This window comes from Miniopterus natalensis, chromosome 9 (genome assembly GCF_054644295.1).
Source record: "Miniopterus natalensis isolate mMinNat1 chromosome 9, mMinNat1.hap1, whole genome shotgun sequence".
Taxonomy (NCBI): Eukaryota; Metazoa; Chordata; class Mammalia; order Chiroptera; family Miniopteridae; genus Miniopterus; species Miniopterus natalensis.
The window spans coordinates 2,426,665-2,488,841 of record NC_142089.1 but is presented as its reverse complement, the minus strand read 5'-3'; the positions used below and the strand labels follow the sequence as shown (position 1 = coordinate 2,488,841).

Genomic DNA, 62,177 nt, shown 5'->3' with positions numbered 1-62,177 from the left:
CACCTTTCTAATTAGCATGGAAATGGTTGTCTTAAGGGAAACAGAACTCTCCAAAGTTCTGAAACAGCTATGCTAAGATTATAAAGACAATTCAAGACCCTAGATCAGAGGTCCGCAAGCTTTTTTCATAACAGCCAGAGAGTGAACGGTTTATGGTCTCTGTTGAAACTCCAGATGTCTCCTTACAGTCTGAAAGCAGTCATAGACAATATGTAAACAAATAGGTGTGGCTATATTATGATAAAACTTTATTTGTGGACATTAAAGTGTGAATTTCGTATCATTCTCATGTATTAGGCTCTGAGGGTAGGCTAGGCTCTCCAAGAGAGGCCCAGGCTCGTGGCCCCGCTGGGCTTTCCACGAGAGGCCTAGGCTGCTGGGCCTCGCAGGACTCTCTGAGATATGCCCAGGTTGTCCTGGCTAGGCTAAGCTAGGCTAGGCCCGAGGCTCGGCTAGGCTCTGAGGTGAGGCTGGGCTCTACGAGGGGGTTGGAAAGGTGGGTAGGTACACAGCTGCTGCTAACTGCAGTATGCAGAAGCGCAGTCGCTGGGTCTCTGAGTCCTTGGGGAGCAGCTGCAGGTAGGGAGGTGGGAAGAGAGAACCTAAGAATGCTGCAGGGGCACAGGGAGGGAGTGGGGGGGGGTAGGAAGAAAGTGCCAAGGACCTGGGGAGTGGGGCAAGGTGGACAGAGCGCCCAAGGGAGAGACTAGGAGCAGAATGGGTGGGAGGATGGGGACAGGGACCAGGAGGGAATGGCAGGGTGAGCCTTCAGGAGCAAAAATGTTGGAGGGATGGGAAGGACTGGCACCAGGAGCTCTCCGCTGGGGCTGCGCAGAAGCCAGGAGATGGAATGGGGAGGGGATGGGGCGGGGGGGGGGGGGGGGGCCGAGGCTGCGGAAAGCGGAGGGGACTGAAACAGGGCAGAGGGGCACCAGGACGAGGGGAGGGGTGAAGTTTGGGGTAGGGGTCGGGGACGGCAGATAGGGCAGGCTAGGGAGGATCGGGTGGCGGAAGGGAGATGGTGGGGAAGATGATGGGAAAGGAGGTGAGCCCGCCGGCTGAAGGGAAGGTGAGGACGCAGGCGGGCGCGGGGACGCGCGGGCAGGAGGAGATGGAGAATCGCCGCGGGCCTCGCGGGTGCCGGCCGCCGCTCTCCCCACCTGCACTCACCTGGCGGCTCCAGCTCCGGGTCCCTGGCCCAGGTGGGGATCTTCCTTCCCACCCGGCCCTGGCGCCTGCAGCTGCTGCGAACCGGGCTCAGCCAGGTTCCTCCCGCAGCCTACGCACCCCGAGGGACGGCCGGGGCCACGCCTCCGGCAGCTCATCATTGGCTGGAATTCACGCCAGTCACAATTCCATTGGCTGAGAAATCGCCAGACATGCAAATCAGGAAGGGCCCGCCGCCGCGCCGATTGGCTGGTGCTGGCGGAGCGGAGCCGCCCCACTTGGACTCTGATTGGCCGACGATGGCGACGCGGGGCGGGCTCTCGGCTGGGGTCGTACGGCGGCCCTCCCGGCGAGACTCCTCCTGCGGTGGCGGCGGCCCGGGCGTCCTCTGGCGGGTCCCCGGCCTGCGAGGCCTGCGCCTCGGGTGGCCACCGGCCGGTCGCGGGGGTCTCTGGGCCTGCCGTGGGTCTCTTCCTCCAGAGCGCGGGCCTCCTCGCTCCAGGGTGGGCGCAGGCGCCGGCGCCGGCGCGGCAGCTGGTCTCCTAGGTAACGCGGCCCGCGGCGGGCGGAACCACGTGGGCTGGCGCTGCGGGGGAGGCTGGACACAGCTTCCAGTCGCTGGGGCCGCTGGCCGGCCGGGTTCTCGGACTCGGGGCTGGGAGTGCTCGGTACCTCTCTCCGCTGGACTCGGTGCTGTGGGGCGGGGCGGCCTGGCGAGGCTCAGGGTGCGCCCTCATCAGTTGCATGTCATCCCCCCCCCCGCCTTGACACTTGGTTCGGCCCGGGCTGCTAGTTGCTTAGGCATCTGGGGCTGCTTAGGACTCGGCCTCCGCCCTCTGCCCCTTGACCCTGAGCCCCTCTGCAGCCCCCCAGCTTAAGGGGGGCGCGGTACCTACAGCCTTGACTTTGCTGAGTCCCCGGCGTTGCTTGTCCCCTACTCGGCGTCCCCAGCGGCCTTCCCCCACCCGAACCCCGTGGGGACCACTGCTGGCTGCCTGTCCCCAGCTGGGTGCCAGCCCTGGGCTGGGTGCCCATCTCCTGTGGGTGCCCATCCCCTGTGGGTGTCTGCCCCCTGTGGGTACCGCCTCCTACGGAGATCTCCGGGCTCCCTGGCCCACACAGGAGGCCACCCCGCTGCCTGTGTCCTGCGTCCCTGGAAGGCCGCCTGCCTTTACCCTCTGCTGTCCTGCCAGCTGACCTCCTGACTGGCTCCGAGCTCACCACCTGGCCCCTTTCTGTGGCTGGAATGCTCACTCTCCTGCCTGCTCCTCCCTCAGACTTGTAGGCCCCACCTGTGCACATCTCCTTCAATGCCTGTCTCCATAGACACCGAGTTCTCAGACCCAGTCCTTTCTGGGCTGCACTGTCTGGTTTTGGTTGAAGCATGTGCAGGAAGTCCAGCCTCAGCTCGCGTAGTTAGGAAAGGAGGACTGGAGATGTGGCCTCTGCCACCGCAGTGTCCCCTCCTGTCCCTGGTTTCCACAGGTCACAACCATGTCTCTATCCCTGCTAACTTGCACCCTGTCTTCCTCCCCCCAGATACGTGCCATGAGGGCAGGGAGCTTGCCTGCTGTGGTCAGCACGGTTTCTCCAGGGCCTGGCACGTGGTAGGTACTCAAAGAATATTTCCTGAACAAGGGAATTCCAGGCCGTGCTTAATTAGATCTCCACTTACTCTACAAAAAACTCTACAAAGCTTTTGGTTCTCCGTTATTCAAGATCTTGTTCATTTCTGGGGAGGAAGCGTCCCTGGGCCTGGACAGCTCCTCCCGGCTCCTGTCCCTCCCTTTGCCTGGACTTTGGCCCAGCTTACCTCTTTAGCTCCTGGGTTCTCTCCTCTTTCCCCCCTGTCCCTGCTTGCAGCCCCCCAGAAAGGAGGCTGGATCAGGCTTGTCATCTCTGTGCTGCTCACTCGCCCTTTGTCTTTCTCTCCCACTGGATCTTTAGATCTTTGAAGTCAGGGCCTTGGTCTTCACCACGTGTGGTCAACACCAGAACAGGTGTTGCTAGACATTTGCTGAGTGGGGGCTGCAGCAGCAAAGACCTCAAGGCAGCTTCACAGCCCCCTCACTGTGCAGGTGGAAAGCAGATGCAGGGAGGGTGAAGGACTCTCCAGAAGTCAGAGGGAGCAAGGATCTGCCCAGTGCTCTCGAACTGCATCCCCTGGGGCCTCCTGTCCCTTTGGCTCACCCTGCCCGGGATGACCACTGCCTCCATTTCCCAGCAGGTTTTTTTGTTTGTATTTCCCATTTCATCAAAGGATATTAAAAATACAGCCCGGCCATTGAGGCTCAGTGATTGAACTTCGGCCCAGGAACCAAGAGTTCACTGGTTCAATTCCTGGTCAGGGCACGTGCCCGGGTTATGGGCTCGATCCCCAGCAGGGGTCTACGGGAGGCAGCGGATTGATGATGTTTCTCCCTCATCAATGTTTCTATCTCTATTCCTCTCCCTTCCTCTCTGTCTAAAAATCAATTTAAAAAAATATTTTAAAAAATGAATATACTCAGGGTAGAGAAGAGAGAAATTTTTCACTCTTCAGTTTCACCAAGGGCATCCTTAAGTGGAGCCAATCATTTTTTGCTGTGAGTGGTGAGGAGCAGAATGACCAGCAGGGCCTTGTCCTCTGGCCCCAGGGCAGGCTGAGTCCCACAGCTGCCCACCATTGATTGCCTCGCTCCATCAGCACAAGTGTCAACACAGTGAAAAAGACAGATTTCATCTGGATATTATGAAAACAGCTTTGACTTTGTAGAGCCCGTGACTAGCCTGGGGAACCTCAGGGGTTTGGGGACCAACCTGCTGTGTTCTCCTTGCTTGTCATTTAGTGCACAGAATTCAGCCCCTTGGTAGAGCCAAGATGTTATGAATCTGTGTCAACTGAAAAGAATCTTGGGAAGGTTTAGATCCCTGTTTGACTGGGAGGCAGGTAACATCCTTAGTGAGCCAGGTAACACTCAAATCCTGTCCCCAGCTGGCTTAGCAACGAGAGATTTCCTGTAGCTGAGCTGTCCTGGGTGGCTGGGTCCACTGATGACACCCGAACCCACTGGCCCTTGCTCTGGTTTCCTCTCTGCCTGCTTTCTATGTGTGTCTGAAGGTAGGTGCTCCTGTGCTGGCCCCTGGCAGCTTCAGGCTGATGACCTCTGCTCCAGGGGCTGCAGAGAAGAGTTTCACTCTCAGCAGAACCAGTAGAAACTCTGAGATTTGTATCTCATGGGCTCTGACTGGGTCATGATCCCCAATCCCACCTAAGACAGCCCTAGTCCCCCAGGCCTGGTTCCCTTGTGCATGCTCAGCCTCTGCAGCTGTACAAAGCAACCCTGTGTGTGTCTGTCCCTGAACCAGTCACCAAGGCCAGGATAGTCATGCTCCAGTCAGCTAATGAGTGGAGGGGCGGAGAGGTTCTCTGGAGGAGACTGGCACCTTTGCCAGGGGAAGGTGGTGTGGGTGCCAGTCTGCCGTCCTGGGGTGTGGAGGGTGGGATTGCAGAGTATGGGTTTCGGGGATGCTGGATCCTCTGGGATTCAGTAGGAGGTAGGAAACTTCCAGAATAATTGCTCTGAGCACTGTGGCCTTTATAACTTTTTTATTTATTTGAACATGAATGGTGCAGGTGATCCTAGAGGCCCACGTGACCCTCTGACAGGCAGAATGCATGACTGGCAGCAGATTTTTGACCAAAATGTGCTGGTCCCTCCCCATCCGCACAGAGCACGCCAGCCCGTGAAGGAATCGACGGCCTTCCAGTGTGTCCTGAAGTGGCTCGATGGGCCACTAATTAAACAGGTAAAGAAACTTGCTACTTATTGTCCAACACATGTGGTTACTGCTCTCAGCTGGGAGGCTACTGATTTTCACTTATTTATTTGAGTCTTACCACTGTTCCCATTACCTTGGGCCTTGGCAATATTGGGAGGCAAAGTGGCCCATCAGCAAAGAGAATGCATGTTTCAGAGACCCGGTCGGCATTTTTGACACTGGGTAGAGGTTTCTTTCTGCCCGCAGTGGAGCAATTTTGAAACCCAGTAACAAAGGGATATAATACCAAAGCAGAACCTCACTGCAGGTGTGTGGCTCTGGGAAAGGGCCTGTCTTATAGCCTCTGGCTGCTTTGTATTTGTGGCCGAGACTTCTCAGTCCTCAAAGATCTGCTTTTCCTTTGCTAATACCATCCCAAGGCAATCCCTGCAAGTTGAGGATTTAGAGTTTGTGGTTATCAGGAAGGATTCATTTGTTTGTCCATGATGGAAAACCCACCCCAAATAGCTTAAGCTAAAGGTAATTTATTGCCCTAGCCGGTTTGGCTCAGTGGTTAGAGCTTCAGCCCTCAGACTGAAGGGTCACAGGTTCAATTCAGGCCAAGGGCACATACCTTGGTTGCAGGCTTGATTCCCGGCCCCAGTCAGGGTGCGTGAGGGAGGCAATGGGCCGATGGGTCTCTCTCACATCGATGTTTCTCTCTCTCTGTTTCTCCCTCTTTCACTCTTTCTAAAAAATCAATGGAAAAAAATATCCTGGGGGGAGGATTAACAAAAAATAAATAAAGTTAAAAAAATAAAGGTAATTTATTAACTCACACAATAGATAAACCCATAGTGATCATCAGCTTCAGGTGTGGCTTGATCCAGCCACTCATGTGATGTCACCTGGACTTCTCTCTTGGCTCCACGTGGTGTCAGATGCATCTGTCTCTGCAGCCCCAGCCTCTTGTGTCTCCTTGGCTCTGGGTGCGCCTCAAGCCCGTGTTTGTGCCCCGGGGACTTCTGTGTTCTGAGAAGTAGTTCCTGGAAAGGAAATTGACACCTAAACAAGGGGATGGGTGCTGCAAGGCCAGTTTTACCAGGATTCTCATCAGCACCTGTGTGGTGGCTCCTGACGTTGAGAACCCTTCCGGGCTGACCCCTTGTGTCTCCTAGGGAGTGCCGGAGGTGCTGTCGGACGTGTCGTGCCACCTTCGCGTGTCTCTCTTCGACATCACCTACCGACACTTCTTTGGGAGGACGTGGAAGAGCACAGCGAGACCCGCGGAGCCGCTCTCGAGGCAGCCGTCCAGGATCGTCTTTAATGAGGTGGGCGGACAGCAGGTGTTCCGGGCCCAGGGGCACACCCTGACCTGGGGAGATGAACAGCGCGTCTCAGACCCTAGGAATGCCTGTGAGCCACAGACCCAGAATCAAAACGCTGGTCTTAGGGTGGGCCCTCATTTCCAAACAGAATCTCAGGTGGAGGCCAGGTGTCCTCAATGGATGAGTGCTCTGCTCTGGCCGGAGCAGTGGGAGGGTGGTGGTGGTCGTGTGGTCTTGTTACCTTCAAGGAGCCTCGGGATGCTTGGGACAAAGTTAGGAAATTCTTGATCTCATTCAGTCACCCATTTTCCCTCTCGTATCCCCTCTCCCTCCCCTTGCTCTTTCTTTCTGCCCACAGTGGAGCAACTTAAAAACCCATGTAAATAATCTGATTTCCTGGGTTATTTCTGAGCCAGGTTGTTTGCAAGAGGTGGCCTTGTGCACAGCTCAGCACGGCCCGCTTTGGGCCGGAAGTGAGAACTGTGGGGGCAAAGCCCTGGGCAGCCTGGCCGAAGCCCTGGCCTGGGACGTACCACAGCCTTCTGCCCACTTGAGCCCTGGCTCTGGGCTCTGCATCCACCTGTGCCTTCAGCTGGCAGGGAACCTTTCTTTTAAGATAAGCAAATGGCGACTTAGAAGTAAAGTGACCTGCCCAGGCAGCAGGTGGCAGAGCCTGGACTCGGATCCTGATGTGCTCGGCTGCTGCAGGTGATCCCTGCAGAATCGAGGGCACTGTCAGAGGCAGCCCTCAGAGCCCCACACCTCCTTCTGCACTGCCCGGGGTTCAGCATTCGTGCTGGGGGTGAGGGGCTTCTGTTGTCACTCAAGTTGAGTGACACTTCAGCTGTCACTGCATCCAGCTCACAGCTTAGGTCCGAGTAAGGAAAACCGAGGTTGGGCCTTGGGTTCCTAGCCTGGCAGCCAAGTCTGCTCCAGCTCAGCCTCTGCCGTTTTCACCCGTCATGTTCCGCTGAGCTGGGCGTGGGGCTGGGACAGTGGTTAGTGAGGACCGTAGTCCTGAAGGCTCCTGGGAAAATCTGCACCTTCGTCTTGGAGTTCCTGAGGGGAGAACGCAGCCAGGTAGGTGTGGGGTGGGCAGAGCGCTTCTGGTCGAGGCAACGCTGAGCCAGGGTGGCTCCGGGAAGGCGGCTCTAGCTGCTAGGCCCTTGGCGAGCAGCAGAGGGCACGCAGGCCCCGGGAGCGAGTCCTTGCCCAGCACCTCCTGCTGCCTCGACATTCAGAACATGGAAAATCAGGTCTGGTCAAGTTCACTTAGCTCCCGAGAAGCGCCCTTCGCCGCGTGTGCACGTGCGCGCATGTGTGTCTGTGACGTTTGCACAGCGCGTGCTTCCCTGGTGGCGCTGACGCAGGAGAGCAGGGGGTGCCGCTCACGCGGCTGCGTGACGCTGTGGGCTGCTCTGCGTGCCCCGGGTACGCAGAGATAAGTCCAACCTGCCCTTTTTGGAGGGGATTCGGGAATCTGGTGGATATCGCTTTCTGATTTCACTAGTTGCCTGTGTGTTTCTGGTTTACGCATCAGCTTGGGGTGATCGGATTGGAGGCTGCGGCTGCAGGAGCAGGGGGCCAGGCTGGGATTCGCTTGGCCACCCAGCTGGGCGTGGGTTCATGCATCACCCGCGCGCTCGGGTTTATTGAGCTGTCAGTGTAGGATGCAGCCCTGGAAGAAGCGCTGTTTCCTTACTTGGCCTTGACCCTGAGCCGGGAGCTTTTCTGTAAGTGATGAATTCCTGGCACCGGGCTCTGCTGGCAGAGCCAGACGACCCGCCCAGGCCCTCAGCTCAGAGCTGATGGTGGGCTCTCCTTGGAGACCTCCCCCTGCGGGGAGGGCGCCCTTCACTCCTGCCGAGACTGCTCATCATTCGGTCAGCCTCTCAAAAAGTGCCTTAAAAAGTAACCCGGGAGCCAGAGCACCGTGCGGCTTCTGCGTTTTCTCTCTGAGACGGACATAATTTTCCCTTAAGTTCTCCGCCTAGGCGCCGCTCTCAGCCTTCCGTGCCAGGCTCGCTTTCCCTGCTTTAGCTCTTGAGGGCACCAGCAGGAACCCTAGGGTTCTCCACGGACAGGCGAGACCCCACCCAGGGGGTCCTCCCTCCCCGAGACCCCCTCAGCCGGGTGTTGCTAAGGTAACAGGTACATCAGCTGCCCCCCTCGAGACACAGGTAATGGGGTTGCTTCCACTCCCCATAATCCTCCGTGAGACACTGACTCGAATGTTCCTCCTTGTCAATGAGAGCGATGTCATTTCCCTTTAAAAGTGGGGCTGAAGGGAGTGTTAGGGGAACCCCACGAGACTCCAGGGCGTCTTCCAGGACAGACGGGGCAGCCCCGCCCCTCCGCGCAGGCCTCACTGCCGGTCATGGTTCCCCTTCTGCCCTCTGTGCAGCCACGGGAGAGACAGGAACCCCTCCGTTCCTGGGAGAGCCTCAGTGCGACCGTCCTGTCCCTCGGAGGACGGCCTCTTTCCTCCCAGGCTGGGGCTCCGAGCCAGAAGGGGGGTGGTGATAGATGGTCCTGGAAGGAGAAATGGTGTCCCTCCAGGATGCGTCCAGTGCTGGGACCTAGCTGCGTGGGGGTTTAACCGCCTGGCATTTGGGGCAGTGCAGGGGTTCATACCTGTCAGCGTATGTTGTTGTGTTTACTCCAGTTCCCCAGGGCGGGGGTTGCCTTCAAGTGGTGACCGGTCTGCTTACTTTTCTGCATCAGCCAGCGACTTGCCTTTTGTTCAGAGTGGGGCTGCTGTGGGCATTTTCTTTAGGGTTTGCCATAAAATGGACAGACGCCGGACATACAGGTGGACAAGGCGGCATGGGATTCCTTCAGCCCTGGCTGCAGTCAGGCTTTCGCTCTGGGCCAGGTTACCCCACCCTGGATGGCTCACGCGCTGGGCCTGGTGGTTCCCTGGGGGGCCGTCTCCACGGCCGTGCTGCTTGGTGTGGACAAGGGTGAGCCCCCCAGACGAGAGGACGCTTCTGGCTTTGGGATCAGAGAGAGTGCGTCGCCCAGAGGAGAGCTTTGCGGAGCAGAGCGCCCGGCTCGGAGCCCCCAGTCTCAGGGCTGCTTGTGTCCAGGGAGCCATCGGAGCCAGCAGGGAGGCCGGGCCAGCAGGTGGAGGCGGCAGGAGTGCTTGTGAATTACTTGTCCTCCTGAAGATGGGCCGTTACAGGCTTGCGGAGAAGACCCCTCCGAGGGTGCCGGCTCGTCTGCTCCTCTCTTCCCCGGCCTTGTTGCTGTCCTTCTGCGTGTCACTGAGGGCGGCTCAGTGTCTGCTCCTCTCTTTCCCGGCCTTGTCGCCGGCCGTGGCTTCTGCGTGCCACTGAGGGTGGCTGAGGCGCGCAGCAGGGAACCCACGGCTGCCACCTCTCCATAGAGACAGGGCCTCAGAGGCCCAGTTTCAGTTCTGTCATGCGGGTGAGACATGGAAACGTGGTCCCGAGGCAGCTTGGAGTCAGTGCACTTTCAAGGTGACCTCTGACTGTGGGGTTATCGTTGCTTCGCGTCCGAGCCTGTTTCACGGCTGAAAGGAAAAGCGTGTAGCAGCGTCCGTCAACGCCATGCGCACAGGCACACACAGAGAAGGCGGGACAGTGACAAACTCGGCTGCACCGTGGGGCTTTAGACCAGTCCCGAGTCTCGGAAACAGAAACATAACTCTCCCTCGGTCCAGCCACTGTCAGCTGTAAGTGGCCATTATTTCATCATTTTGCAATAAAAGAGAATAGAAAAAACGATTTATACCTTGTGGGTGACGTTTTAATGTGTCTCTGTGTTATCCTGGCTGACAGTCTGTGATTACAGTAAACGTTTCCTGGTGACACGGAGGTGAAGGCTCGTTAACGGGATTATCCCAGGGCCCAATCACCTGCCCAGCCCTGCCCAGCCCTGCCCAGCCCCCTGGTGGGGGTGGTCTCTGTGCTCAGCGTGACCCCAGCACAGACGCTGGGTTCCCGGGGACGCTCTGAGTGCAGAGCCACAGCCGAGCTCCTGTTGATTCACAAACCTCCGTCTCTCTTCTGTGCCTGTGACGCGTGTGAGTTTTAAATAAAAGCAACTGCATTGGGCTTCACGAGACAGAAAGAAACAGCAGCAGCGTGAAGATGCTTTCAATTCCTGAAGGTGCAGAGGCTGCGATTTGGCTCCCCTGAGCTCAGAGCCAGAGGGGATGGAAAGGTTACGCGGGGAAAACCTTTGAGGAGCAATTTGAGTATCGCCTGCTTGGCTCAGGTCCCAAAGAATCTTGAAAAAAAAAAAAGATAACGTGATTTTTGTCGTAAAAAGATGTGAGTTGGCCTCTGAACTGGGGATAATTACTTAGCCCCTCAAGAAATGTGAGGATCCTGCTTAAGCAAAATCAGTTCGGATGCAGCTTTGTAACAATTCCACGTAAAAGGCTGAGAGTCAACATTGGCGGGTTCGCATTGACGCTCTGAACAGCGAGCGTTACAGGGTTACGTGAAGCGGCTCAGCAGATGGGTTTGCAGGGGCTTGTCCTGTCTTTATCTAGTGCCACGGGGTCCTGCCTGGGGGTGGGCCCCCCAGCTTCTGTCTTCTCTGCAGGGCCTGGCGTCTGTTGGCATTTTTGTGGATGGGAAGTTCCCAGAGCAGAGGCAAATGGTCCGGTGTCCCGGGTGTTGGACACCCTGGGGTGAGAAGCTGGGACTCCCGGGGAGTCGCGTCCTTTGTGCCCGCTGTCTTCGGGCGCCTGGGAAGGGACGCGGCGCTCCACACGGCCATGCGTGTGGCGTTTGTGTGGCGATGGCCCGGGGGTGGCGGGAGCACAGCCGCGTCCTGCTCTGTGTCCTGCCCTGCAGGTGGCGGCATCCAGTCCCTCGTCAGCTTCCGGTTTGTTTCTGTTGCAGCCCTTGTATTTCCACACGTCCCTGAACCACCCGAACGTCGTGGCCGTGGTGGAAGTGGTCGCCGGAGGCAGGAAACGGGACGGGACCCTCCAGGCTCTGTCCTGTGGGTTTGGGATTCTTCGAATCTTCAGCAACAAACCAGAGTCGCCCCCCTCTGCCGCCCAGGACAAACGGTACCTGCCTCCCGCTGCCTCGTGCCCCGTCCTCGGGCTCCTCAGCATCCTCTGTGGTGAAACCGCGGCTCACTTGGCCGTACTAGAAAGCGCACACGTCAGCTTACGTGCGCACGTAACAGTGTGCCGGGTGTCGCTGCTTCATAACTGTTGCAGCCCGGCCCAGTCCCATCGCCACTCCGGAGCCGGCTTTCTCAGCTGTGGCACCCCTGACGTGGGGCCGGACAGGTCTTTGCTGTGGGCGTCCAGCGAGTGTAGGGTGCCCAGCAGCGTCCCTGGCCTCTACCCACTAGCTACCAGTAGCACCTCCCCCATGGTGACCACCAAAATTGTCTGCAGGCCTTACCGAAGGTCCCTGGGGGGCAGAATAATCCCTGGTTGACAGCCACAGGAATAGCTCAGTCACTGTCTTTCCTGGGGCACTTCAGTCATTGTAGGTGTCCCTGGTGTCACTTCCTGGGCCCAGGTCCTTGGGCTGCACTTGGACACGGGAGCTGGCGCTCTCCCGGCGCCTGTTTCCTGCAGGGGGCTTGGTCGTGTGGCGTTGGGGGGAAGCTCTAGGAGGGGCGGCGGTGGCTGGGGTCCCACATGCCCTCCTTGCGAGAAGAGTAGCTGACACTTGGAGCCTGGAGCGAGAGGCCCGTGTTGACGTGTTTGGGGCTCCTGTTTTGCAGGTTGAGGCTGTACCACGGCACCCCCCGAGCCCTGCTGCACCCGCTGCTGCAGGACCCCATCGAACGTAAGAGACCCGCCTGTCCTGACAGCTCCCCCAGCACCGTCCACCCCGAGTCCGTCCTGTGAGCTCCTCAGTGCAGTCATTGCCAGCTCAGCTCATTGACTTAATAGACTTGGTGGTTTATCATGGCCTTGGGTTCCTGACATACTTTGGAGACTGGCCTGGCGGGAGGGCATTGCCTTATGAGGGTCACCGTGGGATAGGCGTGGCCCTGTGGGAGCGGCCTGGTGGGAGGTCTGGTGGCTTCCTACCTCCAGGGTAACAGCTTTGCCCCCAGATGGAGTGGCTGCTGTCCATCACTGGCCACTGCGGTCATAGAAAGCCACTGGCTGTGAATCCACAGGTCATCCCCAGCGTGCAACGCCCTTGGCTGTGTCTGACTGGAGAGCCCTCTGTAGGGACATCCACCAAGTGCGGAAGCTTTGGGCTCCTGTCTTCCGTGTGGCCCAGCAGCTGGGAGGGACGCTTGGCCCCCTCTGGCTGCGGCCACATGGAGGGTGGGCGGGAGGGGCAGTCAGTGGAGGGGGGTGGGGCCCACAGGCCATTTCGGAGGCCAGGCGGATATCTGTGTCCACTGTGGTGGGAGTGTGGACGGGCCACGTGGTTGCTGGTGGCTGTGTTTGGGAGGGTGACTTTCCGTGTCTCGGAGACGTTGCCTGGGTTCCGTGACGGGAGTTTTGTGTTTGCCGTGGAACCTGTGTGAGAGTCAGGCCGACCCCACCCCTCCTCTCCCGCTGAATTGGAAACAGCCAGTCAGAAACTTAGTTTTATTGGTAAAGATAGGCTTTGAGGTTCTCACTTGAATTTAATCATTAATTTGCCAGCATTCTCTCTCCTGGAGTGGCCTGAGAATTGGGACCTGTTAAAGCACTCACCCCGCATTGCACACGTACACGTAGCAATTCCTTTCCTGATGGGTGCAGTAGGTCACTTTTAGCTCTTTTCTTATGACTCATGTCTCAGGAGGTGCTGAGGCCCCTGTCAGGGGAGGAAATCAAGCCCAAGTAAGATTGACCATTTGGTGGAATGTCTGTGGTCCCTTTGAACCCCAGGGCCCTGTGATTCTGGGGTGTACCCCTTCCTGCTCCCCAGGTCCTGCTGCTGGTGCTGTCCCCCGGGTTCCTGGGCACTGGGTGTGAGCTCCTCTGTCCTCGCTTCCTCTGGTACCTTTCCTTCCTCCGCTTTGCCCAGTGACTTACCTGAACCTCTCTTGGGGTTGGACCCTGTTCTCTGTGTTTTAGGGAGGTTGGTGGGCTGCATCTTAGCCCTCTTTTTGGAGGAATGGCCCGTTTTTGAGGACAGGGCTCTGTCTTGGGGGCCCTGTCCCCAGTGCCTGGCCCTGCCACTCTGGGGGCCTCCAGGGACGCCAGTGCTGAGACTGAGGGGAGGCCCTGGCTGAGTGATGCCCGGGCTCCCACGGTGGGAACGTGTGAGCAGGAGAGATTTAACGTTGCATTAAAAACAGGCATCTCTTTCATTGCAGTTTTGCCAGAGAGAGTTACTAGGGATCGATTTTTTTCTCTCCACTTTTTTGGCTGAGCTAACAGAGTAATTCCCCTGTCTCCCTAGAGAAATACCTTTCCTGCTTGTGGTGTTTGTGTCTGAGATTCTCAGTTTATCGGCTGACTTGAAGGAAAGTGCCTTTGGTTTGAGCCATCACAGAGGCCGTTTCCTCCCCAGAAAACAAGCACATGACCGTCCTGGAGAGCTGCAGCCTGCAGTACAGCCTGAGGCCGCACCCGGCCCTGGAGCCCGCCTTCCACCTCCTGCCCGAGCACCTCCTGGTGTCCGGCCTGCAGCCTGTGCCCGGCCTCCTTCTGGCCCCCGGGGACTCGGGTAAGGGCGGCTTCGTTCTCTGCACTCGTTAGTCCGCGGCCCGACCGCGGGACTGGGCTCCGTGGGTACCAGCACCTCCCCGCGAACAGCCTGGGGGTGGGGGAGGAGGGTGTGGGCAGTGCCACGGCTGTCTGCTGTCTGCAGCCCCCCCGGACCCTCCCCCATCCCTCACGCCGCCTCCGTCTTCTTTCCTCCGGAAACGGCTTCATAGGAAAAGTGGTTCATGTCTTGATGACTGTGGCCGGGAAAACCTCTGTCGCCGGTGTGGCCTTACTGGACCTCAGCGTCGGCGGCTTGGGTAGTGTCATTGTCATTATTTTTGTTAATACTCGCCGAAGGCTATATTTTCCATTGATTTTTTTTTTTTTTTAAAGAGAGAGTAGAAGTGGGGAGAGAGAGAGAACCATCGATGTGAGAGAGACACATCGGTTGGTTGCCTCCTGCACGTGCCCTGAGCAGGGTCAGGGATGGAGCCTGCAACCGAGGTACATGCCCTTGACCGGGAATCGAACCCGAGACCCTCCCCTGCGCGGCCGACGCCCTAGCGCCTGAGCCGCACTGGCCAGGGCACGGGCTGTGTTCCTGCTGGAGAGGAAGGAGGTGACGAGGGGGAGCCGAGCTGAAGGGAATGGGAGCCCCTCATTCTGTCCCGTGTCCTGCGTCGCCAAGTGTAATGTTCCTGGAGGAGGTTTGGGGTAGAATGTGGACCACAAACGAAAGTTCCATTAAAAAAAAAATAAATTCTCTCTACTGTTGGAAGTATTACAGGTGTCCCCCTTCCTCCTCCCACCCCTGCCCCCTCCCCAGGCCCTCACCGCACGTGTGCATATAGGTCCTGTGGTTAATCCCTTCCCGCCCCCTCCGCCCCTTCCCTCTGAGATCCTCGGTGTGGCCCGTGGTTCTCTGTCCGGGTCTATTTTGTTGTCAGATTCCACGTGTGAGTGAGAGCACGTGGCCCTCGTCTTTCCCCGACTGGCTCATTTTGCTTAGCATAGTAAAGTTGCATTTGTTTAATCAGCTCAGCGTCTGGGCTGGAACCGAGGTGGGTTCTGGCTCAGGGGCCTGTCCGAGTGGCGCCCGAGCTTCCTTCTCCGGCAGGTCCCCTCCCCACAGCCTGGGGCTCGGTGCTGAGAGCCCTCCGGTGCCCCCAGTGGCTGTATCTCTGGGGTTAACCTACCTGCGCTCTCTCCTTCCAGGAGACGCCCTCCGAAAGCCTCGCCTGCAGAAGTCGGTCACCTGGTACCTGGACGATGTGTTCTTCACGCTGTACCCTTCCCTTGAGAAGTTTGAGGAGGAGCTCCGGGAACTCCTCACCAGCGATCACTTCCGGGAGGTAAGTCACACGTCCCGGGCTCAGTCCCAGCCACGGAGATGCCATGGCCGCCCGGGGAGGGGTGGGGGGTAGTCCAGCCACAGGTGCTCTGCTCTGCTCCGGTCTTTTCCCTCTTTGTGGCTGACATGACTTTGATGGTGACAAAGGTGCTGTTATCCTGAGACATTAATCAGCATTAATTTTGATGTATCTTAAACCAGTCCCCATTTAATAGGTAAATTAAGTCACCAAATGAGTGTCAGGAAACCCATGAAATGATCTACGTTTACCCAGGATGTTTTGAGGATTTCGGCTCCTTCCAAGGAGATGATTAGAAACCCCGATCATTTTCCCCATCGTAGCCGATTTCTGTGCAAGGTGCCCCCTTAAACTTGCCAGGATTGCTGGCTGTGAACCCTCCTGGAAGCTCTTCACCTGAAGCCTGTGTGTGGGGCGCCCTGGATGTGACGATGCCTCCTGCCCACCTAGTAGTTGTGGCGACGCCTTGTGCCCAGCGGGGGCCTCTGAGCATGCAGCACCCTGTCCTGCGGTTCCTTGTTCAGATCTGTGGGGGGTCCTCAGGCTTTGGGTCTCAGTGCAGGTCTGCTTCCTGAGGGCCTCCCCCCTCCTGACAGGCTCCCTGTGAGAGCACCCGGCTCCTTACCCATCAGCTGGGCTCCCTGTGAGAGCACCCGGCTCCTTACCCATCAGCTGGGCTCCCTGTGAGAGCACCCGGCTCCTTACCCATCAGCCGGGCTCCCTGTGAGAGCACCCGGCTCCTTCCCTGTTCACTGGTTGACCTCGGCCCCTCTTGCAGCATTTGCACCAGGGGACAGGACATGCTTGGTTCAGCCTGCACCTGACGGGAGTGACAGTATTGGTGCGCAGTAGGCCTTTGATGTTCAGTGTGGTGAGCGTGATGCTCCAGGATATGGGTGCCCGTGTTGTTGTCTTAGCGTTCAACGGATATTAATCTCACACACACGCACACACGAATGAGGTGGCCGTCCTTGGAAGTGTAGCTCCAGCGACCATGGCCCCATCTGAAACAAGCACCACCGAGGGGACTGACGTGGCGACTGGGTTTCCAGTTGCAGCTCCCGCTGTCTCCTTGCTGCTCAAGTCTTTCAGGATATTGTTGAATTTCACGCGTTCCCATAAAACCCCTTCATTATGTGCTTTTACCACCTGCATTTTGTTCCCATCTCGCCGGCAGGTACTCGGTCGCCTCCACAGGTCTGCTTTCCTTACTCAGGGGCTAGCGGGCTGCACTCAGGCCTGGCTGCTTGATGAGTGGGCAGTGAGCAGTACTTGAAGATTCAGGGATCATTCTGCGGCAGTCCCACAGTTTAATACCCAGGAATAGCCCGGAGGACTGTCCTGGCTTGTCCGTTGGAGCGCCTGTGCATTTTCTGTTAGGATGAAACACTTTAATATCCAGCGATCACTTTGGGGCAGAGTCCATTTTTATTGGTTTCTGACTTACTGCTGATCAAGCTCCCTCTTCCAGCTGCCTGTCTGCCCCCCTCCCCCCGTCTCCTGTGTTCGAGTCCTGCGGAGGGCAGAGGCTGGGAAACCTGCCGGACCTGCCTCCAGGTGCCTCCCGCACCTTGGAGTGCCGGTCGGTCGTGTGAGAGGCGCTAAGGTCCCTGGCTGCTAGTTTGGTGCATCTTGAGAATGGTTGCTCAACCCTGGAAACCTGGGGCAAGAGTTTCCTGACAGGGCATCTGAGGGGATGCATTGGGGCACATTGCTCTGAGCAGATCACGCTGTGTGAGAAAACTCCAAACTCCCTAGAAAGTGCCCACCCTGAGCCCAGCCCGTTTCAACTGGTTGATGTATCTGTCCTTCACTGGGACCCTTTGTCACTGAGCACCCTGTGACCTGGAAAGGTTTGAAACTCCTGTCACAGCCTCTCCTCTCCACTTGCCCCTCTCCCCTGGGACTTTGCCCGTGAGCCCCCTTCTCCTTCCGCCAGGCCTGGTGGTGTCTGATGTGCGCTTTCCCCAGGGGGGCAGCCTGCTGGACGGCAGTGCCCTGGAGATCTCGGAGCGGCGCCTGTGCGTCGGCGTGCACAACGGTCTGGGCTTTGTGCAGCGGCCGCAGGTCATGGTGCTGGTGCCCGAGATGGACGTGGCCTTGACGCGCTCGGCCAGCTTCAGCAGGAAGGTCGGCTCCTCCTCCAGGGCCAGGTACTCGCCCAGGGTCCCGAGTCCCAGCCCCGGGGAATGAGGAGCAGTGGGCAGCCAGCTGAAATGAAGTTCTTGCCTGTGAGCTGGGCCCTCCCCCACCCAGGCCCTTCCCTGGTGCCTTCATTTCCTCTTGCTAAGCTGTTCCCATTTGGAGCTGACCTTGGTGTTGTGAGATTGGAAAAATCCCATTTCTGTGCTGCGACAGTTTTGGAATTAGCATTTCGGGCGCTCCCAGGTGTGGCCGCTTATGGTCAGTGCTGACCACCAGGTGTGCCCTGTGCTCAGGTTCTCGCAGGATAGAGAACCAGAGGGCAGCGAGTCCTGCTGCTCGGCTCAACCTGTGCCTCCCAGACCAGAACCAGAGGCCTCTCCACGGGGTGGCCCCCACCCCATGAAGTCAGGCAGAGGCTGGCCCCGGAGGTGGTGCCTCCCCGGAGCCTGGCCCTGTCATTCCATCCCCCTGCCACAAGCCCTGGCAGTTTGGACAAACTGATCATTGTGGCCCCTGAAAAGGCCCTGGTTTGGGGGATTACCCTGGGAGTCAACACAGAAGGGCTTAGTGGCATTGCCCTGGGTGGGGTCTCACTACACCAGCCCCCAAGAGGACAGTGGTGGAGGTGGGCACAAGGTGGCAGGAGCCACACCTGCCACCCCTGCCACCTGCTCTTGACCCAGCTCTGGAAACCAGGCCCTGGTGCTGAGAAGCCGCCTCCGGCTCCCCGAGATGGTCCGTCACCCTGCATTCGCCATTGTCTTCCAGCTGGAGTACGTGCTGAACAGCCCTTCGGGAGCGGATGGCAACGTAAGATCCCCGTGCCGGTTCAGGTCCCCACTGGCGAGGACCTAACGTGTCCCCATTACCGCTCCTCCAGTGGAGCAACTGGATAACGCTTGGGGTGTGGCTCTGGAAACCCTTCCTGGGGGTAACCCGTCATTCCCGTCTCCCTGATGACAGTCGCCTGCCGGCAGGTGGGGCCACACATCCAGTGGGCGTGCATCATGATCGTATTAACTCGTAATTACCCACCTGGCAGTGACGGTGAAGGCCGAGGCCATTTCCTGCATTTTCCATGCGCTTTCAGGGCAGTCAGGTGCGGGTCTGCAGTAATGCATGGCTTCTAATGGCTTCACACGTGCCTGTGTCAGGACTGGGGACCGGTGGGGTGCAGTTGGGAGAGACACAGCAGCCGGACTCCGCTGACATGGGGTCTTTGGAAAACCCAAATCATGCTGCTCTTGAGATTTATTTTTCTGCTTGAATATGCAACTATCAATCTAACAAGTCAATTAGAAATTGAGGAGAGGCCCACAAGACACCTTCCGAGGTGGTGGGTCTGTCAGGAGGTGGTGGCCGCCAGCGTTGCCGTTCAGCTGATGGGAGAGCAGAGGACCGTGGCCACGGGGTGAGCCTGGGAAGGGGACGGTGTCGGGCATGCAGGCCGTGTGTTTTCTTCCCATCTGCTCTGGCAGTGGCAGACTGACCTCCCCGACGCACACATGTGAAGTTGGAGTAATTCAGGGTCCTGTTCGGGGGAACAGATCTAGAGTCTGGTGTTCTGATGGCCGAACACAAGCTCACAGTCGCTCTGATGAGGCTCTGCTTCTCTATTACCAGGAGTCTCAAGTGAAACGCACCTGTGGTGAACGTGCCTGCTGCTCGGGGTGGGCACTCAGCTGGGGCTGGACCTTCACCAAGAGGGATGGGCATCTGGGGCTGTGACAGGAGCCTGGGGGAGGAAGTGTGGGTGCAGGTGTGGCATCTCTGGGTGTCGTCCAGTGGGTTGGAAGGATTGGGAGGGCTCCAGCCATGTGCAGGAGGCCTGACGCCTCAATGGGGACTCCACACGGCTCTCCACTCCTCATTTACATAAGATAATGCTCCCTCCGGAACGTTAATTCTGCTTTGCTTGCGATTATGAGCATCTGTGAGCTGAAGCTGACACTTCACTATTTTGAAACTCTCCACGGAAAAGCTGCTCCAGCGGCGGGTGGACCTGACCTCAGGGCGTTCCTTGGCATTCCGTGGCTCCACCCTCTGCCCCTGGCTGCATGTGGCCTCCCTCTGTGTGTCTCTCTGCCTCAGATCTCTGCCCTGCTCTTACAAGGTCACTTGTTATTGGATTTAGGGCACACCGGGGTAACAAGCTTTCCTCACCTCACGGTACTTACTAATTTCATCTGCAGGGACCCTTCACAAGTAAGGTGACGTCACAGTCCAGGGGTTTGGATGTGGACATGCCTGTTGGGGCCACCCCAACAGCACACCCAAGGGACCCCGGATTGTAGCGTTCCCAGGGGTCAGGTGTCTGTCTTCTGTCTTCACTTTGCCAGTGAGTGTTGGGTAACACTTCTCCTCCACAACAAACCAGGCTCATGGTCCGGTGTAGTCCTCTGGCCTTTTGTGTATTGTTTGCTGTTATAATTAAAAGCCTAAATGGGAACAATTTGAAGAATTTTTTTCTTTTCAGTTTGTATGAAATCAAGCCCAGCTTGTCAGGATAGGGGATATATAAAGTAACAGATCTGACCTCAACCTCCGGAGTCCAGTGGTGGGAGGAGCTTTGTCACTGCCCAGCTGGGGGCACCTGACCTTCTCAGAGCGGGGGGCGGGGGCGGGGCTGGCCAGGGAGGGTCCGGCCCGCAGGTGTCACCCTGGCCACTCCGGAGAGAATGCAGGCTAATAAATGGCAATCAGATTGCCTCAAGCCCTAATTGTTCTGCTGAAGTCTTTGTGAACGAGTGATCAATAACTCACTAAGCATCTCCTCTTGTTGGCGGTTAAAAACAAAAGCAGGGAAAATGGATGTACGGGTAACTGATAGATATTTCACCCAGAAGAGGGCCCTATTGATTGTGAACTAAAAAACCACAAGGAGCTGTGAAACTGGAAAATTAGGTATCAGAATCACCTAATTTAAAAATTAGATCAGGAGTTACACAGATAGCATGGAAAGTTGGATTTTATTTTGTTTTGACTCTGTAATAAACTGGATTTTATAGATGACTGCTTATGAAAGTCGTCTAGATGTGATTGAATCCTTGCAGTTTTTCAGTCTCCAGTTTTCCGAATACACACGTAATACTTTTATTTTTGGAAGGCAATGGATCTGTAATCAGCTCTTCATTGGTGTACTGTAGCTACTCATTTCTATACTGTAGCTGCTCAGTGATTACTGTAGGTGCTCAGTGATTACTGTAGGTGCTCACTGGTTACTGTAGCTGCTCAGTGGTTACTGTAGCTGCTCAGTGATTACTGTAGCCGCTCACTGGTTACTGTAGGTGCTCAGTGGTTACTGTAGCTGCTCACTGGTTACTGTAGCTGCTCAGTGGTTACTGTAGCTGCTCAATGATTACTGTAGCTGCTCACTGGTTACTGTAGGTGCTCAGTGGTTACTGTAGGTGCTCACTGGTTACTGTAGCTGCTCAGTGATTACTGTAGCTGCTCACTGGTTACTGTAGGTGCTCAGTGGTTACTGTAGGTGCTCACTGGTTACTGTAGCTGCTCAGTGGTTACTGTAGCTGCTCACTGGTTACTGTAGCTGCTCAGTGGTTACTGTAGGTGCTCACTGGTTACTGTAGCTGCTCAGTGGTTACTGTAGCTGCTCACTGGTTACTGTAGCTGCTCAGTGGTTACTGTAGGTGCTCACTGGTTACTGTAGCTGCTCAGTGGTTACTGTAGGTGCTCACTGGTTACTGTAGCTGCTCACTGGTTACTGTAGGTGCTCACTGGTTACTGTAGCTGCTCAGTGGTTACTGTAGCTGCTCACTGGTTACTGTAGGTGCTCAGTAGTTACTGTAGGTGCTCACTGGTTACTGTAGCTGCTCAGTGATTACTGTAGCCGCTCACTGGTGTACTGTAGCCGCTCACTGGTGTACTATAGCCGCTCACTGGTGTACTATAGCCGCTCACTGGTTACTGTAGCTGCTCAGTGGTTACTGTAGGTGCTTACTGGTTACTGTAGGTGCTCAGTGGTTACTGTAGGTGCTCACTGGTTACTGTAGCTGCTCAGTGATTACTGTAGCCGCTCACTGGTGTACTGTAGCCGCTCACTGGTGTACTATAGCCGCTCACTGGTGTACTATAGCCGCTCACTGGTTACTGTAGCTGCTCAGTGGTTACTGTAGGTGCTTACTGGTTACTGTAGGTGCTCAGTGGTTACTGTAGGTGCTCACTGGTTACTGTAGCTGCTCAGTGATTACTGTAGCCGCTCACTGGTGTACTGTAGCCGCTCACTGGTGTACTATAGCCGCTCACTGGTGTACTATAGCCGCTCACTGGTTACTGTAGCTGCTCAGTGGTTACTGTAGGTGCTTACTGGTTACTGTAGGTGCTCAGTGGTTACTGTAGGTGCTCACTGGTTACTGTAGCTGCTCAGTGATTACTGTAGCCGCTCACTGGTGTACTGTAGCGGCTCACTGGTGTACTATAGCCGCTCACTGGTGTACTATAGCCGCTCACTGGTTACTGTAGCCGCTCAGGACTGTTTATACTGTCCTCGGCCACTGGTGGGGACAGGCCGGCATTGTCTTTATCTGACAAAGGTGGGCATAGATTCAGATGCTGAGGGTTGAGGTGCCGAGGGTTCTTTCTTTGCTGATCTTCGCTTGTTCTTGCAGGACGTGGGTTTTTCCTCATTGAGTTGATAGGACCCATCCCCTGCTCACCCTCATGACCAGGGCAGAGTGTGGCTATAGCTTCACCTGTGATCCTTGGCTCCAGGGAAGGATCAGCAGGTGGTTTCAGGTCCAGTTGCGCCCAGGACTTGGGGAAGAGACATTAACTCAAAGTCACGTGCTGATTTGGGGTATTTTCCCCCATGGATATACAGGATGTAAAGGGAAGGATATCATCCAGCAAGGAAAGTCCTGGAAGACTGGCCTGGGTGAAGCGGGCATTTTCTTTTCTGCGTTGGGACCTTCTCACCCACATGCGTGGCCACAAACTTTCTGTGTCCCTGCCCAGCCAGAGTCCTTTGTGTGTGTGTGTGTGTGTGTGTGGCGACCTGCCTTGGAGTGCAATCAAGTCTTAGCTGTGTCCAGCCAGATAAGCGGGGTGTGCTGGAGCCCAGCCACACCATGAAGCCCAGCTTTCCTGTGGCCCCCACAGCTGGAGTCAGCGGGCCCCCCGCCTCCTCCCTCCGGGGTGCTTTTCGCCTTCCCAGGCAGGGCAAGAGGGCCTCCTCTCCTCTCCGAGGCTGCCCCTCCCTGTGACCATGGCCTACAGTGGGAGGGCTGCCAGGTGCACTCGGCTGGTGGTCAGAGGGATGGACGGAGGCCCTGCCACTCTGCCACCCAGGGACAGTGAGGATCCGCCCATTCTTCTGCTTTTCGTCCCAGAGGGTCAGATGGCGCCGTGACCCGTGAGGAGCGTCAGGGGGGTGAGGCTGTGCTCATGCTCCGTGTGACCACCTACCACTTTCTGGTCGCTTCTCCTCCCATGTCATCCCCACACGGGGGTCCTGGTCAGGCTGCTGGGCTCTCAGAACAGGAGGCTGGATCCCCGCGCTCTGCGCCGCCCATGGGATGCTTGTCTTGCTCCCGCCTCGGGTCCTTTTGTAAAATGGACGTGATGCTCGCCGGCCTCCCCGCCTGCTCACCAGGAAAGCTTGTGGTGAGAGCACGCTCGGTGTGCCCGCGTTAGCCTGTGTGCTTGTTTCCGTTCCAGGCAGCCTCCGCCGCCTCCTTGGCCCACCTGGCGCACATGCACACGGTCCGCTGGGCTGCCTGGAGGCCCTCGCTGGACGCCACCTCTGGGCACGCGATGCTCCCTCTCCAGGGCGGGATCCGGCCCAACCCCTCGCGCTGCCTGGTCTATAAGGTACCCCCAGCCAGCATGAGCTCCGAAGAGGTAAATTGTTAACACTGTGTAAGTATGACTTTTACCGTGAGCTTGTAGCCAGTTCATTCATTTCTAGAAGTTGAAAATTTGTGTTTGCCGATGCTTCATGAGCAGAATTGGATCATACCATGGATTTGCCCTTAAGAGCGTGTGGTGCTGAGTCGTAGTCTGCTGTGAGCTCGCGGAGGCCAGCTCCACCTCGGGTCTCTACGTCACTGTTCATGTGTCTGTCTCTCTTGGGGTAACCTGCAGGGCTGTGACTTTTTTGTACCACTTTGCAATGAGATCTCCTTCTGGGCTCTATCTGTCTTTGAGGAAAGGACTTTGAAACATATGGTGCCCTGCAGACAGGCCCCCTGTGCCACAGGTGCTGGGGAGGGCATCAGGCGGTCAGTGTCCAGCCCGGCTCGTCCCTGTGACCCGTCACTCCCACTGCTAGACCCTGGCTCTCTCCAGTGACCTACAGAGGGTAGGACCACAGTAAGATTTTGAAAATTCCACTTTTGAAATGAAAATGAAGCTTTCTCTGAACCCCGGTATGGAAAGCACAAAAAAGTGGGGCAGGCCAGGAAAAGTGTGTGTGGGGTCTCGTGCCCTGGCCCATCGGTGGCCTTGCAGGGTGGGCAGCTGTGACCCAGGGAGCCAGAGACACAAGTGAAACCGCTGCCCTGGCTCTGACTTGCCGGGCAGAGCTCTGCTGGGGGCGCTGTCCGATTCTCCGACGTCCACTCCTGAAACGTGCCCAGCCTGTGTTGGCGGGACTCAGATGCCTCATTTTTCTTAGGTGGAGGGACTGTGCCTGTTATTTCAGCATGTCACCTGTGTGCTGACTCCAGCGACAAGCATTGTGTCAGGGCTGTTGTTTATGATTTGGATGATGCTTTGGGGACCTGAGCAGGGAACTGCTGACCGTGCAGCTTCCGTTACTGTGAGGAATGCCTCTCGTTACGGGCCGCAGTCGCCGCATCCCACACGGTCTGGTTCCAGCCCTTGTTGTAAAACTGCCACATTACAAGTCCTGCGCCACGGCCAGGTTCGCACTTGTCCTCGCTCCTGTTCTCCCTCCCTCCCTCTGTATAAACAAGTATGTATTTTGTTCAGTTTTAGCCGCCTCGCGCTGCTATATTCCCTAACTTCTTAGTCTGTGCGCTGTATGGGGACTTAACTTCCTGAAGGCTGGGCTGTCTTAAGGACACAGATCCTCCAACGCTGCCGTTTCTGACAGGGAATGTCACCTCCAGTCAGAGCTCCTCCACATCAGCACTGCTGACATTTTGGGCCAGATTATTCTGTGCCCTGGAGGACAGTGGCAGCCCCGCCTGACCCTCTGACACCAGCAGTGTCCCCCCCTTACCCGCCCCCGATTGTGACCTCCCAGATGCTTACAGACGCTGCCAGACGTCTCCTGGGGGGACAGTCGCCCCTCGTCGAGGACCACTACTCTAAGGAGAGAGCGCGAGCTAAGAGCAGCCGCACACTCGACCCCCCCCCCCCCCCCCCCCGCCCTGAAGGTGCCCCTGCTCCTTCCTGCCAGCATCTGTGGGCGCCCGGGTGAGCCTCTGCTCCGCCCCTACCCCGGCTAGTTCCTTACCTCGCTCGCTCGCTCACACGCAGGAAAAGTGCCCCCGAGCCTGTGGACCTCACAGTTGAGTGGGAGTGGCAGATATTAATCCAAGAAAAGTAGACATATTCAAAACCTACCGTAGGTTTTGGGTGAGTAAATTTTGGGGTTTATGTTGTGATTATTTGAGTGTTATTTACTGTGAAGGTTGGTAGTGTACTATGATTATGTTTTCCTTCCTCAACACGCCTGTATTTTCCCCTTGAGCAAATACTGGTCCTTAACACATCGTGTCTGCAGAGGCGGCCACTCCAGCTCTCAGCTGACTTTCGGTTTTTACTTCGCTTTCTGAGTGTTGTGCTTCTGCTGCTCTTCCTTAGTTTACAGCCTCAGACCTTCATATTGACACCCAGGGATGATGGGTGGGTTCCTCGGCTCTTTTATGCCGTCCTGCATGAAAACAGTTTTGGAAAGAACAGTGCAATCGCAGGACTCACGTGTCGGTGAAGCTGCGACAGTGTGAGTGCGGCTGCCCAGGGAGCGCGTGCAGGCCGGCCGGACGGCACAAGGCGCAGAGCCAGTCGCAGCCAGGCGGGGCCCTGTCGGGCCAAACACACACGTGGCACACGGCTCAGCAATGCCGTGCTTGGAGGAACAGAGCCCGGGGAGGGGGAGACATGGCCACACAGGAGTGTGTGCGCCCGACCCCGCCGGCACAGCCCCGGCGTTCTTAGGCGGGTGGACGGACACAGAAGCTGGCCCGCCGCACAGCCGCGTGCTGCTTGGCCGCGGGAAGGGTGGGCAGTTGAGATACACCGGGGCCGGGATGTGCTGGGGGAAGGGGCCAGTCTCGAAAGTCAGGCGCCGTCGATTCCGGTTACAGGACGCGCGCGGAAAGGCCAGACGCAAGGGGGCAGCGGGAGGGAGGTTGGGGTGACCGGGCCGTTCTGTACCCTGCCTGTGCTGGGTCACGGTACACCAAAGCGGAAGCCAGGTTTACGGGTTAATTTAAAACCCACATTCAAAACCCAAACTGGGGGAATGTTGTGCAGGGTTTCTGCTCACGTAAGGGCTACTCTGGGATGATGTGGTTTCCTGGGGCTCTGAGGCCACAGCCGATTGTTTTCTGCTTGGAAAATTACCTGACTGTACTCTAAGCACAGGCGTCTCCTTAGACGTTTGGGGCGGGGTGAGTTATTCTGATAAAAGGGTGCCGATGACAGGAGTGTGGCCCTCACTGCTCTGTGCTCGATTGCAGGTGAGGCAGGTGGAGTCGGGGACCGTCCAGTTCCAGTACTTGCTGAGCCCGGACGGACACCTGGACACCCCCACGGGGCACCCCAGGGCGGAGCGGCGGCCCTCCCGGAAGACGCCCACGTCCCCTGCGAGTAAGTGTTTGCAGGAGGCTGACTTCGGGCGCTCAGCAGGGCTCCCCGCTGTCCCCGAGAAGTGCTCAGTGCCGTGCGGGACGGTCATCGGGTTGTCGGCCGGGTGCCGTGGTCTGAATCGCTGGTCGCGTGTCTGGTGTGGCGGGGGTGGCGTTGCGGGTGCTGCAGCGTGGCCGCTGTTCTCACGCGTCAGCCGCCCGTCAGCTCGGCTGCTCGGCTCAGGTACCGGGGTTTTCGTCTCCCCGAGAGCCCCGCCCGGGTCCCCGAGGTTCAAGCACATTCAGCCTCAGTTCCCTTGGGCGGCGACGGTTTTGGGTGCCCTCGCCCATTAACAGCGCTGGATTGGGGCCCGTATGGAAAATATAAACTCTAGTTTCGTGCCATGTACAAAAATGAAGTCTAGGTGGGTTAAAAAACAAGGCTTTAGAAATTTCAGAATTAGACGGTCAGAAAGAAGAAAGGCCATAGAAGAGCTGCTCCACGTCAGTGAAGACGGACAACAGGAGGGAGGGTGGGCCAAGGGTGTGGACAGGGCACGCGCCGAGGGGAGGCCGGGCACCCAGTGGGTATGAAGACGCGCCCAGCTTCACTGGGACCCGGGAGAGGCAAACTCCAGTGAGGGATGGTCTCGCCCGCTCCTCGGGAAACCGGCTGACGAAGGTGAGTGAGGATTTGGGGAAAGAGGGGCCCTGGCCACCAGGGATGGACGCGGCACCCCAGCCACTCCAGAGAGCAGCTTCCCAAGGTTTGGCGAACCCCTGACAACTCGGACGCCAAGCCTCGAGGCCCGCGGCGGGGACGGCTGGCTCTGTGCGGGAGCTGGGCGCCGGTGCTCAGGACAGCGCCGCTTCTAGGAGTCCAGACACAGCTCCCGCCCGCCCCCGTCCGGGCGGCGAGTGGCCGATTTGCTCGGGTGGCGGGGGGCTGTGTCCACAGAGGGAGTGAGACAGCCCTTCGCAGCCACGGTGGACAGATCCCAGGACGGTGTGAGGGAGCAGCAGGCTCCGAGGGGCGCGAGCCTGTGCTGTCCTGCCTGACGACCGCAGGCCAGCCCCGAGGCGCCTCTGTCCCTTGGCTTCCTCAGCTGCAAAGTGGGGTGCGTTACAGACCTAAGTATGAAAACCAAGGCTTGTGAAGCCTCGGGGAAAAGCCGGAGAGTGTCTTTACCGCCTCGGGGCCGGGAAGGCTTGCTTTCTTTACCGCGGCAGACAGAGCGTGCGCCCCCGGGAGAAGGCCAGGATGTGACCGTGGTCAAGCCCGAGCCTCCTGGGTGAGGGGAGACCCCCCCCCCAGGCAAGAGGCAGGCCTCAGACGGAAGCATGTTTGCGATGCAAAGAGCCATTAGAATTAATTGGGAGACTTCAGAGATTAGAAAGAAGAAAGATTATACAAAGAGCTGCTTCCGATCAATACGAGGTAGATAAACAACCGGGGAGGAAAATAGGCCAAGGACGCCCAGGTCGCGGGGGGATTAGACGAGCAAAGATTTGCCCGAGGGCGCGGGGCTGCCAGGCGCGGGGCGGACCCCACAGCTGTCCTCGCTGTCGTTAGCACCGTCATTGCTGTGCCGCGGCCGCCAACCCTCTGGCTGGAGCGTCGGTGGGCAGTGGCCAAGGTCAGACCCTTTTAGCCACTGATCCAGGTAAACCCAGGTCCACGGTCCTGGGGCCCAGGGGCCCAGGGGGCAGCGGCGGGTGGGACGCGTCTCTGTGGAGATCCTCCGACCCCAGGCCCTTGGTGGGTGCGCACCCTGCGCCACACTGTCCGGGGCCGCGGGCTCCCACGGGCCACAGCTCCGTGTGGGGGCTCCGTCCTGTGACACCCGCCATCCTGGAGGCGCGTGAGGGCATTTTCTCAGGGGGACCCCCCCCCCCGGCACCCGGCAGATCCTTGCTGGGAGTCAGTGATGGGCCAGGTACTTTTTAGGCCCCTGTCCCCATGGAGCTGGCGTTTTACAAAGCGACAACAAAGGAACAAATCGCCAAATGTTTCAGGTGGAAAAAGTCCTGTTTTCCTCGGGCGCGATGTTGGGGTGTTGGAAGCTGTGCGTACACGGGGCGCAGAGTCCAGGGGAGTCCCCCGTCCCTTCCCCTCAGTGCTGCTGGGAGCGTAAAACGGCTCGAAAAGCTCCAGCCTGTCGGAAAAAATGGGTCTCACATGTGGGAGCCTCACGGCGCCGCCCGCCTGGGTCTGACCGATGTGTTCAGGTCCGGGCTTCCGTCCCCAGCTGCGCGGGGCCGGCTGGTCTGTGGCACCGGACAGCGACTCAAGGCGGGTGGTGCCTGAGGCTCGTGGGCCTGACCTGTCCCGCCGCCCGGGTCTGTGCGGCTCTAGGGTGAGAGCCACCGAGACGTCAGCGAACGAGTGCGGCTGTGTTCCAGTGAAACTGTGTTTACAAACAGGCTGGGGCAGGAAGTGCCCCGTGGGCCATGACGTGCAGGCCCCGCAGCTGTGGCTGTCTCTCTGTCACGTCTTTGTCAGGTGCGAGGGGTGGAAACGCCCCTCAAAGTAGCTGAAACAAGGGAGGGACCTCGTGGGCTCCGGTGACAGAAAAACCCAGAGGCAGAGCTGGCGTGAGACTTGGTGTGATTGTCCCTGCCCGTCCCCTCCCACAGCCTGTCCCCGCCCTCGAGCTGTGGGCACGGGCTTCCTGGGGAGGGCTGCTCTGCGCCGTGGCCCGGGAGCACCGCGCTTCTCCTCGGGCTTAGGGTCCCGGCAGAAAGAAGGTCTTCTATGCCCAGTCCCGGTAAAAGTCCAGAGAGGGTGCCCCTCCCTGTGCCGTGTCCCTTGCTGTCACCCATGTGGCTGTCACCCTGTGGGTGCGGCGGAGCCGCGGGTCCTGGTCACCACCCTCTCGGTGTGGGCGTGGGCCGCCCGCCCTGACTGCCCGGTGGGCTGGGAGGGCGGTTCTGCGGAGGGGAGCTGTGGGCGCCGCTCTCGGAGGAGAGCGTGGAGTCAGGGCGGGCAGACCTGGTCGTCCCCTCACTCCGTGGCCACCCCGGGCGGTCCCCTCACTCCGTGGCCACCCTGCGTCGTCCCCTCACTCCGTGGCCACCCTGCGTCGTCCCCTCACTCCGTGGCCGCCCCGGGTCACCCCCTCACTCCGTGGCCGCCCCGCGTCGTCCCCTCACTCCGTGGCCGCCCCGCGTCGTCCCCTCACTCCGTGGCCACCCCCCGGGCGGTCTCCTCACTCCGTGGCCACCCCGCGCCGTCCCCTCACTCCGTGGCCACCCCGCGCCGTCCCCTCACTCCGTGGCCACCCTGCGCCGTCCCCTCACTCCGTGGCTGCTTCTGCGTGGTCGCGTCCAGTGGCGGCTGCCCTTCCTGCGTTTCACAGTCTTCGAGCGAGTAGGTGTTAGTCGCCCCTGCCACTGCTCTGCTGAGACGCACCCGTCCTCCGGAAGCCCCAGCGACTCCGACGGGAGCCGGGCACAGAGCAGGGTGGGCTGCGAGCAGCTTGTGGGGTTCAGGCAGGGGCCTCCCCACAGAAGCAGGGCACTTTGGGCCTGAGGTGGGTCCTGTCGCCCCAGGACGGGCTTCTTTCTGGGTGACGGGCCGGGGGTGTGGGTCTCCCATGTGGGACGCGGGACCTGCGGCCTGACGTCCTAGGCGCCCAGCTGCCAGGTCCACGCTGTTGGCTCTCCGCCCGGAGCAGGCCCCTCGGCGCTGGAGGGATCGGGACTCGGACTCGGGCAGACGCGGGGCGGCAGTGTCGGCCGCTTTTCCGGAACCTTTTGGGGACCAGCAGTTCTGCGCGGGCGGAACCTGGTCTCACCTGGTTACTTAGCTGGGACTTGTCGCTGCCGTCGCAGCCCATCAACATGATCGCCCTCGCCCCGGGTCCCAGCGTTTGAAGGCCCTGCCTCCCGAGACCCAACGTAACCGGCTTAAACCTCCGTTGGTGGTTAATGTGTGATGCAGACTTTTCTTGCTTCAGCGTTTCACCAGTGTGCATGGGTCCTTGGGAAATCTCGGTGACGTGCGGCGGTCACTAAGTGAGGGACTCTGGCTCTCTGACAGGAATTACCCTTCTTATTTCCCCCGCAAACGACCGGGAGCCAGGGTCCATCCGCCTGCCCGGGAAGGTGTGCCGGGAGCCACTAGGGGGCGCCCCGCCTTCACGTTCCCTGGCTTGGCATTTCCCTGACTCACATTTTGCTTTGGCACGTTCTGGTTGTGTCAGAATCCGCTGTGTTCGCTCCACAGACTTAAGAACCACCCCGGGAGGGGTCACTGCAAATGTGTCACCACGGTGTTCCCAAGAAGGTATCGGGTTAGATTCTTGACTTAGTTGTGACCTGAGCTGTCGACACTGTCGGGCACGTGCCCTCGACAGGCAGTGTCCTTCCTTGGTCCTGCCACCCAGGAGGGTGTGCCCGGAGGAGCAGGGCGTGGGGAGCAAGCGAGCAGCTTTATAGGGACCTGAGGGCCTGCTCTGCTGGAGGGCGCCAGGGAGCCTTCCGAGGGAGAGAGGGAGATGGTCCGAGCCTGGCCCTGGGACAAGGGAGCTGGGCAGGTGAGGTGCTGGCAGCTCGGACCACCTGAGCGGGGAGCTCCCTCTGCGCCTCCTGGCTGTCCCTGTCCCCCGCTGCCCATCAGCCTGGCGCCTCAGCCCGGGGTGAACCTGCCCGCCTTCTCCGGTGGGTTCTGGAGCAGCTGGAAGGGGCTTTGGTGGCACGTGGCCCTCGTGGGCACAGCAGGGCCAGTCTGGGTGGTGCTTCGTGTGCTCGATTCCTCCTCGGTGGGCACAGGCTCCGTCGCTGTTATTCCTGTTTCATGGGGACTCAGAGCTGCACAGGAAGGAGCTGGGCCTTCTCTGTGGACTGTGCGGCATCTACCATAACGGTTCTGCTGGCTGGTCAGCCGATGCCGAGGGCCCGCCGTGGGTCCTGGGGGCTCGGGGCTGCAGGGAAAGGCGGGTTCATCGGCTCCAGCTCGCTCATGGTGCCTGCCTCTTCCAGGCTCAGACGTGGCCGTGTCAGCAGGAGAGGCCACCGAGGAGGGAGGGAGAGCCGAAGACGGTGGTCAGGGCCACGCAAGGGTCACAGGGGGCAGGAGTAGGCCGTCTGGGGGTGGGCTGTGACTTCCCAGGGGTCTAGACTGTCCTGAAGTCCAACGGGAAGTGGACAGTCTGGTGTCTGCAGGGAACCCTGATGAGTGAGGCAGGGTGTGGCCCCCAGGGCTGCAGATGAGCCATGGTCCTTGGGGGTTTGGTGGGTCACCCTGGCAGGCAAGTGCCCCGGTCACACCTGGGCCTCCCGGTGGGCAGAGGGGCCCCGTCAGGAGGGGCTCAGGGCCTGTGCAGCCCCACTGTGGATGGGAGGCAGTGATGTGTCCCTGCACACCCAAGTCCTCTAAACCACCGAGTGTGGGGACGGCCTGGTCGCTGCTGCCAGCTCCGAGTGGAGGCACTGGATACCCCTGAGGGGAGATGTGTCAGGCCCCGATGAGTGGGGGCCTGCCCAGGCTGACGGATCCCTCCCCATCCCGTGTGCTTCTTCCCAGGCCCCCCAGTGCCGCCACCTCAGGGGCTCGCCACCTCCCAGAACTCGCCTGTGGGACCAGGGGTAAGTTGAGGCCTGACGGGATTTCCAGGATTCCAGAACCAGTTAGTAAAGGCTCCAGGGGTGGGACTGTTCCCCTTCATCTTTCAGGATAGTTGATGCTGTGTGTGCTTTCCTGGCTGGGAGGGTCCTGGGGCTGGAAAGGGAGGGACCACTGGCCAAGGTGGCCGGGGCGGCCAGGTCTCCCTCCTGCCCGTCCGCGCAGCGGCTGTCAGGGGGCAGCTGCAGAGGCTCAGTGGCCCTCGGTTTGCATGGACGGACTTTCTCCGCTTTGAAGCAAGTGTCTTCCCTGACAGTGTGTTTGAGGGCCGAGAACCGTCGGGATTGACCAGCCTTTGTTTTCTGCCTGGGACATTGAGGTGTGGCCTGCCCACTCCCCTCCCGACCTCTCTCCCAGGAGAGGGCCCGCAGTCACGGCTTCCTTCCCGTGGTCTGTGCCCGTGTGGGCAGAGGGCCTCCGTGAGATCACGGGAGGGCACAGTCTTCTCACCTAAGCGCTCTCTTTCAGTTGTCGGTCTCCCAGCTGGCAGCTTCCCCGCGGTCCCCGACTCAGTGCCGCTCAGCCAAGCCCTCTTCCCAGCAGCCCGAAGGCTCCGAGCCCGCACAGGCCCCGGCGGTAAGTGTGCCCCAATTTCCTCTGGGCGGTGGCTCCAGGCTCCCGACCCTGGAAGGCTTGGCTCTGCCAGCACGCTGGTCCCAGGTGGGGGACCAAGGCCATCGTGGGTTCTCTGTGACACTGCCCCAGGGACCTCCCATACCTCAGAGCTGGGCCACCTTCTGCCTGGCGACCCGCGAGCACTTGGCCTGGCCTCCCTGCCGGGGCTTGGTTGAGGCTCTTGCTCTACCCGAGATGGCGGCGTTCAACATTAAACCGCCCCAGGTCTGCGTGTGGGAGGGAGGGGTGATTTTGTGGAGATAAAAATAGAGGCTGATCCAGGCCTCTGGCTCTCAGCACACTCTCCCCTGCTGTCAGCGGGGAGGGGAATTACTGAGGCCCCCAACCCCAATCTCGCTGGGGCGGATCCCCTAAAACAGGCCCGTGTTCCCACTGACCTTGGCGAAACCCTCGGAGTTTCAAACCAAGCGCGGGCTGCTTCCCCTGCCGACGGTGTCTCCAGTCCTCCCTGTAAGTCTGGAGGGAAACAGCTCCGTGTAGTGACTTGTTTGAAAACCCATGGTGGCAGCCGGCAGGCCGCATCCTAATATGCAGGGCGGGGCAGAGGTAGGTTTGCAGCTGTGCGTATGGAAAATTAATTAATACATAATTAATAATTAATACGTAATACAAGACTAAACTCTGTGCTTTGTTTCCTCACAACTGTGCACCTACTTTTGCCCACCGTGGGCATCGGGGCTTGTGCTCGTGAAGAGCTTGCTTGCATCTCTGTTATTTCTATAATTATTTCTTTAATGCTCACTCGAGGACATGCTTATTGATTTTATTTTATTTTATTTTATTTTATTTTTCTTTTTTTAATCTGTCTTTATTGATCTCAGAGAGAGGAAAGGAGAGGGAGAGAGAGAGAAACACCAATGATGAGAGAGTCATTGATCGAGCCCACAACCGGGCATGTGCCCTGACCGGGAATCGAACCCTGATCGCCTGGATCCTAGGTCGACGCTCAACCGCTGAGCCACGCCCGGCCGGGCATGCTTATTGATTTTAGAGCTTGCATCTCTTACTGTTGGGGTTGCCTCTGGTCATGTGCTCCTTCTGAACCAAGACAGTGCGGGGAGCAGACTCGAAAGAGGGCGTTCCGGGTTCCCAGACAGGCCTTTCAGACAGGCGCCTTCTGCTCTGGGGGGAAGTGGACGGTGCGATGTGAGTGGCGTGGGGACGAGACGTCTGTGTGTGCACACGAGCCAGGGCCCGGGACACGGTCTGTGGCAGTGTCGAGGGAGGTGTCGTCTGTCTGTAAACGCGGTTTGGATGTTAACTCACCTTCCCGGGCATCACGTCTCTCCCATGGTTCTGAGTTGTTCGTAAAATCACCGATTCCTTCCTCTTTGCTTTACAACTCACATAAAATACAGGATGTCCAGATAAATTTGAACTTCAGATAAAAAAAAACTTTTCAGTATAAACATGTCCCAATTATCACACAGGACTTACACTAAAATTATTCACTGTTTCCCTGACATTAAAGTGCAGCTGAGCCTCTTGTATTTTTATTGCTGATGCTGACAACGTGATAGGCGGCTCCGGGCTGAGCCCCACCACTGAGCGTCCTCGGGGCCTCACCCGGGGCCTCACCCGGGGCCTCGTTCTGTCCAACAGGGGTTCCCCCTGGAGGGCGGGATCGCACACCTGGAAGCCGACCTGAGCCAGATGTCCTTGGCCCCGGGAACGTGTGTGGCTGAGCAGTTGCGGGAGCTGCCTTTCGCCCCTGTGCACGCCCCGATTGTGGTGGGGGCCCAGACCCGGAGGTGAGGGGCACACGGGGGGAGGGCGGCTGCCATCGCGGTGCCGTCGGGGCTCTTTGGCCCTCTGACCGCCAGGCCTTCCCCAGAGAGGTGGGTTTCCAGTGCTGCCTCTCAGCGGGCCCCCCCCGACCGCTGAGGACGCCTGTGTTTCAGCTCCGGGAGCAAGCTCTCGAGGGCCTGCCTGGCGCTCCTGCAGGCCCCCGGCTTCCCCGAGATCCTGGACGCCAGCAAGCAGCCCGTCGAGGCCGTCGACCCTACCGACCCTGTGAAGTTCAGCCCTCAGAAGGAGGAGTCAGACTGTCTGCAAGGCAACGAGATAGTGCTGCAGTTTCTCGCCTTTAGCAGGCAAGCTCTGGAACATCCTGTCTGTGCGTCTTTTCCTCGCTTTTGCGTTTCTTGCATCGAATGAAAACCTCTGCGTGGTCCTGACCTGGCAGCGCGCTGGGTTCGGGCCTCAGTAGGTGAGCGGCTGCCGTCTGTTTCTCTCTGGTGTGGCCGGCACTCTCCCAGCCTCAGGCCCAGCCGTTTCCTGTGCCGCAGGCCCTGCCTTGCCCGTCTCTCGGGCCCTTCACGGGAACGCGGGCAGCGTGTTGTCGGCCAGCTCTTGGGTGTTGGCGGGGCTCAGGGAGCAGGCCTCCCTGGCCACGCCTGAAGTGGGCTGACGTTGGGCGGGCTCCCCAAGGTCTCAGCACAGCTGTTCACGAGGCTGCAGGGGACAGCGTGTCACCTGCGGCGCCCGCTGTCTCCCCGTGGAAGTGGGTGACGAAAGCCTCACTCTCTGCCGAGAACTCTTGATTAATTCGAGGCTCTGTGGATTCAGGGTGCCCCAGGACGACCAGGGAACGCCGTGGCCGAACACCGTGTATTTCACCTTCCAGTTCTACCGCTTCCCGCCCGCGACGACCCCGCGGCTGCAGCTGCTCAAGCTGGAGGAGGCCGGGAAGGCCCGCTCGGGCTCCCTGTCGCACGTCCTGGCTCCCATCCGCAAGGATGGCTCCTCGGACGACGGTGAGTGCCGTGCCCCTGCCCACGCCCCGGAGCCAGCACCGAGCTTCGTCTGGAAGTTCCATTGTTAGAAAATGCTGCACAAGGAAGAATTCTCCAACGTACACAGAATCTGAGAGGCTAGCGTAATGAATCAGCTCCAACAGTATCCACTACGTCCCCGCCCAGATCTCTGTCCAACCGGCGCCGTAATTTCATTGTAGAATTTCATGTGAAAAACCACGGGGTCTTTTCTGAAAAACGTAAACTTAATACTATTATCCCGCCTAAAAATTAATAATAATTCCTTAATATTATTAACTGTCTACCCAGTGTTAAAAATTACCCAGTAGGGTCATACAGTGTTTTAATAGTTTGTTCAGATCAGGCCCGGGTGGGAGTGGCGACTCTCACATTCCCCTGTCTGCAGTTGCCACCAGCGTCCCACCCGCTTTTCACTTTATTTGTTGAAGTGGCCACGTGCAGGAATTGGTCATCGCGACTAGGGCAGAAACCTCTTCGAGGTGTAAAGATGGTAAGTGACTCCAGTTACGTTTGGACTCATTTGGGGCCTCTCGAAACAGGCTCTCTCGGCTTCCAGCTGCGCTACCTCGTGGACCCCGGGTTCCTGAGGCCGGGGGAGCGGCGCTGGTTCGTCCGCTACCTGGCCGTGCAGACGCTGCAGGTGGACGCCTGGGACGGGGACTCCCTGCTTCTCATCGGCTCTGCGGCCGTGCAGATGAAGGTAGCGGGCCCTGCGGGCTGGGCGCTGCCAGGGCGGGCGCCCCCCCAGAGGGTCCCACTTCTCCTGGTGCCGACCGCTGTCCAGCGCCGCGCTGAGGCCCGGCTTCCTTGTTTGCAAAGTGAAAACACTGCTGAGCTCTCTCCTTCCCGAAAGGAAACGTTTTTCACGAAGCCCACGTTCTGCGGTGCTGGCTCCATTTGCCCAGTTCTCAGTCCTACAAGCGGACCGGCCAGGTGATGGCACCTGCTCCTTCCATGGGGAGGCGGTCGGTTCCCGGAGAGCCACACTGACCCCATGCTTCTGGCCCCCGGGGTTGGGGGGCTTGTGCTCCGCACCAGGCCTGGCGTGTCCCCGGCCTCTCCTGCCTGTGGGCGCATCTTGGTTCTGAAAGGTCCGGTTCAGACCGTGGAGCTCTGGCCGACTGGACGTGGGGTTTGCTCAGTGTCCCTGCCTTGTCCTGTTGCTCTGTCCCCTCTGCCTCCCCACAGAGGGGGCTCCACGAGGGCGGCCCCCTGGCGTTTGCTCAGTGGGCGAATCGCTTTGCGCTTCATTAAGAATCTGTGGAAAAGCCCCGGCTGGCACCAGGGATCCTGGTTTTCGGAAGGTGGCTCTGCCTGGGCCACGCTGATGCACCTCCCTCCTCTGCAGCATCTCCTCCGCCAGGGGCGGCCGGCCGTGCAGGTCTCCCATGAGCTCGAGGTGGTGGCGACTGAGTATGAACAGGACGCCATGGTGCCGAGTGGAGACGTGGCTGGGTTTGGCGGTGTCAGGCCGATCGGCGTCCACACGGTGGTGAGGGGCCGGCTGCACCTGACCTTGGCCAACGTGGGTAAGAGTCCCGGCAGCCTTGTCTGACCTCGTGCCATTTCCCGGGCAGCCCCTCATCTTCCCAGCTGGTACGTGAGCTCCCTCAGGGCAGTGGTCACCCTGTGGGCCTCATGTACTCTGTAGGAATTCAGAAAAACTCTTATTAGCTTGACCGCTGGGCCTCCCCTTGACCGATGAGCCTGCCCTTGTCCACCAGGCCTGCCCTTGACCACCAAGTCTGTCCTGGCACCGGTGGTTTGGTGTTCCTGATTTCTGATCAGGACTTGGGATTATTGGTCATCTTGGCCCAGCCCTCATTTTGTTTCTTGGTGCTGTCCCTGGGGCCCTGCTGTGACAGTCCTCAAATGCAGTGACCAGGAGAGACTCTCACTGGGAGCGCCAGCCCTCAGAACTGCCTCACTAGGGAGCAGGGAGAAGAGAAACGTTCCTGAAGGTCCACACAGCCTGGGGCGGGGACGGGAACACACCGTAGACCCCAGTGCTGGGACCTTGTGTCACATGGTGTCCCAATGTCTCGAGATCTGCTCCTCAGGGAGGCTGAGCCCTGATTCTCCCCTTCCCACGTGCAGGGGGTCTGGGCTGGGGGTGGCCTTCTGGGGTGCGACCGAGGTCCCTGATGGGACCGGAGACAGAGGCTGCCTCAGGGCAGAGGGCCAGTGACCAGCCCACTCAGCTGCCCCGAGGGGACTGTGGAGGGACTGGGGTTGCTCTGGGCAACATTGAAAGCTGGGCAACACCAAGCCATCTAAGGTTTGTGGATCCGTGCCTATCTGGATAGGACTCAAACCTCTGAGGTTTTACTGGGGAATTTTCCATTCCTCAAGCCCCAGCCTGAGCGTAAAGGCTCGAGCCCCAGGGGCCCCGTCCACGGCGTCGGCACGGGCGAGATGCTGGTCCGCAGCAGGTGCGCGGGCTCATTAAGCCGGGCTCGAGGTTCCTGTCTGCTTGTTTACAAATGTAGGATCCCGGGCAGCTGGGAAAATAGACAATGTGGAAACAGCAAAACTCAATTAGGTTCCAGAGAAACAAACGAGCCGCATGTGAGCAGCAGGCATTATTCAAAAGCTCGCAGGACCGGGGAGTTGCAGGAAGCTTTCAGCTGCCAAGATCGCGCTGGTTATTTTTACACTTAATTCACCAGCCCACAAATGTGCAGTGACTCCGGGTGTTAAAATCTTATCTTCAGAAGAAAGATTAGCTCCATTATGCGTTATCTTAAATTGTCATTTTCATGCTTTGCCTGCAAGAGGGAGATAAGCTCATGGGAAAGAGCCTGAGATACCTGCTCGAGAGGCTGAGCGCAGACGTGCCGGGGAGCGGCTGGCAAAAGACGGGCCGCACGTAGCCCACGCACGGCCCCTGCGCGGCCACGCTGCGGCTTCCTCTGCACGTTTGGCAATTTTTGAAAGAAAAAGTGTTGTGGCTCTTATTTTCTTATGAAGCTGGTGGTTCTGCACCAAGCCGCCGGCACAGGACTGCAGGCCGGGCAACGGCTGTGGATCTGTCCAGGTGACGGCAGGTCCACACCAGTGTCTCTGTGCCTGGCTCGGCCTCGCCTGGGCAGCACTTGACCCCCCTAAACATCCATCCCTGCAAAGCTTCATTTTGAAAACAGCCAGGAAGATTCTGCACCCCTGGGTGCGTTTGGAGCCTGGCTTCTCCATGCCACTGAGTTGCATGCTGGCCTCGGTGCACCCGTGCAAATGCCTCACCTCGCAGGCTGCTGGGGCCCATCCAGACATGAGAAGTCGGATGCGGCCTGCAGGCCCTCCGAGAGCCTGCAGCTCTAACCCACCCGGGAAAGCAGGGCTCCCGCCGGAAGGAGGGAGTGGGACCTGGCGAGGAAGGAGCTCCGAGGAAATAAGCTCCTGCCCTTTGTCATCTCTCGCTTGCAGATTTAGAACCGAGGGTGGGATGTGGGGTGGGTGGGCCAGAGGCGCGGGAGGGCCAGTTGGCAGCGGGACCTCCGCACGGGGCACATGGATGTGGCATCAGGCTCTCGTTTGGTGTTAATGTCTCATGCTGGCGTTTTCCATTCAGGTCACCTGTGTGAACAGAGAGGGAGAGATCCCGGCGTGTTGCCACCTTCCAGGTTGAGGGTCGTCTCCAACAACGGAGCCAGCCGCTTCGAGGGAGGCAGCCTCCTCATGCGTGGGGGCCCGCGACGTGAGTGGACTGGCGGGCGGGCGGGTCGTGCACTGGTGTGATTGGCGTGGGGCGGGGTGGAGTCAACCGAGGGGGAGAAGGCTGCCTGTGCAGGTGCATGTGAGTGTGCCCGTGTGAGCGTGTGCTGTGTGCACGCCCCCTGGATCTGGGGGCAGAGTGGTGGCCACCAGCGCCCAGCTTAGTGCCCTGCCTGTGGACCTGCCTCCGTGGCCCTGCCTCCGTGGCCCTGCCTCCGTGGCCCTGCCTCCGTGGCCCTGCAGGCCACGCCGGTCCTTCACGTTGGTCAGACCCCGTGCCCTAGCCTGGGCTCTGTGGGAGCCGCCCTGTATCTCACAGAGAAATTATAACCCTACGAGCGGCATTTGTTCCTGGCCCGCTGCTCTCCCGCAGGGGAAGAGGGAATGGAGAGCAGGTCGGGACCACGCGGCGGCGACCAGTCTGATTACCACCTTTGCCACCTTAGAATGTGCGGGAAAGAGCGACACTCGCAGCTCCCCCTGGGCCATGTGGCTCTTGGAGGCTCGTTGCCTGTCTGCTTAAAAAGCGACCTGTGCACTTTAACCTCCGGCTCCTCTTTGAACCTCCTAGGGGTGAAAGGCGTGGTCCAGGCGCACAGGCTGGCCGAGGTGGACAGCGAGCTGGCCGCCATGCTGTTCACGCCCACGGCCCCGGGGAGCAAGGGCCCCCAGGGCGCCGGCCGAGAGGGGGACGCTGTCCGCAGGCGCAAGCTGGAGCGCATGAGGACAGTGCGCGAGCGGGAGGCCGCGGGCGAGCGTGGCGGCTGGAGGAGCGGCGTGCTGGTGAGCCTGTCCCCTCGCTGTCCCCAGGGCGGCAGCCTGCCTCCGTTTCCTCCAGATCCCACCCGCGGGATTGAGAAAGGCGGACCGTTCAGCCACCAAGGGGCGTCCTCCCGTCAGAGCGACCGGGAGCGCTCTTGGTGAAAGTGGGTTCCGGGCCCCGCCCTGGAGATCCTGACTCTAATTGGGTTGGGGCTCCTGGGAGCCCTGGGCTTTAAGAAAGCTTTGCAGGGGGTTCTGAGGTCCCCAGGGCTGGGGAGCGGAGCTGTGGCCGCTTCTACATCCCGGGTTGTCAGAGCAGTCGTCCTGACCAAATTCCCATTTTTGGCTGAAAGTCTAAGACCCTGTAATGTTTTGCAACTAGGAAATGGGAGGTGAGAACGGTTGCTCTGTGTGGGTTTATAGAGTAAAGAAGCCGCGGGGGCCTGAGGAAGCTCTGAGATTGCCCTTACCTTTAGGCAGATATCTGACCAGATGACGCCCCTTCCTCGGGGCAAAGCTGTGCCAGGGTCAGGGTCACCTGCTCCGCGCACTGTGTGCGGCCCTCATGGGTGGGTCGGGAGGGGCTCCTGCCCTTGGGTGTGCAGTGTGGGGAGGGAGGCATGCCCCATTCTGTTTGCTGGAGGTGGAGGCCGGCAGGTCCCACCCAGCCCATGTGTGAGGAAGGGGTGAGGGTTATTGCAGAAGAAATCTGGTGCTCGAGGTGGGCGAGGGTTATTGCAGAAGAAATCTGGTGCTCGAGGTGGGTTGGGGGAAGGTGGCTAGAAAACAGCCCTAGAGGAGAGCATGCCCAGGACGCTGGCCCTGGTTCAGGCCCTTGGATCTCGCAGACTCAGCAGAATGTCCGGGCTCAGCATGCGCGGGACCTGCAGGTCATCGCCGCCTACCGGGAGCGCACAAAGTCCCAGAGCATCGCCAGGGCGCTGAGCCTGGCCATCACCACGGAGCACACCATCTACGCTGCGCTGGGCACCGCCGAGTTCTTTGAGTTTGCTCTCAGGAACCCCCACAACGCGTCGCACACAGTGACCGTGGAGGTGGACAACCCTGAGCTGAGGTGGGAGCGGCTTGGAAAGGGCGGGGCCGCTCCCTGTGGGCACGCGCAGGGGGAGCGTGCTCTCAGCCCCGCGCTCCCTGCAGCCTCATCCTGGACAGCCGGGAGTGGAGACACTTCAAGGAGTCGGCCGGCCTGCACACGCCCCTGGAGGAGGACATGTTCCACCTGCAGGGCGGCCTCGCCCCCCAGCTCTTCCTGCGCCCCAGGGAGACCGCCCACATCCCCTTCAAGTACCAGACCTTCTCCGTGGCGCAGGTGGGGGGCTGCTCTTCCAGGGCCCAGGGGCTGGTTGCTGGGCACACGGGGAAGCCCCACTCAGCAAACAGCCCTGGCATTGGGAAGCCTCTGAGCCGTGGCGCAGTGCCAAGCCCGAGGGCTCTGCCTCCTTGCGCCTTGGCACCCGCGCTGAGTGCAGTGGCCCAGATACCTCATGCTTCCTGTGTGCGTGGTGGCTGTTTCCGGGTCTCTCTACCAAACTGGCCAAAGGGCCTTCCCTAGACCTCAGGAGAGTTGGTGGACATGGTCCATAGGCACAAGCTGGACCTTCCCAGCACCTTACTCTCCACCTAGGGCTGTTGGCCCGCTTGTTACTGTCACATTTGCTCCTCAGCGAGAGGCAGGGACTGAGGGTTCCTGTAAGGACGTGAGGAGCGTGTGTGCGTGTATGATGGGCGTGTGCTTCAATTTTTGGACAGATGACCCTTGGGGTCAGTTCTCTGGGATAAAGATCATCCCTTAAATGGCCTGAGGAATCCCAGGGGCTCGCAGGTTTCCCTGTAGGCTTTGAGACGCACTTTGGGGACAAGAGGTTTTAAGGACAGAGGTGAGGTTGTCAGGCCTCTGGCTTCAGCAGAGCCGGGCCAGCACGTAGGAGTCCTCCCTCCATAGCTCACGCAGCCTTCGCAGCCTCTTTGGGGCAGTGAGGCTGGTTATAACAGCAGCCGCCCGGAGCGTCACCGTGAGAGCCAGTGAGGCCCTGGGTGGTAGCTGTTCCTACAGGTGGACGTTCTGCAGGTAGAAAGCAGCACCCGTCACCCCAGGACTCTGTCTGTGACCCAGTGGTGCTGGTTGGTTTCCCACAGGGCCCTGCTGAACTGAGAGATGAAAAGGGCACGGACCCTGGATCTCCTGGGAAGTCTAGCGCGATGCCCACCAGACGCGCCAAGGTGAGGGGCAGAAGACAGGCCTGCGATTGGGACATGCACAAGGCCTTGAGGTGTAAGCCCCGTGTCCTCTGAGTGGACGGAGCGAAGTGTAGAGAGGCCTGCTGTGTCTCAGGCTGCGTGGGCCTGGCCTTGTAGCACCTCCTGAAGGTGCAGTCCCGCCCCACCTGGTGGACCAGGTCTTCCGCTTCCACCACCCGGAGCTCCCCTGCATCACTCGGTAGAAAGAGAAGTGGCGGCAGCCACGTGCAATACGCGTGGGGGGGGACACGTCCACGTGCAGACCCTGTGCCGGGCGCTGTCCCCTGGGCGTGGGCTCCTGCTGCGCAGACTGTGCTGCGTCTCTGGGCACGCCGGGGTTCCGTCTTGTGGGCCTGAGCGGGCCACGGAGACCACGTCCCTGTCTGTGGACGGGGCGGTGTGCACAGCTGCCCGCCAGCTGTGTGCGTCTGATGCGCCGTCGCCCGCAGGTGCTGTTCCGGGCCCGCGACGGCAAGCCCCTCGCCGTGCTCTGCCTCACAGTGCAGCTGCAGCCCCACGTGGTGGACCAGGTCTTCCGCTTCTACCACCCGGAGCTCACCTACCTGAAGAAAGCCATCCGCCTGCCTCCCTGGCACACGCTTCCAGGCAGGTCCCGTTGCTCCCCGTGGCCGGCGTTCTGTGGGCTCGACAGACGGGGGAAGGTTTCCCCCAAGGTGCCAGGTGGCATCGTTATCTTACCCTGTGGTGCTCTCGCTAGAGCAACACCCGGCACACCTGTCAGCTCTGCCTCCTGCCGGCACTGTTCCGTTTGAAATGGCGAGCGTCTCGCCTCCCCCGAGATGACGGGGCGCCCTGGGTGGCTGAGCGCACCCTCCTGAGAGCCACAGCACAGGGGCCATGCTGGGGACACTCCCCCTCCACCCGCGGCTCACCGTTTTCTGTCTGGTGCCCATAGAGCTAGCAGAGCCTCACGCTGGCACCTTGCTCCCAGCACTTGTGTTTACTCTCTGGCCGCTGCCTTCAGACGAGTCCCCAGGAGGCAGCCGAGTCCCCAGGAGGCCCAGTGTCCCTGCAGGCGTGGGCGGTACTGTGGTGGCCCATCTCGGTGCCTGTGCCTCCCAAACCTGCCGGGGAAAGACGTGTGTCTCGGCATTTTCCACTCCAGGTGCTCCTGTGGGGATGCCCGGCGAGGCGCCCCCGGTCCACGTCAGATGCAGCGACCCGGGCGTCATCTGCGAGACCCAGAATGTGGTGAGTGGCGGCTCCGTCCTTCCTCGCCCAGCCCCCGGCGCCGCGCCCGTCTGCAGCCCCCTCGTTGCACGTCCCCCGTGAAGCAGCCTCTCCCTGAGGGGCCGAGGGGCTGTTTGCCATCCTCCTGAGCGTCACGGACGAGTTTTCCCTGTCCCCGCCGGCGGGCCAGCCCCTTGATTATCTGAGGCAGTGAGTGAGTGCGAGTGGTCACGAGGGCGCTTACTGCCACTGTGTACAGGGTGACGCCGTCACTGTGGTGACCACTTAGGGGCTGGGTGCCGTCTCCTGCAGAAGATAATTACTGACTCAGTGTAGAACCAGGAAGCTAATGGTTTTCTTTTTTGCAGTGAAAAAAATAGTGAATTCTGAGTAGGACAGAAAATTAGAAGCTTGTCGGGGCCTGGGTCCCACCTGCTGTGGCTTCGTGGGGCCAAGGGGCTGAGTCACAGGGGCGGGCAGTGTTCCTGTGAGAGGCGGACGGCATTCCTGATGCCCCCACCATCCGGCAGGGCCCCGGGGAGCCGAGGGACGTGTTCCTGAAGGTGGCTAGTGGTCCAAGCCCGGAGAGCAAGGACTTCATTGTCAGCATTTACACGTGAGTACGCGTGGTGGTCGGTGGTAGGGAGGCAGTGAGGAAGCAGCCCTGCTGGACCCCTCCTCCTGCCCCCTCCTCCAGGCAGCCTTCTTGGCTTCCTCCTGGCCTCTGTCCCTTGCAGGGATCGCTGGCTGGCAACACCTGTCCAGATCTGGCAGGTCCACCTGCACTCCCTGCAGCGCGTGGACGTCTCCTGTGTCACAGGCCAGAGGACCCGCTTGTCCCTAGTCCTTCGGGGGACGCCGACGGTTAGGAAAGTGAGGGCCTTCACCTCACACCCCCAGGAGCTGACGGTACGGCCTTGGGGACTGCCGGATCCCTCCAGTGTTCTCTGGCCTCTGCCCTCTATGCCCAGTCCCTGGGTGCAGGTGCTTGGAAACCCCTTGTCCCCACTTGCTTCTCTCTGTTCTTCTTGAAGGTGGACCCCAAAGGTGTCTTCACGCTGCCGCCTCACGGGGTGCAGGACCTGCACGTGGGGGTGAGGCCCCGCAGGGCGGGCAGCCGCTTCGTCCACCTTAACGTGGTCGACGTGGACTACCACCAGCTCGTGGCCTCGTGGCTCGTGTGCCTGTCCTGCCGCCTGCCCCTCATTTCCAAGGTCTGGAAGGGTGACGTGCGTGGGCCGAGTGGCACGGGTGCTGTGGCACCCGATGGTCCCCTGGTCCCTCCGCCCCGGCCTGCCTGGCTCCAGGCAGCAGTTTCCTCCTGTCCTCTGGCCCAGGGTCGGGGGGGCTGCGCCTGAGCCAGGAGCCCCTCGGCTGGGAGCCCAGAGGGCTCCCCTGTCCTGTGTGCGGAGCCTCCCGCTGCCGGGGCCCTCGCAGGGCAGGCTCAGGAAAGGCCTGCAGGAGCCCACGCCCACGGCTGCCCTTCCCCACAGGCCTTTGAGATCACGATGGCCGCGGGAGAGGGGAAGGGCTCCAGCAAGATGATCACCTACACCAACCCCTACCCCTTCCGGCGGACCTACCGCCTGCACAGCAACCGCCCCGACCTGCTGCGGTTCAAGGAGGACGCCTTCCAGGTGGGGGCGCTGCGGGGAGAGGCCCTGAGGCTCTGCCTCTTCCCGAGCCCTGGGGGTGGGGGCTGGGGGTGGAGGGATTCCGTCTAGTAACCGGGCATCTTCAGAAAGTCCTGGGAGGGGAACCCGGTGGTGCCTGAGCAGGGAGGGGCACCTCTGTGAGCCCCTCCACCTTTGTCTCGGAGACCCCGCGTCTAGGCACCATTTCGGGGGTCGGGCCTGGTGACAGACTGTCCCCGTGGTTTCTCCATAGTTTTACCCAGAGCTGCCCCACGTTCACCCTAATCTGTTGGGAGCCTTGGAGGGAGGTTCGGCAGGTCACAGCTGCCAGTCGGTGGAGGTCTCGGGCTGGGAGGCGTCTCCCCGGGTCCTGGAAGGCAGTCATGTCGGGCGCGCCGCAGGAGCTTGGGGACCCCGCTCAGAGACCGGTGCCTGGAGGCCCGCAGCCCAGGACCGAGGCGGGAGCCAGGCTGAGGTCCCACGGGTCCATGTGACCTCGGGGCTGGAGGAGACGCGGGGGGTGCGTGGGGGCTGCGGAGGAGAGGGCGCCGGGCTGGTGCTGACTGGCGCCTGTGCCAGGTCGCGGGCGGAGAGACCTACACCATCGGCCTGCGGTTCGCGCCCAGTCGGAGCCCCGGGGAGCAGGAGGTTTTGATTCACATCGACGACGCCGAGGACAAGAATGAGGAGACCTTCTGCGTGAAGGTCGTCTACCGGTGAGGGCGCGGCCTCCATGGCGGCTCCACGGGGCAGCTGCCCAGGAGCGGGCCCCCCACAGCCCCGGCCGCCCCGCAGGGGCCCCGGTGGAGAGTGCGCACCCGCAGCGGCCCGGGCGTGGCCGCCTGAGAGCACCGTCGAGGGCGTCTTGATTTGCTTTCAGCAGGAGTTTTCTCTGAATCATCTGAAAATTATGTTTTCTTACTGAGTTTTATACAAACATCATTTGCTATGCAATGTTTTATACTGGAAATGTTTCATATATTTTTTAAAGTTATGTATGAAGTAATAAACTTTTACATGTTTCTCTTTTGAGGTTTTCTTGGGTGTCTTCTGCTGTTTTCAGCATCGTCAGAGGTTTTCTGCCCGCAGCTTATACGTGGGTTTCCCTGAGGACCGTGTGGCCGTGGCCTCCTGAGGAGCCTGCTCAGGGCTGGGGGGGTGGGGGGGTGGGGGTGACTCTGATCTGCTTCTGCTTCCGGCCCCGCCTGGAAAACCCCGGGTAACGGCTCCATCCCAGATCCTCAACTTCATCCCACCTGCAAAGTCCCCTCCCCAACTCGGGTCACGTAGCACAGGTTCCAGGGATTGGGGTGGGAACACTCGCTCAGAACCCGGTCACGTGGCCCCGACTCTGAGCTGTCAACCCTGGACAGAGGCATCCTCCTGGACGGCAGCCTTGGAGACGTCCCCGTGCAGCTCGGGCGCCTTGCAAAGGGCACACCCTTTTCCTCCGCCCCTTCTCCCTGCCCCTCCCCTTGGTCCCTGTGCCTCGGGGGTCCGTGGCCTTCTGGCCACTCTGGCTCACAGAGCCCCGTCCTGGGCACAGGTAAGGACTCAAAAGCCCCCCAGGGAGCGAGAATCAGGCACAAGCTTTGCTTTTCAAAACACTTTGCCATTCTGAGCGGTTTCCTCCCTCCCTCCCTGTCTCCCTCCCTCTTCCCTCACAAAGAACTGCAATCCCTTTTATGAGAAGTGTCACAGCCGCCCCGTGGCTGTGATCTGGCCATTGGGTGCCTTCTCCCGGTTCCCCGAGGTGGGCCTTCCCCCGTCCCTCAGGGACCCAGTGTGCTCAGCGGACGCCCCAGGCCGGGACCAGCTTTCAGCTTTGCTTCTGCTGTCCGCTCGGTCCAGCTGGCACCTGCGGGAGCCGGGCGATTGCCGGGCGATTTACATGAGAAAGCGGGGCCTCGGGACTCTGCAGCCGCGTCTCCGCACCCACAGGCGCTCGTCTTTCGGGGGGGAACCTTATCATTTCCATCACGGGCGCTCTTCAGCGCGACGCCCGCTCCTTCTCTCCCGCGCGGTCTCCTCCCCGCCTGTTGAAAGCTACTTTTAACTAAATGGAGTCAAATGAAAGCCAGATTAGCTGCTTTGCTTTCTGAATCCAATGATGATTTAATGCCATGTTTGTCTCTGTTTAGAAATAAATTAAGGCGCCTCTGAAAACTGTTGCCTCAGGTTCTGAGAGGTTGGGGAAAACAACCATTACGTCTCCTTAACGACCTCCCCCCCGACGTGCGGGGCCGAGGTGTATGCAGCTGTGGCCCTCGGCCCTCGGGACGTCGTGGTTTCACTTTTAATTTCCAGGGATGCGCGCTGAGACCTCGACACAGAGAGAGCCAGGGGGGGAGAGCGAGGGGAGGTAGCTCAGGTGGGTCAGCGTGGGGGGCCGCCGCCCTGGAGGGTGGTCCACAGGCAACGGACTCGGAGGCCCTTCCCGGGGTGAAGGTGGGCTGGGCTCCATGTACGCTCAGAGCCCGCGCGTTACGACGCATCTGCTGGCCACACCACGTGGGCGCCCCTGACCCCAAAGCGAAGCCAGTCCGAGCAGGTCCGTGGGAGGCTGCGCAGAGCGAAGGAGGCCCCTCACCACGTCCGAGGGCCCACCCTGGACGTCGGCCGCTTGTCACCACGCCGCTGCTCGCCTCCCCGAGGCCGGTAGACGGCGTTGAACGCCAAGTGCAGGCTGGAGAATGGACTGAGGAGCAGTTGCCCCTCCTGTAGGGGGTTGAACGGTGTCCCCCAGAATGTGAGTAGAGTCCTTGCAGATGTCATTAAGGTCGGGATCGAGATGACGTCCTGTTGGATCGGGTGGTCCCTCGATTCAAAGAGAGCGTCCTTATAGGACTGGGACACGCAGGGAGGGTGGTCATGGGGAGACCGAGGCAGAGGTGGGGGGGATGCGTCTAAAGCCAGGGGTTGCTGGCTGCCACCCGGAGCCGCGGGGGCCAGGGCCGGGCCCTCCCTCGGAGCCACTGGAAGGAACCCAACCTGCTCACCTGCAGTTTGTGCTTCTGGCTCCAGAACCGGGTGAATTCCTGTTGCTTTAAGCCTCCAAGCAATCTGTTAGGGCAGCCCCAGGAAACCAACACAGAGGCCTCTGGGGCCCACACAGCCCCAGGGGGTAAATATTCAGGTAACCAGGGAGTCAAGATTTCTAGTCTTTGGGGGTTGGGGAGGGGTGTGTGTGTGAATCTAAGGAGGGACCCACGGACAGGGGAACTGTCTGCAGGTGGAGCGGCCCAGGGTGGCCTCCTGGCTGCGGAGCTGCCTTCCTTCAGCCTCTGCCCCTCCCGCCCGGTCCATCAGCCCTCCCGAATCGATATGGGGCTCAAGGTTCTAAAGAGAGGCAGGAATTCAACCTCAAAGGAGCCGCACACCAAAGCGATGGGTTTCTCCACAGGAGGCGAAGTCACCGAGAGGAGGGCTCTGGTGGCATTTAAGGGAAAAAGAGTTGGCAGAGCCTCCTTGCAAAAGTTCAGGCTCAGGAGACGAGACCTGGGGCTCAGGCAGGACACCCCTGGATTGTTCCCGACCAAGACTGGGCGGGAGGCCTGGCGGGAGGCCTGGCGGGAAGGGCTGAAGTCTCCATGGCTGGCCGTGCAAAGGCCCTGGGCTGCGGGCTCAGCCTGTGCCTCCCACCTCTCGCCCTCCTGGGCCACCGCCTCCTGGCTGTGCTCCTTGCTTCTACACTGGCCTCTCATCCAAGGTCCGTGGCAGCCGGTGCGGCTGCTGGGAAACACAGCTCTGCTCCCAAGGCTTCCCTGTGTCCGCCCTCCCGTGGGTAGGACGAAGGCAGGAACCCTGTTTGGGGCTGGGGGCTGTAAACTCTCTCCCCTGTCATCCATCTATCTCCTCCCCCCCCTTGACCCTGGCAGGAGAGTGGGCAGGACAGCAGGCCTGGGCCCGGATCCTGTTCGGCTGTGTCCCACTGCTGCGGCTCCCTGGGTGCCTCGGGCCCCTCCGTGAGGGCGGAGCGTGGCCGGAGCCCTGCGAGGGCAGCCGGGGCCTCTCTGCGGGAGCTTAGTACCAGTGGGAGCCGGGGATCGAGGCCCAGAGCCCCAGCCGCCAGAGGAAGACTACTATGCTCATTAAAAGAAAAATTTAAAAAAAGCCTTAAAAAGACAACGGCTGAATTAAAAGGACTTTTTACTTCTGGCGGCAGCGCTTAGAAGACTGTGGATTCCACATCCCCTTCCTGTGCCGGTGAGGGTCGCATGCTGGGCCCTCGCCAATGGGATGAGGGCAGGAGGGGCGCGGCCGCCTTCAGGCCCGGCCTTGGCCACCCTTCGCAACTTCAGAGGCCAGGTATGAAGATGACATTGTCCCGAGACAGAAGCAGCGCCCGGAGCTCCAAGTCACCGCTTGGAGGCGCCGCCAAGGAGCCGCCAGGTCCGCCAGTCCGTCCACTCGGCCGGGGAACCTGCTGACCAGCGGGCCCCCCCCTCCAATGGGCATTGGTAACAGGGCGGCCTTTGCCGGGTCGTTAATACTTACTGAGCCCCCTCTAACCAGACACAGGGTTTTATTCAGCCTCCGGGACCACCTGAGGGACGCGCTTCACTCCCGTCTCCGCGTCACGGGCGAGGACAGGAGGGCCTGGCCAGGCTTCCGCGGGCCGCGCCAGCTGCGGCTGGCATCTGGGCGCACGTCTGTCCGGCGGAGGGCCTGTCGTCTGGTCGTCACGCCAGGTACACTTATCCTTTTAATCAGGGCAGGTCGTGGGGGGGTTTGGAGGAAAGAAGGGCGAGCCAGTACCTGAGAGGGATGAGGGAATCGGCCGCAGGTGCCAGGGGGAATGTTCGAGGCACACAGGGCAGCTGTGGCCCGGGGCCTCGGCGGGCAACAGAAAGGAGGGGGCTGGAGTGAGATCGGGGCGAGGGAGGGCAGAGCGCGTGGGCCTGCGGGGCAGGGTTAGGGGTTCGCTTCGTCGTGGGGAGGTCTGATGGGCTGTCGTAAAGCATGGCTCTGGTGGATGAGTTGGGGATTCACCGCCGGGGGTCAGGGCAGAAGCCCGGGGGTCAGAGACGACGGGCTGGAGGTGGGGGAAGAGCCTGGGCCCTGGAACTGTCTTGAAGGCAGGGCCGGCAGGATTGGCAGGCAGATCCCCTAAGAGCTCTGTGTTTCATCTCGTCTGACACTCAAATCCCCATGTCGAGCGGGAGCACCAGTCCCCAGGTCGCAGAGCTCGGGGGGGAAGCCGGGGCTCAAGGGCAGGCGGCCACTCAGCTGCCACTCCCTGTGCCCACATCTGCGGGAGGAAGGCGTGGGACCAGATGCCTGCACCAAGGGGCACGTCGACCCCGCCCGACGGTCCACGTGGGGAGAGCGGGGTCAGCCCGCCAGGGCACCCGATGCTCCCCGTGGGAGGGGCTGGGAGAGCGCAGAGCCCGAAGCCCCGGTCACTGCGGTCAGACTCAGGCGCAGGCGCGAGGCCGTTAGTGCTTCCGTGGCACCCTGAGCGCCTCCGCGCCGGGCCACGTGCTGGGTGTTGGTGACCAGAAATGATTCCTCGTCTCCGGAACACAGCTCTTAGCGAGACACGGATGAAGCTGCTTCTCTGCGCCAAGGTTTCCCGGGCACCCTCGAGGGACCGGGCCCCTGAGGCTGGAGCGGGGCCTAGAAGCAAAGTTGTTTGTCGGCAGCCGAGTGCACGTGTGTGTGCCTGGAAGTCAGTGTCTCGGCCTGTTCGGTGCCTGTGTAGGCTGCGTGTGCCTGTGTGTGCCTCTGCGTGCTCACACGTGTTTGCGACGGTGTGAGGTGAGTGTCTAGGGGTGTGTGTGTGCGTGTGTGTGCGTGTGTGTGTGCGCGCCCATCTGTTCTGTGCCTGTTTGTGTCTGTGGGTTGGGTGTGTCTCTCTGCGTATGTGTGAGGTGTGTGTCTGTTTCCGTGGCTCTGTGTGGCCTCGGTCGAGCTGTGTGCGTGCACGGTCACTGTCACTGGCAGGAGAAGCCCCGTCTACGTGGGGGCTCCCGGGGGGGCCCTCACCCCTCGCGGTCTCCCTCAGTGCCTCTGTCTCTCCTGTTCGTAGGTCTTCTCTCCCTTTGCTGGAAACTTCCGCTCGGCTGTGCACTGAATGCCGTGGGCCTTCGTGACCGTCCCCCGCCGGCCTTCACTCCTCCCCAGGCCTCCTCTCAGCCTCGCTGTCCTCAGGGCTGCGCTTCGGGCCAAGGTCACGCGCATTTTCCAAACAGCCGGAGGCTCAATGAGGGGTCCCTTCAGCAGCTCCATCCCTTTTTGTTTCCTAATTGCCCCTTGTAAGTGGGTTCATCCGGGAGGAAACCTAACAGCCAGAAACAGAGCTCTTTAGTTGTCCTCTATAATAAAGAGGCCACTGAATTAATTACGCCAGCTCTCATTTTATTAACGACGGCATTCGTTTTGATTTAAGAATATTTTTACCTCTCCCAGTGCTTTTAAGAAAGGTTATGGCGAAAAAGAGTCCATTCATCTCTGTGGTATATTTGGTCGCTTTTCATAAATTGTCTCGATTGCATTTTAAGGGAGTGGAAATTGAATCGAGCCTTTTTTTTAAAAAAAAAAGTAAAAGAATCGCGGAAGCCAATTAGCTGCTAACGCGTTTAATATGAGAGAAGCACTCAGCTCTGTAATCGAGTAGAGCCTCCCTAAAGCTGAATTTCAGCTCAGTTCTGCCTGCTCTTCCCTCGGCCTCCACAGTTGTGTTTTCCAAAGAACAGCTTCCGCCACCGACCCCCTGCTCAGACCTGCGCTGTCTCCTTCTCCGAGGTGCCTGGGGGGCTCAGAGCTGCTCCGCGCAGGATGCTGGGGAGGGATCGGTAGCTGGGCGTGGATCCCCCTGCTCCAGGGGCTCCCTCTGGCCCCAGGAAGACTACCTGGGGGGGGGGGAGGGTAGAGGTGTGGTTTTTAGAGAGATGCCCCTGGTTTCTCGGACCTTCTTAATCCTTTCAGTTCTTACTTCTAGTTGCCAGTGATGTAAAGCAAACCATAAGGAGGCCAAGTCGTAGGAAAACTAAAGAAAAAAACTTTAGGGGAAGCGTGTGTGTGTGTGTGTGGGGGGGGGGGATAGGGGACATCTGTAATAATGTCAACAATAGAAAATAAACTTAAAAAAATTTATTGATAGGTCCTTCTTGAGTATCAGGACATGCAAAGCTGGTTTCTTCTTTTTTTAGATTTTCAAAATGCCCACCTGAGGATATTTTTCCCATTGATCTTTAGAGGCAGTGGAAGGGAGGGAGGAGGGGTGGGGGAGAGAGAGAGAAACGTTGATGAGACAGAGGCATATTGACTGGTTGCCTCCCGCACAGGCCTAGACCCGGGCCGGGGATCGAACCTGCAACCCAGGGACGTGCCCTTGCCTGGGAATCGAACCCGTGACCCTTTGGGCCGATGCTCTAACCGCCGAACCGAACTGGCCAAGGCCAAAGCGGGCTTCTTACTGGGATTTCCTGGTGCGTTGTGATCGGGCCACACAATCGGAGACACCCCCGGTTTCCATCTGGTTGCCACCCCTGCCCCATTCCTCAGCGCTTCTCTTCTGACGGAGACCAGGTGTTAGCAACTGCAGCCCACAGCCCGGATCTGCCTCCTCCTTTCGAAAATTACATTTTTTTGGGACCATAGCCGCACCCATTAATTTAGCGCCTTTGGGGCTGCGAGGCGGAGTTGAGCAGGTTCGACAGAGGCCGTCTGGTCGGCGAGACCAAAATACTCGCATCTGGTCTTTTAGGAAAACATTTGTTGACTCCTAGTTTAAAGCATTGAAATAAAAAACGTCTCACTTAGATTTTTAAATTTAAATGTGTCTTTATTGTTGAAAGCATTACAGCTGTCCCCCTTCCCGCCCCCGCTGGCGCCCCTCCCCAGACCGTCGCTGCCCGCGTCCGCGGGTCATTCCTACATGCGGGAAGTCCTCCGATCAATCTCTCCCACCCCCTTCCCCGCGGAATAACGCCGGTCTGCTTCCACGTCTCTGGATCTATTTTGTGCATCAGTTTATTTAACTTACTTTTCCCCTTTTTTGGGGGGGGGGGCAGTAGAAAATAGACGTGATGACAGCTGCGGGTGGAACTGCCCTGGGCCCGGGCCCTGGCGGCCGGCCCTCTGTCCTCGGCGCTGGGCACGCCGGGCCTCCTCTTGCTAGAAGCATCGTTGGCAGAGACCAGAGGGTTTCCAGGCGGGTGAGGGCCCCCCGCCGGCCCCTCGCATGGCAGGACCCCTGCTCGGTTCGGCGTCTCTCCGGCCTTCCTGGACCGACCAGGCCGAGGCGGCTCTGGTCCCGGCCGGGGTCCGAATGCCTTTGCTCCTTCGTGAAGGGACGCGGCCCTGCGACGGCTCCCGCAGCCAGAGGTCACCTCGCTGCCGCTGAAGGACATTCGGCCCCGGCGGGGCCAAGCGTTACTCATACTTCAGGGGCCTGAAGGTCAATTAGGAGGAGGTTTATGTTCTCGCCGCCGCTCTGTGACAGCGAGGTATAATATTTAGACAGCATGGTCGTATTTATGTTCTAAACGTGGACATAAACTTCCTGTTTTACACGGGACAAAATCAATAACGAAACCGAGCGGCGCTACATCAAACGGTCTGAAGGGCTCTTGAAGTCCATCCAAAGCGCGGGGAGAGGCGAGCGCCGTCAACAGTATCAGGCCAGCTGATCTTGCCAAGTCGGGGAGAGGGTGCCGGTCATTAGAAAGAAGGGTACTTTTGGGCTTGTTTCAATAATCCTGGTCTCTTAAAATTGATCTCTCTTTCTCCAGGGTGACAGATGGAGGGGGCGTCACCAAGCTCTGCGTATTTCGATATCCAACCTGCCAAAACTTGAGAGGCAACCTGAAATGTGCCGATGTTGATTTTTTTTTTTTGTTAAAAGATATACAGGAGTTTGGTTGCCCAGCCTCAGAATTTAAAAAATCGACACACAGCAGCACTTGATATCCCGATTCCTAATTTGCTTAAGTGATTGCTATGTTCCTGGGGGGGAATTAGGATTTGTTATTCAATTTCCCCACCACCTACAGTTGCTCAGTGGGCTGCTATGGCCAAGGTCAGGTGTGAAGCCAGGTTGATGTTGTTAGGTGGTCTTATTTGAAGGGAGAAAGTGCTATGGTGGAAGACGTGTGTGGAGGGGCAAGAGGGACCCCGGCGAGGGCAAGGGCGAGGTCCGCAGGGTCCCCTGCTGGAAGCAGGTGAGGTTTCTGAGCGTATTTTAGCATTTGCTGAATGCTCTGCCCCCAGGCTTTTCCCAAACACAGTGATAATCTTGTAAGAACTGGGTCAAATAGGAACAAAGTGGGAAAGTTCCAAACAACTATTTTATTGTTGAGATATGTGGGGGTGGGGGTGGGGGTGTGTGGGGGGGAAGGTCTTTTTTTTTTTTTTTTGAAAGAAGGAACTATAGGGTCTAGTCTTGCTTTTTTTTTTTTTTTTTACCACTATTTAAAACTGCCCACTAGAACCATTTGTAGCTGGAATTCTGAAGCGCGTAAAGCAGGGTGATACGTCTACATCCGGGTGAATCTCCTAAAGGACCAGGTGCCTCCGCCCTCACCTGCGTGGCTCCCGGCGTCCGCTCCCGGGGTCTCCAGGCGGCCCTGTGGTGATGGCTGATCACTGAGCTGATTAAGGCTCTTTCCCCAGGAGCTGCTTTCCAGGCTTGCCTGCCCCAGGCCACCTTTTTTTCATGTTGAGCTGGTTCCAATCCCTGCATGGGGTTCCCAATGGTAGACATTTGGGGTTCCAGCCCCACTAGGTAAAGGGGATGTCATAGCTCTGCCCTGCTCCCAGCCCCCAACCTGGACATGCCGCTCCTGGGGCCTCAGCAAGAGAAATGATGGGTTCAGGGGTCCCCTCTGGGCTTCAGATTGAGGAGGAGGGAGCTGGTTGAAGGCCTGGGCACCCCCCCTCTCGGCACCGAGGGCCCCAGCTGCCTCCCGCCCTCTGTCCCCAGGGATCTCGGCATCAGCCTTGGGAGAGGCTTTGGGATGCTGGGCAGCTCCCTCCACAAAAGTCCCTGACCTCTGAGCTACCATGGAGACCCCCATTTGCAAGTAGGTGATTTTAAGGGACTGTCCCAGTCACACAGCTACAGTGGGGTGCAGGGCAGCTGGCCTGGCACTGGCTCTGGGCCCTCTCCACTCCACCATGTTTCTGGTAGCTGCCAACAAAACCAAATGGGTGGGGGGAAAGCTGGGCGAAATTGCAGCTCCCAAACATCATGTGACGCAAAAGGGCTTTTGGGTCTCGGGGGAAAATAGTCACATGGTGTCCTTGCTTAGCTTTTGTTTCTCCCATTTTTCTAAGAGCTGTGGGTGCGCCGGATTGCTTGGGACAGAGCCTGCTGGTTGCAGGGGGGCACCGTTCCTGGGGGTGGGGATGGGGGTGCAGGTGGGAGAACTTCTAGAATCTCCCTGGAGACCTCGGACCCTCTCTGCCCAGGGCCGCCTGGACTGCGCTTCTTGTCTTGGGTGGTGGGTGGTACTCCCTTCAGCCAGGAAGCAGGGCGCCGCCTCCCCTGGGGGACCACAAACCAGCGGTCGGTGTGTTTCTACTCCGTGTAGAGCTCTCCAAGGACTGCGTGTCCCCTCGGCCTCATCTCCCCACGCTGTCTACACCCCAGCCGCTCTGGCGGAGTTGATCAAATGAGCCGACTCCGGTAACCACACAGCACGTCCCCCTTCCCCTCGCCCCCAGCTGAGCTCCAGGCTGACGCTGTCCCTTTGTTCAATTTCATTCCTCTATTTCAAAATAACTCCCAGTCTGGCTCATCGGTTGAGTGTCGACCCAGGAGCCAGGAGGTGGCGGTTCGATTCCCCATCAGGGCACATGCCCCAGTTGCAGGCCCGATCCCCAGTCGGGGGCGTGCAGGAGGCAGCCGATGTTTCTCTCTCATCAGTATTTCTATCCCCCTCTCTCTCTCCCTTCCTCTCTCTAAAAAACAAGTAAAAAATTCCCAGTCTTCATGGATTTCATTTTCTTGACTCCAGGAAACGAAACTTTTCTCTCAAGGGAAGACATGCGGTTCTGGGTTTGTCTGTGTGTCCCAGCTAACTTTGCACCCACGGTCCCAAGCAAGGCAGCTGGCTCACCGAGGGTGTGGACACCGCGGGCTCGGGCCGGTGGGAACCCCGGGGGCCCGCAGCGCATGCGCGGCTCATGCGGGGTGAGAGATGACTGTATCAGACACGGATCTGGGACCCCTCGGTGACATAAACCAGCCCTGGGTGGCATGGGATCTTCAAGGATCAGCCCACCACCAGCCGGGCCGAGCTGACATGAGCCGGGACCTCTGGTTCCTTCCACCACTTCTTGGTGTGGAATTTCACATCCTGAGGAAAATGTAGGGGATTCGGAGCACTGGGCGCTGACCTTTGACGGATGGGAAGCTGAGCGACTGGGCAGATAAATTCCTTCTCCCTGCCCCCTTCTGTGGAATAATTGAGGGCTCGGTTTCTCCTGGAAGCCTGGCCAGAGAGGCTCGCCTGCCAGGTGGACATGCCCACCCAGGGACACGAGGGTGTGTGTCCCGCGGGGAAGCCACGGGCAGCCCGAAGTGCAGGCCTCTGCCTGGCTTCATGCCCCTCTGCCCCTCTTCCCCTCCCCTCAGCCGGCTGACCTGGGTTTGTGCTTCCCAGATAAAGTGGAGCAGGGCGGTCCTTGCCCGGGCTCGATCTACTGGGAAACCCACGCTGAGACCTGCTGTTTTCGCCAGGCGCGGCGGGGAGGGGTGTTTGCTTTGTCCGGCCTCGCCTGGTACCTGCTGACATAAGACACCTCTCTGGAGAACAGGCAGCAACCGTCCGTGTTGTCTTCCTGCTGCTGACGGTCAGGGCACCCAAGGGTCCTGGTGGGTGCACAGGAGGCCAGAGGGCTGCAATCTCTGCGACTGAGCGAGGAGAGAGGACCTGTTTGTGCGTGTGCCTGTATGTGCACACAGGTGTATGTGTGTCCATGTGTGCACGTGTGCTCCACACACATGTTTGCACATATACACATGCACATGCGAGTGCACACTTGCACATGGTGTATGTGTGAGTGCACACACGGTGTATACATGTGTGTCCATGTGTACATGCACGTGTATATGTGTGCTGTGTGCACCCACACATATATGCATGTGTGCGCATGTGTTGTGCATGTGTGAGTGCACACATGCACATGGTGTGTGCATGTGTGTGCGTGTGCACACACGAGTGGCCTGCCCTTCATGGGGACACTGAAGGGGACACATGAGAGCCCTGCGTTGTTGAGGAGCTGGCTGCACGTTGGGACCCAGAGTGCACTGCCCTTGCGTTTGCCCTGTGTGCCGCCTGCAAGGCTGGGGCCCCTCCTGTCCCTGGACACCATCTAGTGTCCGTGGATGGCCACTTCCTGTCCCTCCTGTCCCCGGGTGGCTACCTCCTGCTCGCTCAGCTCAGCTCGCTGGGCGCCCCACGGTGTTTCCTTCACTCGGTTCTGATAACTCACTTCTCCCTCCTCCTTTAATTAGGTTCCATAAAACATCTCCTGCTGCGAGCTCTGGTTCAGTAATTACTCCATCTTTCAGGTTCAAAGAAACCTGGGTCTCCCCGTCAGTAATTCAGCAGGACGGCTCACTCCGTAGGGCTCAAGGCCCTCGCACCCCAGCCGGCTGCAGGGGCCTCCGGGAGGCTTCGTTTTCAGTCCTGGCAAAGGCAGCCTTCCTCTCTTTCCCCTGCGTCTTTCAGAAGCTGCAGCGGGCGCTGGCTTCCTGGGTGTGAGACGAGATCCCAGGGCCAGCGGCATGACCCCAGCGACCCCAGAGACCCCAGTGGCCCCAGCGAGACCAGCGGCCGGAGCCTCCCACTGGGCGCTAAGAAGCCTGAAGCGCAGGGGAGCCTCGAGCTTAGCTCATTCCGGGAGGCCTTCCGAGAAGAGATTTCTTTGAAAACGGAATCCTTTTGTCCCATTAGGAAGAAAGTAAACTGAATGAATTCATTCCAGGCCCCCAAATGATCCCCTGTCTTAACCTTTCTTATATACAGTGCATGTCTAATGTACTGTTTAATCTATAAACAAACACTTTCCTGTTTTATTTTTTAATTTTTATTATTTAAAAAATATATCTTTATTGATTTCAGAGAGAAGAAGGGAGAGGGAAAGAGAGAGAGAAACATCAATGATGAGAGAGAGTCGCTGATCGGCTGCCTCCTGCACGCCCCCGACTGGGGATGGAGCCCGCAACCCGGGCCTGACCGGGAATCGAACTGCGATCTCCCGGATCCTAGGCCGATGCTCAACCGCTGAGCCACGCCAGCCAGGTAAACACGTCTTTTCTTAAATTTATCGAACCACCCCTCCCAGCCCTCAAGGCATCGCTTTCAGCACTGGCTCCGGGGCTGTCTTCCAGGCCAGCATGCGGCATCTTCGCTTTTCACTGCCCCTGAGATGCTGCCACCCGCTGGCTGCTTCTTTTATCCAAATCAGCAACAGCGTTTCTGCCTCTGCGGTTGCCTGTGGCCACTGTTTTTCGGGAACTTTCACACCCTCGGCAGCATCAGCACAAAGACCAAGCGTTAGGCCCACTCTTTCTAGCCTGAGCTGAGGACTTCCTAATGTTCACATCCCTCCTCCACCGAGTAGTAGGCATCCTCCGATCAGGAAGCTCTCTCTTCTCTCCCATGTTAATTTATTAAAGTTATCATATTAATAGTTATTAAATTCCTTATGCCATCTATAAAATTTTCATGTAGTATATTTTTTCATTGATTTATATGCGTATGGATTCATGGTTTACCTACTTTTTTTGTTGTTGTTAACCTTCGCCCGAGGATACTTTTTCCATTGATTTTTTAGAGGGAGTGGGAGGGAGTGGGAGGGAGGGAGGGAGGGGGAGAGAGAGAAACATCCATGTGAGAGAGACACACTGACCGGCTGCCTCCTGCATGTGACCCCACTGGGGCCGGGATTGAACCTGGAACCCAGGTACCGGCCCTTCACTGGGAATCAAACCCTGGACCCTTCAGTCTGGGGGCTGACCCTCTAACCACTGAGCCGCACTGGCCAGGGCCATGGGTCCTTTTAAGATGAAATGGTCACCGATCGGATAGGAAACTTCCAGGGGACAGGAGCAGCTCTATTACGCGCTCTCAGGCACAGCCAGACTGAAACAAGGGGCCCCGAAACGAAGTCACGGCTGAACAGAGCGCATTCGACAAGCTGCCCAAAGGGAAAAATCGGCCTCGGGATGGAAATGACAGAGCTGTAAGCAGACGGTGTCAGGATACAATACGGCTGAGACGGGCGACGCTGGGAGTGAGGCTCCGGTGCACGTCCCGGCTCCCAAGGGAGCAGGGAGCAGGGAGCAGGGAGCAGGGAGCAGGGAGCAGGGAGCAGGGAGCAGGGAGCAGGGGGCGGGTGCCCATCCGTCTCTGTGCCAGGCCCTATAGACGCGGCGTGAGGGATGGCAGGGAGGCGGCGAGTGAGCATCGCATCCTTCACTCCCCGAGAGCACGGCCCGGTTCGCTCCCACCGAGACCCAAATGAAGACGGATCGCTGGTGGGCGGAGGCAGGCGGCTTCCACGCGCCTTCACCTTCCCTGGTGGCCCGAGGTTTCTGGGATAAATGGGGGGAAGATGCCCACGGCTTTACTGGCTGCAGAATGTTTGCGCCTCCAGCTGGGGGAGGCCCAGCCCGGCCTGACCCTCGCGGCCCTTCCCTGGCGCCTGGCACCGGGCACCAGCAAGGGGCTGCGCTTTCGGGCCCATCTCCCCTCCCCGAGCTTCTAGTTTTCTCTGGGCAGAAATCATATTTCGCCTCCAGCCCCAGCGCCCAGCAGCGCGCCCAGCAGGCAAGGGGCCTTGAAGGAACGGCTGTTTGCCCAGGCCGGTGTGGCTCAGTTGGTTTGGCGACGTCCTGTGAACTAAAAGGCCGCTGGTTTGATTCCCGGTCAGGGCACAGCCTGGGCTGTGGGCTCCATCCCCGGTAGGGGGTGTGCAGGAGGCAGCCGATCGCTGACACTCTCACATCGAGGTCTCTCTCTCTCTCTCTCTCTCTCTCTCTCTCTCCCCCTTTCTCTCTAAAATCAATGAAAACATTAAAAAAAGAGAAACGGTTGTTTAATGAAGGACCGAGCAACTGGGAGGAAGGGCCCAGTGCTGGGAGGACATGCAGGCGCCAGGTCTAGGCTCCGGGACACACCCGTGTGTGTGGTTGCTATGGTTTGAATGACTGTGTCCCCCCAAATTCACACGTCGATGTCTTACCCCGCACCCCAGGGTGATGGCATCAGGAGGTGAGGCGTCTGGGAGGTGATTAGCTCACCAGGACGGGGCTCTTATAAACGAGATTAGTGCCCTTATGAGAGGGACCCCAGAGAGCTCTGGCCCTTGAGCCACGGAGGCCGGGAGGCGGGGACGATGGGCGGAGAGCCTGGCACCCACCACCCCCGTCGGAGCCCCCGCAGCCGGAACTGAGAGAGAGAGACGGTCCTGCTGCGTGTAACCCGCGGTCCCTTGTGTTTTGCGACAGCAGCCAGGAGGGCCTGAGATGTTGGTAAAATACACATAACATTGAAATTGACCATGTGAACCGTCCTTACTGTACAGTTCCTGGCGCTAAATCCATTCACACTGTGGCGCAAACATCACCGCGACCCAGTCCCAGGACTTCCTCACCCCCCCAACGGAAACCCTGCCCCATTGACTGCGCACTCCCTGTCCCCTCCCGTCCCCCGCCCCCCCCCGGGGATGGCAACCGCCGGCTGAGTTCCGTCTCTGAGGATCCGACTCCTTTACGAACTTCGTAAGAATGGAATTCAGCAGAATCTGGTTTGTTTTTTTGTGTTTTTTTTTTAACCCACACCTGAGGATGTTTTCTCCATTGCTTTTCACAGAGAGCGGAAGGGGGAGAGAGAGAGAGAGAGACGGCGATGGGTCACCTCCTGCCCGCGCCCTGACTGGGGCTGGGGATCGAACCCGCAACCCAGGTACGTGCCCTTGACCAGAATCAAACCCAAGACCCTTCGGTCCGAGGGCCGATGCTCTAACCGCCGAGTGACACCGGCCAGGGCCCGAATTGGCCCTGTGAGACTGGCGTATCTCACGTGGCGCAGTGTCCCCAGGGTGCAGCCTCGCGGCAGCAGGTGTCAGAACGTCCTTCCTTTTCAAGGCTGAGTAACATCCTACTGTGTGTTGAGACACAGCCTGGGCCCAGTGAGCGGGCCACGAAGTCGGCCGTAACCTGGGCAGGTGGAAGCCTGGCTTTGGAGCTGGGCTCACCCGGGGGTGAGGCTGGCCCTTCCTTGCCCAGGGCAGCCCTGGGTGCCCTCCGAGCCCTGAGAGATGGGGCAGAAGCCAGGCACCGTGGGAGCTAAGGTTCCCGTGGGGGCGGGGGTGCTGGGACCCGGGGCCAGTCTGGACTCTGTCGACTCAGAGCGCAGGCCCCAGCGAGCTAACGGGGGTGAAACAGGGACCGGGCCTCACCTTCCCAGCCACAGACCAACACCCGGCCCCCGCAGGTACCCCGGTGACTGTCCTCCTGCGCGTGGGCTTCCCCAGCGGTGGCCACCTGGACCCGCTCCGTGGTCCCCACCTCCTGTCAACGCCCTGGGCCTGCCCGTTCCTCCTCAGCGGCCAGACATAGCAACTCTCAGTGACAGGGCGTTTGGGCCAAATTAAAACCAGTGACCTGCAAATGAAGGGCCCCCAATCCCATTACCAGCTCCACGGCCGCCTCACCCTCTTTCTCCGTCCCCGTCGGGCGGGGGCCTGTCAGCAGCCGTTAGAGCCGCCGGGTTATGGATCTGTCACACGCCTGGGCACCCGGCACCGTTTCTCGCCAATGGAATTTGTCTTCCCGTTTATGAAAGTTATTTCTTTTTAAAGTAATTTCCCACTTTGCCCGCCATTCTTCTTGTCCGTGTTGTGAATTTTCTTATTGAAAGTGGAACCGGGGAGCTATTGTCAGCCGGAGATGGATCAAGGGACTGCATACACGTGTCAGACGCGGTGACGAATCGGGGCTGTTTTTTTGCAGATATTTTGCAGGCCTGGATCAGAGTCAACGGCAGCTTCAAAGCGTAAAATGTTCAAAGCGTCGTCGTGGTCTTTGATATGAGGCCACGTGGCCCTGGGGTCTGACGGGTGGCCTGGTGGCGGCTGATGGAGGCTGGCGTCCGGTGGTGGAGTCGGAGTGAAGCCAATTTGCTCCGGAGTCCGATGGCCTGAGGTCTAATCCTGCTGAGAGCCGGCTGCTGAGACCAAGGACAAATCACTTGACCTTTTAGAACCTCAGTCTTCATCTGTGCAATGGGCGATTTTCTTGTTTGATGGGAACAGAGACAGCCCTGCAACGGCCAGCTCAGCCCGCTCTTTGGGAAGTTCTAAGAGAGGCGGGAGGTATGTTCTCAAGAAAGAAACAGGTGCGGGTTCTCGTCTCCACGTGAACTCTCGGCGGCGGGACGATCAGAAGCTGCTACATTTGTCCCTTGGCCTGGAGAGACCAAAGCCACCCTGGG

The 62,177-nt window shown here is 59.2% G+C and overlaps 1 protein-coding gene across 1 annotated transcript; it reads left to right on the top strand.

Moving 5' to 3' along the window:
* The first annotated feature begins 4,785 nt into the window (after positions 1-4,785).
* Positions 4,786-45,756, top strand: NPHP4 (nephrocystin 4). The gene is made up of 29 exons (XM_087820077.1): positions 4,786-4,956; positions 6,087-6,239; positions 11,114-11,286; positions 11,961-12,025; positions 13,703-13,858; positions 15,055-15,191; positions 17,181-17,362; positions 18,038-18,164; positions 23,028-23,210; positions 26,021-26,150; positions 31,656-31,717; positions 32,223-32,330; positions 33,993-34,141; positions 34,292-34,483; positions 34,959-35,146; positions 35,707-35,867; positions 36,516-36,696; positions 38,736-38,861; positions 39,450-39,661; positions 40,489-40,715; positions 40,799-40,970; positions 41,798-41,881; positions 42,349-42,505; positions 43,026-43,111; positions 43,621-43,706; positions 43,828-43,999; positions 44,125-44,304; positions 44,584-44,727; positions 45,304-45,756. Exons 1-29 carry the CDS (start codon positions 4,822-4,824, stop codon positions 45,442-45,444), a joined length of 4,269 nt encoding a protein of 1,422 aa, XP_087676203.1. The 5' UTR covers positions 4,786-4,821; the 3' UTR covers positions 45,445-45,756.
* The last annotated feature ends 16,421 nt before the right edge of the window (positions 45,757-62,177 follow it).

Excerpts from the sequence above, each read along its gene's own strand:
- NPHP4 (XM_087820077.1), top strand. The coding sequence starts at position 4,822 with ATGCATGACTGGCAGCAGATTTTTGACCAAAATGTGCTGGTCCCTCCC. Across the intron at positions 35,868-36,515 it reads CTGCGGCCGTGCAGATGAAG|CATCTCCTCCGCCAGGGGCG; the intron begins GTAGCGGGCCCT and ends CCTCCTCTGCAG. Across the intron at positions 38,862-39,449 it reads CATGCGTGGGGGCCCGCGAC|GGGTGAAAGGCGTGGTCCAG; the intron begins GTGAGTGGACTG and ends TGAACCTCCTAG.